Raw genomic sequence first — 72,089 nt, 5'->3', positions numbered from 1 at the left:
CATTTATTGGAAAGCAACTTTACTGGAAGAGAAAATGAACTTGTCCCTAATTTCAAAAGCTAGAGAAAACTACTAGAGCTCTTCTTTTCATGTTCCTTTTAAAGTTCAAAGTGATTCATAGAGGCTTACTTGCAGCCAATCAAAGAATTCATTTGGAGTTTTTTTAAATGCTAAACTTTTTGCTAAAAATCGCAGTGGAAACTCTTCAATATGAACACCTGGGGAAGCAAAGAAAACGATCAGTTTACTCCAGTAGTCCAGTCGCCCAGCGAATGTAGACACACACCACAAGATTTCTTTGATCCAATTAGAGGCATTCCACCTAAGCAGCACAACCATCATTATAAAAAAAACACAGCCATAAACAATAAGCTAAGCACCGAATGGAAAATACAGACCTAACGACATAAAAAATAGAACATGTAAAATAAAATGGAAAACTAAATAAGATTAGCATGGAAGTCAGAATGACTCACCCCGGCATATGAAACAAATTTAGGGGTTTGAGTCACATCTTTCGGGCCCTCATAGTATACACCTGCACCAACGAAGATCAATTTGGAGACCTGTGAAAGCAAGCTGAAATTAGCTAATTGGAATATAAACCTCTGAAACTTGTAAGATCTGTCTTGTATGAAGGCTTGTGGCATAGCAGCCAAAATTCACATAAAAGGAAGCACTACAGATACCTCAGTTTAATCTGTTGTATTACTCTGTAGTCTGCAGTACTAAAGAAATATAGACAACAAAACTATTTTGAGCATGCACCGCTTCCGGGTAGTTGACTGAAGAATCAATAGCAACAGCAGCACCAAGGCTGGGCCCGACTAACACCATAGACCTTTTGATGTATGATTTCCAGAAGTACACATACAAGATAAGTTGTACGGGTCACATTACTGTAACTAAGAAAATAACAGATCAATGTAACCATTAGATAGTAGCGTCGGTTCACGACAACTCGACAAGAACTGCCTGGTCTTAATTGGCCGAACTGTTAGGCATAGGGAGGAGCGGTGGGTGTGGTGTTCATACTCTCTTGTACGTTGTCTTTTAATAAAATGATAAGCAGCTCTCCTAGGTGTTCGAGAAAAAAATACAAAAGTGGAAAATAAACTGAAAACTATTGTAGCAACTCAGGAGAAAGTTGTGTATTTTATAACATGCCTGGCAACGACGGTGGTTCAGTTACTCTCATGGTAAGTAAGTTGTTACTCTCATGTTAAGTAAGTTGTTCAAATCAGCTACTATAATGCTCTAATGTTATAAGCAAGTTGTTCAAATCAGCTACTATCAGTACTTGAGTAGCATTCTAGCGTTTGCCATATTAGAATCAGAAAATTAGGTCACCACAAGGAAAAGGACACACAACGTGGCAAATAGCAAAAGGTACAGATAAGCGAAAGAGGACGAACAGGGAGGGCAGCGGTGTTGGGTACTGGAGATGGCGTGTAAGCGGTAACCCTAGCGCTCCCGCGCGCGTCGCTGTCGACGACTGAGGCGGACGGAGGGGCCCAGAAGGCGACGGATCCGGCCAACCAGGCGACAGATCCGGCCACCCAATAGGCGGATCTTGTGGAGACGGGTAGGGCTCGCGCTGGATCCGGCTGCTCGCCGCAGATCCACCGCCTCCATTGGCTGCGCGAGGTGTATGGCGTGCTCCAGCCTCAGATCGGCCGGCGGGAGGGGCTCCGCGAGTGGCCGCTCTAGATCCACCGCCGAGGCTGCTGACGTGACCTCCCCGTCGTCATGCACGGCCACCACGGAGGTTCCTCCGCCGCCAGAGGCCTCCGGCGCCTCAGGGCGTCCGCTGGTTGGCCGCGTGGGCGTGGGAACGACCGGCGACGGAGGGGCAAAATCCGAGGGCACGCGACCCGCCGCGTTGCGTGGCGAGGAGGAAGTGGCGTGGTGGTGGCGGTGGTGGTGGAGGAGGAGGGAGGCCGGCGCCGCACGGAGGGTGGGCCACCGCCGAGGCCGTCCCGCTCCGTCGCCTGAGCCACGCCGCGAGTGCGGAGCGAGGGAGGGAGGGAGAGAGAGAGAGAGAGAGAGCGAGAGAGCGTGGAGAGGAGGAGAGCGTGGGGGTCGGGGAGATCCGCCGAGGGTTTCGTAGCGGGCGGGCGCGTACTGTACCGAGTGGCGGAGCCAACACGGGCCATGGATCGGAGAATCGGACGGCCAGGGGAAATTCGGGCGACGTGGCCACCCTGGCTAGCGGCCAAACCTCCCTTCTTTGATAAGAAGAAATACAGGACATCTCGATCCGAGACAAGACTAGCAATTTTTTTCAAGTGCTTGAGTTATCATATTTTTGAGGGACTTGCTAAAATTCAGGTGCATTTTAGCTTTTTTTTCAGGCGATGGTTATTACACATATTTTGTACTAAAATTGCAGATTTCGTTAGTAGCAATTTCTGTAGATGCAATCTACAATTTTCGGTACTGAGAATAAAAAACCCCATTAGATAAAACGACAAACTCGATAAAATCTGATTTGTGTTGGCACAAAGACAACTAACTATTTACAATTATTTCTATAGAAAGACAAGGATAAAAATTTAATATGTTATGGCATAAGGACAAATAACAAATCACAAAAGTAATAATTTATTTGTACTAGTTGTTGGTATAAGAGTGTTGCATAAAATCATCTTTAAGTTTAGACACCTCAAATATAGGAGAAGTGTATTTTTCAATAGCTCGACATATATCGATTGACAACCATACTTAGTAGATTTGATTTGGGACCGGATGGTGATCCAAATTATACGGTTTGAATCCATTGAAAATGTAGGCACGCCAAAAAAAAACACCGTTGTGCCTTTGTTGGTTCTCAATCAAATTTTAGTCATGTAATATATACATTCAATTACTTCATTACACCTCTTAATATAAAAAGAAAACCTTTTTATTTTGACGTACAGTGACCGCAGAAATACCATTTGAGATACTGCCATTTACTTGGTTGAGACATATTCAAACGTCAAGCCACGAGGATTTGACCTAGACCGTCCATCTTAATTTCCACCACAATATAATACGACTATTATTTTAATATAAAGATGCAATATACTACCGTTGCCTATAAATTTAGCCACGGGTCATGGCCGTTATCATGTCGAGCAGGAGTGGTCGTGCTGCTCGTGGTGTCGTCGCATAATACACACAAAAACTAGATAGCTAGCTAGCAAGCCACAATAATATAATGGAGGAGAAGGTGCTCCTCGCCGTGGCCGTGGTCGTGCTGCTCGTCGTCGTCTCCAAGCTCAAGTCTTTGCTAGTCACCAAGCCGAAGCTAAACCTGCCCCCAGGGCCATGGACGCTGCCGTTGATAGGCAGCATCCACCACCTGGTCACCAGCCCATCGATCTACCGGGCAATGCGTGACCTCGCGCAGAAGCACGGGCCGCTCATGATGCTCCGGCTGGGCGAGGTGCCCACGCTGGTGGTGTCGTCGCCGGAGACCGCGCAGGCGATCACGAAGACGCACGACGTCACGTTCGCCGACCGTCACTTGAACGCCACCATCGGCGTGCTCACCTATAACGGCACCGACCTGGTGTTCGGGACCTACGGCGAGCGGTGGCGCCAGCTCCGCAAGATCACCGTGCTGGAGCTGTTCAGCGTCGCACGCGTGCAGTCGTTCCAGCGCATCCGCGAGGAGGAGGTGGCGCGGTTCATGCAGAGCCTCGCCGCGTCCGCCGGCGCCGGCGCCACCGTCAACCTGTCCAAGATGATCTCCAGATTCATCAACGACACCTTCGTGAGGGAGTCCATCGGCAGCCGGTGCAAGTACCAGGACGACTACCTGGATGCCTTCGACACCGCGGTCCGGCAGACGTCGGTGCTCACCGTGGCCGACCTCTTCCCGTCGTCGAGGCTCATGCAGATTCTCGGCACGGCGCCTCGCAACGCGCTCAAGTGCCGCAACAGGATCACGCGCATCCTGGAGCAGATCATCCAAGAGCAGGTGGAGGCCATGGACCGTGGCGAGAAGACGGCGCACGAGAGCTTAATCGGTGTCCTGCTCAGGCTGCAGAAAGAGGCCAGCTTGCCCGTCGAGCTCACCAACGACACCATTGTGGCGCTCATGTTTGTAAGTCTTGCTTCTCCCGATGGATTCATGGATCATATCACCGCCTTTCACCATCTGGACCGTCGTTCAGCCTGTCCTGAGTGCTGACCTGAACTTGTTTCTTCTAGGACTTGTTCGGCGCCGGCAGCGATACCTCGTCGACGACACTGAACTGGTGCATGACAGAGCTAATGCGGTACCCGGCAACCATGGCCAAAGCGCAGGCCGAGGTTCGGGAGGCCTTTAAGGGGAAGACCAGAATCACCGAGGATGACCTCGCCGGGGCAGAGCTTATCTACCTCAAGCTTGTGATCAAGGAAGCTCTTAGGATGCACTGCCCAGTGCCGCTCCTGCTCCCGCGGCAGTGCCGGGAGACGTGCCAGGTCATGGGCTACGACATCCCTAAGGGCACATCCGTGTTCATCAACGTCTGGGCGATCTGCAGGGACGCCAAGTACTGGGAAGATGCAGAGGAATTCAGGCCAGAGCGGTTCGAGAACACCAACCTTGACTACAAGGGGACAAACTACGAGTTTCTTCCGTTCGGATCCGGCCGCCGTATGTGCCCGGGAGCAAACCTTGGACTGGCTAACATTGAACTCGCACTGGCGAGCCTTCTGTACCACTATAACTGGAAGTTGCCTGACGGAGTGAAGCCAGAGGATGTCCAAGTTTGGGAGGGTCCAGGACTGATAGCAAAGAAGAAAACAGGCCTGATTTTGCACCCGGTTACCTGTATTGCTCCAGCCGATGCGTAAACAAGCCCAACATAATATGCTTCTTGGGCCAGTGTGGTACTGCATGGGCCATGATTGAGCGATATAAGGTTCGATGGAAAAATAAGTTGGAGGATTGGATGGCTCTTGTCGCTTCAAGGGTACTGTAAAAATAGTATAAATAGCACTACTTGTTGTACAACATATGGACTTTATCATAGAATGAAAGGAGAAGGTGAAATCCTAATCTAGTCCATATGTATGTAGGCTCTTACCAAACTCTTAGGATTTGGTAGGACTATATATGTATGGGAGTTGTACGTTGTAATCATCAATATTCAGAGGAATAAAAAACAGTCTCCCTATCTTGTGTCTATTTGTTCTTCTACTTTATTTATTGAGTTGATCATGAGAGACGGAGAGGGAAAGGTCCTAACTGCTAGCAACTTGTTTTATAACACGTTATCAGCACGACAAGCTCTTCGTCGACATCGCCGTCGAAGCCGTGGCCTATCTTCGATGCCGGCGCTTATACCGTCAACATCCCGCCGTGACTACTTCAACGGCGTCGACATCCTTGACGTTGTTAGCGGAACGGATCTGCTACCTCGACCTATAACTAATCTGCACTGCATCGACATACACCGTCGTCGTCAAGCATGCAGATCTACGACAATGCCAAACGCCCTACGCGGTATGTATCTACTAACCACTACCCTATGCGGCATGTGGGGTAGATCAATTGGCATCCGTAATAACTAAAGGCATAAGAAAATGTGGGTAATATATATTTAATAGGCATAGCCTTCCTAAATCTATCTTTAAGTGCATGTATTAGGACTTGAAGTCCTAGCCGCATCCCTTCCGACCGAGTTAACTTTCTCTACATTGCACTAATTGCAAGAAAGCTTGTAGCTTTGTATTTTATTGTTATCTATTACATTGGATTGAATACCAACATTCCACATTACACATGAATGTGTATCACTATATTGTGCTCCCGTCGAGCTGCACTATCTCCACTCCTGCATGAATATTAGTATAACAGATACATCTGTAGCTAGTAGCTACCTTTGCACTTTCCTCATAATTACATTGGCAAGCTAGTATGCTATGTCTATATAGTTCTCGTTGAACTAAGGCATATTTTGCTTTCATTGCATCACATGCATAAGCAATAGATTGGTATAGGGCCAAGTAGCCTAAGATCAGGGGGAGTTGGTTAATCTAAAAGGGCCAATCCAAAATTGGCTAAATGGAGAAGTGACCCACTTGAATGGGCTAAATTATATTGGAAATTAAGTTAATAGATAAAACACTTAATTATGATTCGGGATTCATGAACAAAAGGCATTTGGTTAGAAAATTATAGAAGAAATTCCATGTAATTTTGAATGTTGCATATTTATACATTTGAAGTATATGATCTATTTTTTTAATTACGTATGAGTAATTGGATTAATTTTTTTTAGCTAAACAATGAAGAAGCTAGACAATGAAATAATTTTTTTAAATTATGATATGTGCAAATCAGGGAGAGAACATCCCTGAGTTTGTAGAAATGCTAAACATTCTTAAGTGCAGTTTATGTATTCTAGCTCACCGCATTTAATGAATACTAAACCCGTGTTTAAATATGTGCATGAATATTTCCCATAAAATTTCATCATAGCATAAATGAATGGGCCTCCGCTTGTAGTTGAAGATGCATGAATTTGATTATTTTAAGCCCATGATAGGGGATATCTTTTGAAGTATGCTATTAAAGATCTAATATTGGCATTAGGGAGAGAGAAAGCCTATTTTGGATGTCAAATATTATTTTCATAGAAGGAAAATGATCTAAAGAAAATATTCCTCGAAGCTTGAAGCAGGAACAATATCACGCACTAAATAAAACAATAATTTGACTAATGCTCTTGTGAAGCATAAAGCGGAGCATATGCCATATATTTTAAAAAAATAAAAGGAGTAACTTGAAGTTATAAACTAGAAGTTGTGTTTACTAATAGTAAACTAAATATTATATACTATCAAGCTAAAATCTACGGGGACACCTGTGGATTCTAGTTTAATGTATACTTGTCAAATAAAATAAGAACAAATTGCTCCATTTTGATGAAGAGAACACCTCATGAAGAAGGTTAAGCACCTCGTGAAGAGGATCATCATGAAGATGAAATCCAACACACTAGGCACACACATTATTAGTGTTGGGTATGTAGAACAACAAATCATCTCTTGTTTGAGAAATGACAAAGAGATAGAATAATCTCACATTGTGAGAATATTAGGAGAAAATAATAGTTATCGACAACGCTACCTCTATAATTGTAAATATTTCTCTTATGAGAACCAGGATCCGGAAACAAAGTCCATGATGAATGTTGGTATTTATAAGTGCAAATAGAATATGAAGGATTCCACAAGCGCACAGAATACCATTGTTTTAAATATCTCGAACACTTTTGTGTCCATTTTTTCTCAACTCTTTTTTCCTTTTCTTTTTTATGAATAACTTTTGCATAGCCCCATGCCTCTTTTCTGCAATCAAAACTTTAGAGAGATAGCAACAAGAACTTGGAGCATTTATTTGACTGCAAACCTAACAAGCATGTTTTTGTGTTCACTCCCAGTATAGGAGTAAAATATTTTTGGATGGATCTAAATATAATAGCATGTATTTGCGCCTACCCCCAGTGTAGGAGTAGTGCATATGTGGGTGGAGTGTACGTGATCTTGATTTTAAGAGCATGACAAACCTCTCATAATGGTCAATAAAGCTTGACAAAACTCAATGTAAAACAAGCAGCATATATGTGAAAGTTTTCCTAGCCTAAATAACATGTATAGCTCTGCTAGGAATTCAAGCTTTATCATACAAGAACTCATCATGTAGCATTTTTGTAGTTTTTAAAAGTTAAATCTCTAGAACTTTAGTATCACTTGAAACAAGATAAACAACAACTCAGACCTTCTCATATCATATCCGTCAATTATCTAGACTTAGATCAAGCATATGCTACCCACGAGTTTTAAGTTCAAAGTAATTCCTTATATAAAAAATCTTATTCAAAACTTGGGAGAATTCAAGACTGAAAACTAGGTACTTAAAAGGAAATTATAATAGAGCAACTATTCATCATTTCTATTTTAAGATATTATCTTAAGAGTCCTTTTTATTTTATTCAGCTCCCAAAAATAAATTAAAGCAAACTAGACACACTCTCTTTATTTTGTTTTCATTTTTTTAGATCACACATTATAACTATATATATTTCTGTAAAGTTAACTTTATATTTTGTTTTTAGTTATTTATTTATTTTCTAATATATATAAACTAAACTAAGAATAATAAAAGGAAAAGAAATACTTATCTAGATACACGGGGGATGCCTTCGCCATCAAGCTGGTTGTTGTCGTGGTTGCTCAACGAGGCGATCATATATGGAGGTGCTAGGACAGAGCCTCCCAATTTTGATTTTTACTATTGTTTTTGTTGTTGCTACTAGAAGCTGGCCATCTCGTGTCCCATACTTATCTACCATTGTGCATGATTATGTAACGTACCTTGTATGGCAGCATTTGTCTCTTCAATGGTTACAAGTCTGTTGTCGAAGTGGTAGTAGGCCTCCTAAGAGTCATGATACCCTCGGCCAGAGAAAGACATGCGTCCTCCCTAATGCCCACTTGAGGTTGCTTCATAATCTTGCCCTCGGTAGTTGTGGAAGTTCATTGATCGAGTACCTCGGTTCACTCTTGAAGATGAGGATTCTTGAGGTGGTGCCTCCAGTAGTGGTGCTTCCAATGGTGGTGCCACCTTATTTTACCAAACCGGTCTCAATTTTGAGTTTGATTTTGGTTTGACAGGTTCATTCTTCTTACTTGACTTGTTCCTCCTTGTTCACCATTTCGAAGTCAACCATCAGTAGTAGAAACTGATGACATCTTGTGTGCATCATTATTGTCGGTTCAGAACTTTTACTTATAGAATTTGGGGGATTGACTTCCCCACACTTTGCTCAAAGTGTGTTCTGCTCATAAAGACATTGTAGAGATCAAGTGTATGTGCTCTATTGGTGGAAAAACACCAATAGAACCAAAACTTTATTTATTTTTCACTCTAGCCTTAGACACATTGAATTATATTACGGTTGATGTTATGTGCATTCATTCTTACAATATGGGTGATAAGATTAGAAGGACGAGGATGAATATAGCATTTGAATACATTTGTCAAAAAGAGTGGAGTTGCTTAACCTATGGAAGGTTTGTCCATCTTTACATAATGTATCAAACTTTACACGATTATGACTATCATCTTCCAAAGATAAGATATGCAATATTCTAGCTCATTTGGTTAAGACTATGAGATCAAGAAAGTGGTGCTATGAACAAGCTTAAGGAACAAGACATATTGAGTTAACCAGGTTGAATCAAACAAAGTTGTAACTCAAACATGTTTGTTTCTTCATTTGTGCAAATAGCAAGATCAAAGGGAAGCTTTTTAAACAATGACCACTTACCTTAAGATGTTGTCTTATTCATTGGAGTGTGATGACACCCTTTGATGAAGGGTAGATGACTTGTGTGGTGATCTTTTCTTCCTGCTTGAAGCTTTTCTTGCTTGAGCTATTCGTGAGCATCTTGTCTCCTATATCACACTCCTTTATCATCATTTTATCATGCCATCCTTTTGTTCTTTCTTTCGTGAATCTCGGCACTTTGTTTGGATCTTCTGCTCCTTTTATTGTTTCTTCTCTGTAAAGGATTAGTAGACAACACATACCCGAAGGAATATAAAAATAATTCAAAGCTAGGATAGTGTTGTCATAGAGCTAAAGGTCATCCTCTATGTTATAACAGAGTTGGTTTTAACATTTTAATTAGCATAGAGTCTTTATCCTATCTTTTAAATAATGTGCCTTTATTGTTCACCACTATTTCAAATTTTCAACAAGGTTAGGGCAAAGATGTGTGAAATTGTTTTGAAGAATTCCTCAAACCTTGGTTTGTTTCTACAAATGATGTCCTAACATTTCCTATCTATATAACCAAATTCTATACAAGTATGTTTTGATCCAAAGATTATGTTCAAAAGTATTCCAAAGCATACTTATAATAGAACAAGGAAGATGAAAGACTAAAGAGATTCATTCGAGTAAGAATATATATGGTGAACCAAAGGAACATGATTGATTAAACAAGTTGAGCACATCATAAAGGTAGAGATGACCAAGACAAAATCGCAACATGGCATGAAATGTTTTAAAGAATTCCATCCCCCGCACTTGAATTTTGTAGAATATAAAATCAAGTTTGGATGATAGAATTCTCCTGTGAATGCAATTCTATGTTGCATAATGCTTGGTTGGATATGCCTTGAGTTTTCCTTCTTCTTGCTAAAATAAGTAGTGACAAACATACCTGAAGGAGGCTTATCCTATTTAACTATCAGTGAGGGCTTGTAGTTAGTTGAGCAGGATCTTTCCTTTTCTTTGTACCATTTGGACAGTTGCTTTTCTTCTCTCGTCAACCCTTCTTGATTTTTGTTGATTTCTTGGCTGACGAGTTGGTGTTCATTAGAGATGCCGACTCAAGTTCCTCCTTGATTGTCTTTGTCTTCTAATGGTGTGGCGGAGAGTTGTTCTTATTTATTTGCTAGTTATATGCCAGCCATCTTGATGATCAAAGAAGGAACCTCACTGGTACTCGCATAGAAGCTTCATCTTCAACGACTTTGGGATGTTTTCTCGTGACCGTGATCACAGCCTTACAAGACACCGTCGATAGACCTTCATTGATTTCTGATGTCTATTGATTTGAGGATGCATGCCATGATGTAGTGGCATCCTATCATCTTGGTCCTTGTTGCCGACGTGCGAGCTGGTCTTTTGATTTGTTCATCCACTTCCTATGAGTGAGTGCTTCTATTGTAGATCCTTTTTGTGGCACTCATCACATTTCTCTTTGTTCCATAGCTGAAGTAATGGTTTGGTTTTGGTTCATAGGTTCATACCAAACCATGGACAGGCATAGCTTATATTCATTGTTTCAGTTCTTCCTTCCATAAAGAATGAGCCAGGGCTTCTTTGTTCAAAGTTTTTGGAATTCATATGCCTTGCTTCATCTCCGGTGTGAATTTTTCTTAGGACTTCCCCAATTTGAGTTTGAGAGTTTTCTACAGGGGTTAGTCCAACAAAATAACCAGTATCTACTACAACAAGTTTTAGTTCAATAACCAAACTAAACTCCATGTCTAATTTGATTAAGGAAGGCATTTTAACCTAAGCACCACGCTTAATTTAAAAAGCCTTTGGAAATAAGGTCACACACCTCTTGATTTAAACTAAGCACCATGCTTACTTTAAAAGATGTATAAATATACTTCCAAATCTAAACATACTATAGTAAACAAAGGGTAACATGAAAGCATTATAGAGATTTATAAAAAATAGAGATGAAAGAGCACGATCATGGTGAGAGATTTTTTTAATAAAAAGATGCAAGTGGCATGAATGTATGCAAGGAACTAAATATGTTGTGGATTTGATATGAGAGAATTTAAACTAAATGGAGTGGATGCATGAATCATTTAAAGTAAACATGCAATGGTACGCAAAAATTAAAAGATAACTACTCATCAAGTTTAAAGTCCATGAGCAAGACTATCTCACCTTTCTCGATCATACTTGAGATGTGATTTGAATTCTTATGACGTCGACCTTTTTCTCCAATCTTCACATGGTTAGAATAATATATATGTGTATACAAACCTGTGAGACGGCAGGGTTCCACTGTTGATGGATCTTGAATGTTCAGGCACTCTTGGGTTCTTCAATGTTTCTTCTTTTCTTGTGGACGCTTGTTAGAAGGTCGAAACGACATATGTTGTCCTCTGTATTTTTCAATATAACAGAATAGGGGTAATCCTACTAAATCTAGCGGTATGTTAATGATCTAAATCTTTACGCCAATTCTTTTCTCGGCAACGGTGCCAAAAATGCTTGTTGGTATTTATAAGTGCAAATAGAATATGAAGGATTCCGCAAGCGCACATAATACCATTGTAGCATTTTACTGTGAGTATTCCAGGTATCGTTATTTATATTTTACCACTAGGAAATAATGGAGTAAAGATTTATTGGATAATAAAGGAATGTCTACTAATCAACATACCAGCATAGCTAAAGCAAGGTTTAAAGGTAATGATAGAAATTAAGAATAATGACACTATTGACGGTAGTTACCATACATCATAAACTGTCAACTTAACTTGAATAAATGCATAAAAAGGATCACCAATATAGACTTAGGGGTTTAAACTAACAATTTCCATGAGTTTTGGTAAATCTGTATTTTCAGCTGGATTATTTCAGAAAACCATCAAGGAGGATCAAATCATCAAATAAAATCACTCTTATCCACAGCGAAATCAACTCCAGAAGGTTCCAGAAAACTCGAGAGGACTCCACACCAAAGCAGGGGCCAAGCCACTGCTAGGTGGGGCCAGCCAGCCCCACCAAGAGGCCGCCCAGCCCCTGGGGGACCCACCAGTCAGCCTCCTTCAAAATTCGGTTTCCTACAGCCTCTTAGGATGCATCTACGCCTTCCTTTAAGTCGGTTTGATCCAAGGACTCACGTTGGACGCTCTAGCCTATATATGCAGCCCCTAGCCCCCTCCAGGGCATGCTGTCATAAGTCGAGATCAGACCAGAAATTAGGGTTTTCATAGAGAAGAGAATAGAGCTCTAATTCTTCAAGTTTCTAGTATAGGCTAGCTAGTAAGGTTCAAGTAGAGTTTGGGCTATTGCTCAGGATTCCGGATCTACCGTCTAGAGACTGGTATAGCCATTGTATCTCTTTTATTTATGACTTTGTACTACTTCAATATTATGTTGTTATTTATTATGTTCCTAGTTTGCTCTAGTTATATGCTTGAAATAGTTATGATTGATGATGAATATATGCATATGTTCGCAAAGCTCTTAGCTCAGTACTCAAGTGAGTTATGTGGTCGACATTATGTAAGCATGGTGCTTAGAAATTGTTTGCCTGCGGATGCATTATGCACTCTAGGTCATGTGGTAGATCATGGATGTGACACTCCCATTGAGTCCTTTGTAGTCCACTCCCTGTTTGTAGAGCACGTAGAATGTGATTGCAAAGGAAGACAAGCTCCATTCTTAATCTTCCTTAGTAATGTTCCTTATGCATAGATCCAAAGTTAGTTATACTATAGATGAGAGTGTATATACTTGGGTGTACAAAAGACTTAGTAGAAAGTAATGACTTAGGAATCTTTTGCTCATAATGAATCTCCTGCTTAGCCTTACAACATTTTATGAGTATCTATTTCTATCACTGGAATACCATTATTACCTTACACTTATCATTTATTTATCACTTGAGTTACCCTTGCCATAGCATGAGAGTGATTTTATCATAAGTATATATATTTTTAAATATCTCTATGCCAACACAACCCCATAGCTCCTCCCTATGGATAAAATATAAATAACGATACTCGGTATACTCCCGGGTGAAATGCTACAATGGTATATTATCTGTGTGCTTGCAGATACCTTATATATAGTTTACAAGTGTTCTCATAATTACCAACAGCGCATTTCTAGCATCATGAGAGGGATGACAACTTAGTTAAGGGTGATTCTAAGAAATGTTAACAGACACTTAAGGGATAAATCACTAAGATAATGTAAACTAGTCAACTCGGGAGAACAATGGGTGAGGTAGATTCCTATGATATTCTTATTATATAGTAAAAGTATATATACACCCAACTATACCTAAGACTAACTCTACTCTAGTGTACTTCGGGACGCCGCTTAGACACTAGAGAACCGCAAAAGGATAACTCTACTAACGTGACTATGGTCCTACAATTTAAGAACCTGCTCAATTCGGTATAGACAACGAAGGATAGATGGGGCTATCACCTCCAACTGCTACCATACAACCAGAGAATAGGGTGTACTCACAGGCAAAGCATCATATAAGCACCACGCTTACATGTGGCTCGGCTACTTAGCCCAACCATGGTAAACTAGCAGGCTAAGCGCTCTATGAACCTGCACACAAAAGTAATGATAACCTCAACTAAGCAAGACACATATTAAAAGTAAGCATAGCCATGTAGATAGGAATATGAGAAATTGATAATAAGTCTTACAAGATATAGAAGTGAAGATACAAGGCTTTGCCGAGCCTCCAAGACTAGATTCGGAACTTGAGCATGAGCCCAACTCGACCCTCACTCCCGAGCTACTAATCTACTACATTGGAAAGTTCTAAACCTATTCCTCCGGGTGTGTCTTGATCTAAATGATAGATATGAATTAAGGTTTCCAAGATAGCTCCAGGAAGGGGGTAGGGACTGCTATATATAGGGGGCGCCCGGCACCCTCCCCCTCTTAGTAGCCTCATTGGTACTAAACTTTACACCATATCTCATTAAAATGCACATGGGCCATTATGGGCCAAATTCTAAATTGAGCCCATAAATGCATAGCATGTCTCTATTTTGTCCCTCTATTTGAACCGACATTGAGCAACGGCGTAGATTGATCCTCAATGGTGGTGGAAGAACCGACGTCGAAGCGAAGACTGACTAGTGGGGCCCATAGGCTGGCCGGCCTATAGGTGGGGCTGCCCAGCTCCATATGTCAGCCTCTCGAGGTCTGCTTCGGTGGGTTGCCTTCTAGTGTGTTCTAGATCCTTCCCAAGTAGTTTTCATCATGTATAAATGTGATGTAATCTGACATATAGATCCTCTTTGATGGTTTTCTAGATAAACCCTCCTTCATTCACAGATTCACCAAAACTCATGGAGTTTATTAGTTTAAACCCATATACCTATGTTTGGTGATGGAATTAAGTATATATGTAGGATATGTTGACTGTTTATAATTGATGTTAACGACCGTCAACAGCGAAGTCGCTTGTAGCGATTATATCGGGTCAATGAAGAAAGCAATTGAGGTTGAATTTCCTACTAGGAAGAAATAAATGTTCTGCTATATCTCTGGCAAATGAAATGAATGAATATAGAATATGCAGTTAATAAGTGGATTATGAAAATCCATATAATTCCTGAAGAATATAAATCGCAACATATGAAAATTAAATCTCATACAAGTATTAAGAAGTCTAAGGTATAATATATTCCTGAATGAATATTGAGCTCTCAAGAAGAGCATGTCCTAGAAGGAATAAAATCATTGAATGACTTTGTAGTGAATAATACTATCTCATTGTGTATATCACATAATAATCTCTCATGTAGTAGGGAATATATCTCATAGAAGAGAATTATTATTCACAGAAAATGAGAACATCCTTGAAGGAGTTAATCCATGAAGGATTTACCAGTCGATTCTTGAATAAACACCATTAATCCCTGAAGTCAATGTAGACCCGAGAGAATAAAAATGAGGAATCCTCAACACCACGAAGGTGCCACACAAACACTCAGGAAGTGTGTAATGTAAAGCTAGCAATAAAGTGTTGATATCCTCCGAATACCATAGAAGGTATAAGAATAATGGTGATTTTAGCAATTGAATTATCCCCTAAATGCCAAATGTAAGACTTGATTTATTATTTCGTGGTACAATTAAAATCCTGAAGATTTGAAGAACATATAATTTAAAAATCCACTAAGAAAGAATTATAAGTATTCAAACTCTAGTATAAGTTTGATACACTATGTAGAAGATATTAAATATTGTAACTTAGTTACCCCCATAATCCTTTGAAAGGATTTATTACCCTGAAGGATAAATTTTATTTGTTTTGCACAACCAATAAGTGGTTATTTATGTATGAAGCATATTGCTCTTGTTTACTCATATTATAATTCATTAAAGAATGGTAAGCCAACATTTTGGTATTATGGTACTGCATACCATTATTAAGCACACATTTATGAAAAAGTGTGGACTGAACAATGAAATTCAAAGAATGGCTTTATGAGGGGAAGCAATTTGAGTAAATCTACCTTGAAGGTAATTTAAACCACTAGAATTACAAAGATCATGAAGATCATATTTGCTAAAACATTGAAGTTTATACATAGATCATGAAGATAATATCTATTCATGAAGAATAGAATATCCTAAAGAATACATGACCAAGAAGGTTAAATGTTGTACTCTTTTTTTCCTATGTGAGTTTTTACTTGAAGGTTTCTCACGCAAGGTTTTAACGAGACAACATGTGTAATGCAATTAACGAATGCGATGTACTCTTTTCTCCAATAACCATTTTCCCACTAGGTTTTGGGATGGGGTTTTTAATGAGGCATGTGCATATCGTGGTAATCGCCCAAAGGGGGGGTGTTGTAAAACATATGGACTCTATCCTAGAAGGAAAGGAAAAGGTGGAATCCTAATCCTAGTCCATATGTATGTGGGCTCTTACCAAACTCTTAGGACTTGGCAGGACTATATATATGTGGGAGCTCTATGTTGTAATCACCAACATTCAGAGGAATAAAAAATAGTCTCCCTATCTTGTGTCTATTTGTTCTTCTACTTTATTTACTGAGTTGATCATGAGAGATGGAGAGGGGAAGGTCCTAACCGCTAGCAACATGTTTTATAACACTATTCCCTCCAAGCACAAGAAGGTGACCTTTTGGGACGGGGTTGTTGTTTCAAGTCAATGTTTCTAGATGCTACCTTTTATTATAATATATATCTAAAAAGCATGGGAAATGAATACTGTAGAGGTCCTCTAATTATATAGCATTATTAAGCAGTAAATCCTCTTTGGTTTTCTTAGTCCTCCATTTTGATAAAAGTATGTTGTAAAACCGAAGGAATTACTATGCATGTACCTACATCACTGATAGGTGATAACAGATTAACTGCCTCTTGTAAGCACTACCGTAGAAACTTTAATACCGCCGCTTCGTAACCTTCCTTCACCGCCATTTGTGAAACGTGCTTATCACCGCCGAATCAAAATGCGGTGATAATACATCATTGCCGCTGGCCCGATGTATGGTCTAGCGGTGAATATGACTAGATGGAAGCTTATAAAAAACCCAATATTTGGCGGTATTGAATGATTTGGTTGTTTTACCTATTTAGCGTGTCTATGAAGGGTTGGATATGCTCTCATTCTCTCATTTTCGAGTCAAAAACAGTGAAAATGTATTTCTCTAGGTTGATGGTAAGAAGGACAAAATTGTAATTTGCATCTATAATCAAATTAGGCTCAAGCTTGACAAATGTAACAAAAAATATAAGTTAGGACCCAGACCTATAGTTGTAGGGTTGAAGTATAGATTATTTGTCTTATTGGGCAAGCAAGGCCTTTGTCAATTCATTGATGGTGCTATTTCCCTATATTGTCTTCTCATTATACTTAAATGGGTTCAAGAAGCATATATATGTTAATCCATCTCACCCTACATGTGTATGCCTATCGGCCCCTCATTTTTTAGTGTCCTAGGTGCATCTGTACTTGCGCCAGGATCACGCACAAGTACGCACAAAATCAATAGAATTGGTCCATAGCTAAAAAGAAAGGTTCTGAACTTTATTGATATCTAAAATAAAGGGTCTTACAACCGTAGCCCAGAGGGTGTAGTTGTAGGCTTACAGAGCTAGCGGAAAAATACTACCGTAGGGCTGCGCTTATTCATGGTGGTCTCTAGTACTATGGGATTAAACAGCATACCAATAACCTATTCCACAGGCAAGCTCGAGCTCGGTCAAAACACTAGCTTCAATGTGATCTCCTACGTTTGGACTCTTTGCGTAACTCCTAATCTTCATGGTGTGCTTCCTCATCATAGCCTTGGTCTTCCTCAGTGCCAAAGTCTGTGGGTCAGCAACGGGTGAATACTTACGTACTCAGCAAGCCCTAACCATAGGGTGGAACTAGAGGTGTGGTGGTGATTATAATTAAGGGTTGGGTCCTAGTGGAGCATTACCATCCTAGCTAGTCCCCTAGTTAGTGTCATCTAATGTTAGTTATGAGTTTTATTACACATAAAAGTAAAGCTAATCATAGTATCCCATCCTAGCATCTGCCCAATCAAAGGACGTGGCTATTCGAATAGATTTAAGTAACTCCACAGAGGTGTACAAATTTCCCCACAAGATAGGCACAATACCTTCCATGATTAGTGGACAAAATAGGCCTAACAAGACCCTGTACCCACTTGGGTGCTACCCTAGACTTCAATATAACTCTACCATGACTTATCAGGGGTTGGAAAACACACTAAAACTCGGGAGGATACCTTATCGTCCCATCTCATAATCCTGGATGATACCACATCATCCTTTCATACAATCTCAGATGATACCACATCATCCCAACAAGTTAGTGCCGATGATACCAAATCATCAAAATAATCAATAGTAGTTAGGGGCTCGAACGTGGCCAAAAATCAAGGGGCTCAACGTGGAAGATCACATAGCAACAACGCCAATCGGACCATGTCTACTCCTGATATTCCGCTGCCATAACCGGCCTCCTAGTAGAAATTATACTTCCGCCCAACGAGGTGTGAGATCAAGTCTACCCATATAGACACATGGCTGTACATAACATTGCACTAGGCGAGAGGGACTATGAACCGATCCTTATGTGACCGAAGCGAGCATCTCCCCAGGAACCCTATCCAGGCATTCCTACCAAGATTACTTATCCCGCATAAGCTATCCCTGCTCACCCCCTATTAGTGTTTAGTTTTAGGTTTACCAAGTTTTATGTTCTAGTATTTATTATCCGTAAGTTCATCTATATCACGGAGCTCATAAAATAACAAGATAACCATTTATCTTAATTCAACATTAATCATTTCATAATAACCAAGCTCATATTTTAGGATAATAATTAGGCAAGTTATTCATTTATAGATAGTTAAGCAAGATGGTAGAGGGAGAGGGGAGCTAGGACTTGCCTTCGCTATTGACTTCTTCTGGCACAATCTCGTAGTCAGGGTCTTCGCTTTCCTGGTAGTCACCATCGTCTGTCGGCGTAGTTATCGAATAATACTACCACCAACACAAAAGAAAAGAGGAAAATCAAACTTAGAACATTATGGCGGCACTAGGATAAATGCATAGAGCAAGATTTTAGGTGAATTTTAGAAGTGGCTTCACCTAAAAAGGAGCTAGGATGCAAAAGTTACGCATTTTATAAGTTTATTCTATAGCTTATTAACTAGATGGAACTTTACATGTATTTTCTGGTGCATGAAAACGGGTGCAAACCATATGATTAAACTCCCTAGTGCATGTAGTTTATTTACAAATTTTCTGGGAATTTTTCTTAGGAAAGTAGATTTATAGCCTTCCGTGTACACTAACCAGGTGTACCTAGCATTTTCCTAAACGTATGCAGCGCTGTGTATATGTGGGTGTGTGTGTGTGATGGCACCAGTGGTGTTATGGGAGGGGAAGAGGATGGGTGGGAAGGGATGGTGATGGCAGTGCCGTTACTGTCCGATCCCACACGACAGAGAGAGAAGGGAAAGGAGAGGAACGGCAACGGACAGGGACGGCCGCGACAATGACAGAATAGGGAAGGAGGCATCGAGATTGCTGGAGTAGGTCACGCTGACAACATTGGGCCTTGGTGGGGATGGTTGAAGGGTGGATAGGGCTTGGGAGGCCATGCCGCAGCCGGTGGTGACTTCGCCTGCGTCAGCGGGTGCCCGAGGTGACGGTGGCAGCTCGCTGGAGCTTCCGTGGTGGCGCCGTACAGTGGATATGGCCCTAGTGGCCTTATCTATCTTAACTAACTATGTGTGCATGCCCATGGGTGAGTGGTGAGTTCAACAGGGTACTTTAGTGCTCATCTGAGTCTTGCCGTCTGCTAGCTAGTAGCTCGGCGGGGCGCGGTGAACGATGCTAGCGTAGTACAGGGGCTCAAATGACTAATCAGCTAAAGCAAAAGGAAGAGGAGGAGCTCAGGGACTCACTTGCTGTCCCAATCAACCAATGGCACAATAGAGAAGGCAGGAGAGGGAGGCGGCTTCAATGGCGCCGGTGGCTCCCGATTTGGGGGAAACTAAAGTAGAGCAAGGAGGAGAAGAGGAAAGGGGAAAAGAGAGGGATATGAGGTGTTCCAGCTCATGACAGAGCTGGTGGTGGAGAGCACGAGGTCAGAGCGGCAATGGTTGGGCCTATTTATAGGATGGCCATGTTGCTTTCGGCGACAAGATATTTTCTCACCCGCCAAGCTCACCCAAGCAGGAAACACATGCCTAATCCACTAGGTCAGTTCGCCACAGTGTGCGCTTGCCCACGCGTGTGGCTGAGGGTGCTTGGGCTCATCCATGGCAGTACGGCGAGGTGGGTTTGCCACTACATGTCAAGGGAGGAGAATTGAGAGGGAGAGAGGAGAGAGGAGAGGTGATGATGGGGTCACAAAAAGATCTCACAAGCTTATCACTTAGCTAGGGTGAGGCGGTGGCGGCGAGGCCAGGTAGCTTAGGTGTTGACTCGATATTCGCATCACTGGCCTGAGGTAGACGACGGGCCTAACAGCCGGGGTCCACCTGCCAGTGAGAGTGAGGGAGAGGGAAGAGGAGGTGGGCGCGAGCGTGGGCTAGGGCACGGTGATGGGCCAGCCCAGTTGTGGAGAGGAGGGAGGAGAAGAGAGGGAGGGGGAGTGGGCTGCTACGGCTGCCGTGGGCCAAGGGGAGGAAATGAGCCTAGTGCTCATTTCTCATTTTCCTTTCCTTTTTATTTTTCCTAGATTTCCTATACTTAGTTTAAATGCAATTTGAATTCAAATTTAGACATGCATGCATGCAAGGTGTACCACCATATGTTCAAGCAAACAAGCAAGCACTCAAGCATACATTCCTACATCTATGGTTTTATTTTATGTTGGCCTATTTATATATAAGTTACTAGGTTATTTAATTATGTGAGTGGGTTATTATGCAAAGTTTTAAAAAGTTCAAATTTTTAGTGGTTTTTAAACTAGGACAAAATTTTAGGGTGTTACAAACCTACCTCCCTTAAAAAGAATCTCATCCTCGAGATTCAAACTGATCCTCAAATAGATAGGGAAATTCTTTCTTGAGATCATCTTCTCTTTCCCATGTAGCTTCTGTCTTGGTATGATTACTCCATTGTACCTGATAAAATCTTACTATTGTCTGTCTTGTTTATCGGGTGGCAACATCCAATATCCTAACTGGTCTCTCTTGATACTATAAATCTATCTACAAATCCATGGTTTCCATAGGTGCTTGTTCTTCCGGTACCCTCAAGCATTTCTTTAGTTGTGAAACATGAAACACATCATGAACATCTGCCATCTCCTATGGTAATTCTAGTCGATAGGCTAGGGCTCCAATCTTTTCAATGATCTAATATAGTCCAATGTACCATGGTGCTAATTTTCCCCTAACTTGGAATCTTCGAGTGCCCCTAATTGGTGATCCTTTCAAATAGGCATATTCCCCCGGTTGAAATTCCAATGGCCTTCGTCGAGTGTCTGCATAGCTCTTTTGTCTGCTTTGTGCTGCTTTTGGGTTCTCTCGGACCTTGGCTACTTGTTCTTCGGCTTCCTTGATCATGTCCTCTTCTAAAACATCTCTGCTTCTTCTTGTCAGTGTCAACATCATTAGGTGCATAGCGTGCTAACTTCATGAATTTCTGAATGTACGGATTCACTGTCATTGATTTAGTGTTACATTAAGTCCTCTTCTAAAACATCTCTGCTTCTTCTTGTCAGTGTTAACATCATCAGGTGCATAGCGTGCTAACTTCATGAATTTCTGAATGTACTGATTCACAAAAGTGATTATAGTCCTTGATTAGTTCCAACCATCTTCTTTGTCGTAGATTCAAGTCGGACTAGGTGAAAATGTACTTCAAACTTTTGTGATCCATGAATATTTCACACTTGTTTCCAATGAGGTAATGTCTCCATATCTTCAGGGCATGAACTAAGACTGCTAACTCAAAGTCATGGGTTGGATAATTCTCTTCATGTTTCTTCAGTTGTCGGGAGGCGTAGGTGACCACTTTATCATCTTGCATCAGGACGTATCCTAATCCTTGTCTAGAGGCATCACAATATACTATGAAATTTCTGTGTATGTCCGATAACGTGAGTATTAGAGATGTAGTTAATCTTGTCTTCAACTCTTGGAAGCTCTTTTCACATGCATCGGTCCACTTAAATTCCTTTCCTTTATGGGTCAGAGCGGTCATAGGTCTCGCGATCTTCGAAAATCCTTCAATAAATCTCCGGTAGTAGCCTGCTAATCTAAGGAAACTATGAATCTCTGTCACATTGGTTGGTTGCTTCCATTCTGATGTTGACTTAACTTTTTTGGTCTACTTTTACTCCTTCTATGGTGATAATGTGTCCTAGAAAGGCGACTTCTTGTAGCCAAAATTCACACTTGCTAAACTTGGCGTATAGCTCATGTGCTCATAACTTGTTCAATATCACTCTCAAATGTTGCTCGTGTTCTTTAGCACTTCTTGAATATATGAGAATGTCATCGATGAACACCACTACGAATTTGTCTAACTCCTCCATAAAGACTTTGTTCATCAGACTCATGAAATATGCTGGGGCATTGGTTATTCCAAATGGCATGATGGTGAACTCATACTGTCCATAGCGGGTCACAAAGGCGATCTTGGGTATGTTGCTGAGTCAAATCTTCAGTTGATAGTAGCATGATCTTAGATCTATCTTGGAGAAATACTTGGCACATTTTAACTGATCAAACAGGTCATCAATCCTTGGTAGAGGGTACTTGTTCTTAATGGTGACTTCATTTAGTGACCGGTAGTCAATACACATTCTAAGACTGCCATCTTTATTCTTTACGAATCGAACTGGTGATCCCTAGGGTTATGAGCTTGGTCTAATATATCCTTTTATCTTGTAAGTCTCGTAGCTGCTTCTTTAGTTCTTCCAACTCATTGGCTAGCAATCTGTAGGGTCTTTTTGCTATCGGTGTAGTTCCGGGTATTAAGTCAATGATAAATTCCAAATCTCTGTTTGGTGGCATTTTGGGTAACTCTTTAGGGAACACATCGGGGTACTCACATATGACTAGTACCTCTTCAATAGTTGTTGCTTGTACATTACAAACCATTGGGTCTGCTATCAGAGCTTGAAGGTAACACTTCACTGTGATTCCATTATGATTTGTCAGGGTTACTGCTCTATCATTGTAGGATATGTTGCCATGGTGTCTCTTTAACCAATCCATTTCAATATTATGTCCAATCCTTCAGTCTTCAGTACTACTAAATCCGCTTGAAATTCCACTACATTTATCATTATCTTCACTCGAGGGCATTATAGAGTGCATTTGAGGATAGCTCAAGGGGTTCAAATCAAGAGAGGGGTGTGGAGTAACACTATCTGTATGCTATTCTTAAGCACAACACAGAAACAAACGAATGCGAAGCGCCGTAGTCAAACAACATGGTTACAGATGTGGAGTTTACTAGAAACTCACCGTACACGACATCGGGTGCTACCTGTACTTTCTCTATGTTCATGTGGTTTACATGGCCTTGCCCGAAATGCTAGGCATTCTTTCTTGGTGGTCTAGAATTCTAAGGTGCAGTGCATAAATTTCCTGAGGCGGTTGTCCTATTAGTGGCTACTGACTGTGCTGGGGTAGAGTTTGCGGCATTATAAGGGCATTGGGTGACACGGTGTCCCAGTTGATTGCATCCAAAACATGTCTCTAGCGCTACACTAGCGTTGCTCTTGGACTGATTGTTGTTGATGTTGTTGCTCCTATTGTTGTTGTTGAAGTTGGATGTGGTCTGTGAGGTGTTGGATCCGGATGACCTACACTGCATGGTTGGTAGATATCTTGCAGGTGCGGTGTTGTTGGTGCGGACTCACTGTGTCCATTCTTGTTGGCGAGCACGTTGCATTAGAAACTTGCGCTTTCTTTCTCCTTCAATACTGTTGCGTTCTTCTTCTAATAGGATGGTGCGATTCATCAGGGTGTTGAAATCTAGGTAGATGTGGGAAATTATTTGCTCTCTCAGTGTTGCGTTAAGTCCTCTTCTAAAACATCTCTGCTTCTTCTTGTCAGTGTTAACATCATCAGGTGCATAGCATGCTAACTTCATGAATTTCTGAATGTACTGATTCACTGTCATTGATTCAGTGTTGCGTTAAGTCCTGTTCTAAAATATCTCTGCTTCTTCTTGTCAGTGTTAACATCATTAGGTGAATAGCGTGCTAACTTCATGAATTTCTGAATGTACTGATTCACAAAAGTGGTCATAGTCCTTGATTAGTTCCAACCATCTTCTTTGTCATAGATTCAAGTCGGACTAGGTGAAAATGTACTTCAAACTTTTGTGATCCATGAATATTTCACACTTGTTTCCAATGAGGTAATGTCTCCATATCTTCGGGGCATGAACTAAGACTGCTAACTCAAAGTCGTGGGTTGGATAATTCTCTTCATGTTTCTTCAGTTGTCGGGAGGCATAGGTGACCACTTTATCATCTCGCATCAGGACGTATCCTAATCCATGTCTGGAGGCATCACAATATACTATGAAATTTCTATGTATGTCCGATAACGTGAGTATTGGAGATGTAGTTAATCTTGTCTTCAACTCTTGGAAGCTCTTTTCACATGCATCGGCCCACTTAAATTCCTTTCCTTTATGGGTCAGAATGGTCATAGGTCTTGCGATCTTCAAAAATCCTTCAATAAATCTCTGGTTGTAGCCTGCTAATCCGAGGAAACTATGAATCTCTGTCACATTGGTTGGTTGCTTCCATTCTGATGTTGCCTTAACTTTTTTTGGGTCTACTTTTACTCCTTCTGCGGTGATAATGTGTCCTAGAAAGGCAACTTCTTGTAGCCAAAATTCACACTTGCTAAACTTGGCGTATAGCTCATGTGCTCGTAACTTGTTCAATATCACTCTCAAATGTTGCTCGTGTTCTTCAGCACTTCTTGAATATATGAGAATGTCATTGATGAACACCACTACGAATTTGTCTAACTCCTCCATAAAGACTTTGTTCATCATATTCATGAAATATGATGGGGCATTGGTTATTCCAAACGGCATGATGGTGAACTCATATTATCCATAGCGGGTCACAAAGGCGGTCTTGGGTTTGTCGCTGAGCCAAATCTTTAGTTGATAGTAGCCTGATCTTAGATGTATCTTGGAGAAATACTTGGCACCTTTTAACTGATCAAACAGGCCATCAATCCTTGGTAGAGGGCACTAGTTCTTGATGGTGACTTCATCTAGTGACCAGTAGTCATTACACATTATGAGACTGCCATCTTTATTCTTTACGAATCGAACTGGTGATCCCTAGGGTTATGAGCTTGGTCTAATATATCCTTTTATCTTGTAACTCTCGTAGCTGCTTCTTTAGTTCTTCCAACTCATTGGCTACCATTCTGTAGAGTTTTTTTGCTATCGGTGTAGTTCTTGGTATTAAGTCAATGATAAATTCCAAATCTCTGTCTGGTGGCATTTCGGGTAACTCTTTAGGGAACACATCGGGGTACTCACATATGACTAGTACTTCTTCAATAGTTGTTGCTTGTACATTGCAAACCATTGGCTCTGCTATCAGAGCTTGAGGGTAACACTTCACTGTGATTCCATTATGATTTGTCAGGGTTACTGCTATGTCACTGCAGGATATGTTGCCATGGTGTCTCTTTAACCAATCCAGTTCAATATTATGTCCAATCCTTCAGTCTTCAGTACTACTAAATCTGCTTGAAATTCCACTACATTTATCATTATCTTCACTTGAAGGCATTTTAGAGTGCATTTGAGGATAGCTCTAGGGGTTCGAATCAAGAGAGGGGTGTGGAGTAAAACTATCCCTATGCTATTCTTAAGCACAAAACACACAGAAACAAACGAATGCGAAGCGTCGGAGTCAAACAACATGGTTGTAGATGTGGAATTTACTAGAAACTCACCATACATGACATCAGGTGCTGCCTGTACTTTCTCTATGTTCATGTGGTTTACATGGCCTTGCCCAAAATGCTAGGCATTCTTTCTTGGTGGTCTAGAATTCTAAGGTGCGGTGCATAAATTTCCGGAGGCGGTTCTCCTATTAGTGGCTACTGACTGTGCTGGGGTAGAGTTTGCGGCATTATAAGGGTGTTGGGCGATATGGTGTCCTAGTTGATGGCATCCAAAACAAGTCTCTAATGCTACACTAGCATTGCTCTTGGACTGATTGTTGTTGATGTTGTTGCTCCTATTGTTGTTGTTGAAGTTGGATGTGGTCTGTGAGGTGTTGGATCCGGATGACCTATACTGCATGGTTGGCAGATATCTTGTAGGTGAGGTGTTGTTGGTGCGGACTCGCTGTGTCCATTCATGTTGGCGAGTATGTTGCATGAGAAACTTGCGCTTTCTTTCTCCTTTAATACAGTTGTGTTCTTCTTCTAATAGGATGGTGCGATTCATCAGGGTGTTGAAATCCGGGTAGATGTGGGAAATTATTTGCTCTCTCAGTGTTGCGTTAAGTCCTCTTCTAAAACATCTCTGCTTCTTCTTGTTAGTGTTAACATCATCAGGTGCATAACGTGCTAACTTCATGAATTTCCAAATGTACTGATTCACTATCATTGATTCAATGTTGCGTTAAGTCCTCTTCTAAAACATCTGTACTTCTTCTTATCAATGTTAACATCATCAGGTGCATAACGTGCTAACTTCATGAATTTCTGAATGTACTGATTCACAAAAGTGGTCATAGTCCTTGATTAGTTCCAACCATCTTCTTTGTCGTAGATTCAAGTTGGATTAGGTGAAAATGTACTTCAAACTTTTGTGATCCATGAATATTTCACACTTGTTTTCATTGAGGTAATGTCTCCATATCTTTAGGGCATGAACTATGACTGCTAACTCAAAGTCATGGGTTGGATAATTCTCTTCATGTTTCTTCAGTTGTCGGGAGGCATAGGTGACCACATTATCATCTTGCATCAGGACGTATCCTAATCCTTGTCTAGAGGCATCACAATATACTATGAAATTTCTGTGTATGTCCAATAACGTGAGTATTGGAGATGTAGTTAATCTTGTCTTCAACTCTTAGAAGCTCTTTTCACATGCATCGGTCCACTTAAATTCCTTTCCTTTATGGGTCAGAGCGGTCATTGGTCTCGCGATCTTCGAAAATCCTTCAATAAATCTCCGGTAGTAGCCTGCTAATCTGAAGAAACTGCGGATCTCTGTCACATTGGTTGGTTGCTTCCATTCTAATACTGCCTTAACTTTTTTTGGGTCTACTTTTACTCCTTCTGCGGTGATAATGTGTCCTAGAAAGGCGACTTCTTGTAGCCAAAATTCACACTTGCTAAACTTGGTGTATAGCTCATGTGCTTGTAACTTGTTCAATATCACTCTCAAATGTTTCTCGTGTTCTTCAACACTTCTTGAATATATGAGAACGTCGTCGATGAACACCACTATGAATTTGTCTAACTCCTCCATAAAGACTTTGTTCATCAGATTCATGAAATATGCTGGGGCAATGGTTATTCCAAATGGCATGATGGTGAACTCATACTGTCCATAGCGGGTCACAAAGGCGGTCTTGGGTATGTCGCTGAGCTGAATCTTTAGTTGATTGTAGCCTGATCTTAGATCTATCTTGGAGAAATACTTGGCACCTTTTAACTAATCAAACAGGTCATCAATCCTTGGTAGAGGGTACTTGTTCTTGATGGTGACTTGATTTAGTGATCAGTAGTCAATACACATTCTAAGACTGCCATCTTTATTCTTTACGAATCGAGCTGGTGATCCCCAGGGTTATGAGCTTGGTCTAATATATCCTTTTATCTATTAACTCTCGTAGCTGCTTCTTTAGTTCTTCCAACTCATTGGCTGCCATTCTATAGGGTCTTTTTGCTATCGGTGTAGTTTTGGGTATTAAGTCAATGATAAATTCCAAATCTATGTCTGGTGGCATTCCGGGTAACTCTTTAGGGAACACATCGGGGTACTCACATATGACTAGTACTTCTTCAATAGTTGTTGCTTGTACATTGCCAACCATTGGCTCTACTGTCAGAGCTTGAGGGTAACACTTCATTGTGATTCCATTATGATTTGTCAGGGTTACTGCTCTATCGCTGCAGGATATGTTGCCATGGTGTCTCTTTAACCAATCCATTTCAATATTATGTCCAATCCTTCATTCTTTAGTACTACTATCTTCACTCGAGGGCATTTAGAGTGCATTTGAGGATAGCTCTAGGGGTTCGAATCAAGAGAGGGGTGTGGAGTAACACTATCCGTATGCTATTCTTAAGCACAAAACACACAGAAACAAACGAATGCGAAGCACCGGAGTCAAACAACATGGTTGCAGATGTGGTGTTTACTAGAAACTCACCGTACACGACATCGGGTGCTACCTATACTTTCTCTATGTTCATGTGGTTTACATGGCCTTGCCCGAAATGGTAGGCATTCTTTCTTGGTGGTCTAGAATTCTGAGGTGCGGTGCATAAATTTCCTGAGGCAGCTATCCTATTAGTGGCTGCTGACTATGCTGGGGTAGAGTTTGTGGCATTATAAGGGCATTGGGCGATACGGTGTCCTGGTTGATGGCATCCAAAACAAGTCTCTAGCGCTACACTAGCGTTGCTCTTGGACTGATTATTGTTGATGTTGTTGCTCCTATTGTTGTTGTTGAAGTTGGATGTGGTCTATGAGGTGTTGGATCCATATGACCTATACTGCATGGTTGGCAGATATCTTGCAGGTGCGGTGTTGTTGGTGCGGACTCGCTGTGTCCATTCTTGTTGGCAAGCACGTTGCATTAAAAACTTGCGCTTTCTTTCTCCTTCAATATTGTTGCGTTCTTCTTCTAATAGGATGGTGCGATTCATCAGGGTGTTGAAATCCGTGTAGTTGTGTGAAATTATTTGCTCTCTCAGTGTTGTGTTAAGTCCTCTTCTAAAACATCTCTGCTTCTTCTTGTCAGTGTTAACATCATCAGGTGCATAGTGTGCTAACTTCATGAATTTCCGAATGTATTGATTCACTGTCATTGATCCTTGTCTTAGGGAGCAAAATTCTTCAGCTTTTATTTCCACAATTCCTTTAGGAATGTGATATTCACGAAATGCTTCCACAAATTCTTGCCATGTGATGGCGTTTGGCTCATTAGCTGCTTCTTGATAGTTCTCCCACCATTCACCAGCTGCTCCTACCAGTTGATGGGTGACTAAATTGACCTTCTACTCATCGGTGGCACGTACTGCATTCAATTTCTTGGTAATGGCGTGCAACCAATCATCTGCTAAAAGTGGGTCTTCTTCTGCACTGTCAAAAGTTGGTGGGTGAAGTCTCATAAAGGCTGCCATTTTTCCTTGTCCATTTCCATTGTCTGGTCTCCTTGCAAGATTTTCCAACAATCGTGTCGATCTATCCATTACTTCTGCCAATGTGGGTGGAGGTGGCGGTGGTTCTTCTCCTTGTACTGGATCATTTCCATCATTCTGCTCAACTTCATCTTCGCCTTCTTCTTGTACTTCCTCTATAATTGCTATATTGTCTTCCTGAGGTTGCCCATGCCTCTGATTATGATGCCCGTGATTGCCTCTATTTTGCCTGCCTCTAGGTGGTGCAGTTTGTTCCTCTGCTTCATGAACCTACCTTTCGGCGGCCCTTTCACGCCATTCATGAATCCTGTTGGATCTTCTTTCCATCTGTTGCTGTGGAACAGCAAGGATGAGAAGATATCCTCTAGGTTTTCGTTAAGAAAACGAGCAAGCAAAACACACAAGCACATGATATACTGCATCACAAAACAATTACATATATATGACACAAGAGTGCATCATACACATTAACTGCTAGGATGGTACTACGCGACAACTCATACTCTAGGGACATCGAAGCACTACTAAGTGTACTACTACTACTTAGGTACTAGACATTACTACTAGATGCTACAGCTCAAATTATTTATTTTACAAGAGCTGCAATCTTGTGAAGGTCCCGACACAAGGTTCACTTGCACATCCTTTCGCATCCCATCCCGAGAGGGACTCAAGGTGGTCCAGCTGCATTTGCATCCCTAGCGGGTTTCCTCTTTGGTCTTGGTTCTTTAGTAAGCTCTCCTTCTTCTCTTCCCCGAACATTTCTTCTGTTGTGGACGTTCGAGGGCCTTCTGTAGCTCCTGCTTGTACTGTTCCTTTCTCTCTCTCATGGTTGACAGCTGTGAGTTTATCATGAGTAGTTCCATTCTCATTGCTTGTGCCTCTGCTTCTACTTCCTTGAGTCTAATGATCTGTATGTTAAACTCCTATTCTTGATGTACGTAGAGAACATTGAGGGCATGTAAATACTTGGTTGTAGTCATCAGAGGGTATACAGGTGGCTGTGGCTCAGCCTTTTCTATTGCCTTGATCTTTTTACGTAAGATAAGATAAGTCTAATCCATCATAGGGAAGAGTCTTGCATGGGTGTTGTTGATATTTGCCTCATAATCCAGATAGATATCCATGAGAGCTCGTCGTGCTGCAATTTGGCATGTGTCACTTAATTCTTTTCCAATTGCTGGGATGCATCTGACCCTAGAACTAGTGTTTATCGGATGCTCAGTAATATGCAGGTGCACTTCACACTTGAACATTCCATCCTCGTCATACTCACGACCATAGTACAAGGGGCGTTCAGTAACTCCAAGGTGTTGAAGCGTCTCCCAGAGGAATGGTAGGAAGCCTCCAATGGCCAAGTAGTCCGAACGAATCCATGTGTCCTCCATGGCTACAAAATTTCACCACATGGGTTAGAAACATTTTGCAACAAAAAATGAAGCGACAGTAGGAAAAGTTCGTTTGTTATAGCATTATCAGACGGTGTGCTATCATTTCTACTATAACTACCGTTATAAAACGCGTTCCAAACCTTTGGCTTTGTCCTATGGTCAAGCTCGGCTTTGATACCACTCTATCGGTCCCTCATTTCTGAGAGTCCTAGGTGCATCTGTACTTGCACCAGGATCATGCTCAAATACGCACAAAATCAACAGAATTGGTACACAGCTAAAAAGAAATGCTCTGAGCTTTATTGATATCTAAAAAAGGGTCTTACAACCGTAGCCCAAAGGGCATAGTTGTACCCTTACAGACCTAGCGGAAAACTACTACCACAGGGCGGCGCTTATTCAAGGCGGGCTCTAGTACTATGGGATTAAACAACGTAGCGATAACCTATTCCACAGGCAAGCTCGAGCGCAGTCGAAACCCTAGCTTTGATGTCATCTCCTACATTTGGACTCATTACGTAACTCATAATCTTCATGGTGTGCTTCCTCATTGTAGCCTTGGTATTCCTCAGTGCTGAAGTCTGTAGGTCAACAACGAGTGAGTACTTACGTACTCAGCAAGCCCTAACCATAGGGTGGAAATAGAGGTGTGGTGGTGATTATAATTAAGGGTTGGGTCCTAGTGGAGCATTACCATCCCAGCTAGTCCCCTGGTTAGTGTCATCTCATGTTAGTTACCAGTTTCATTACACATAAAAGTAAAGCTAATCATAGTATCTCATCCTAGCATTTGCCCATTCCATGGACATGGCTATTCGAATAGATTTAAGTAACTTTGTAGAGGTGTACAAATTTTCCCACATGATAGGCACAATCCCTTCCATGATTAGTGGACAAAATAGGTCTAAGGAGACCCCGTACTCGCTTGGGTGCTACCCTAGACTTCCATATAACTCTACCACGGCTTATCAGGGGTTGGAAAACACACTAAAACTCGGGAGGATACCTTATCATCCTATCTCATAATCCTAGATGATACCACATCATCCTTTCATACAATCTTGAACGATACCACATCATCCCAACAACTCAGTGCCAATGATACCAAATCATCAAAATAATCAATAATAGTTAGGGGCTCGAACGCGTCCAAAAATCAAGGGGCTTAACGTGGAAGATCACATAGCAACCACGCCAACCGGACCATGGAAGATCACATAGCATCCATGTCTGCTCCTGATATTCCGCTGCCATCACCGGCCTCCTAGTAGAAATTATACTTCCGCCCAACGGGGTGTGAGATCAAGTCTACCCATATAGACATGTGGTTGTACGTAATATCGCACTAGGCGAGAGGGACCACGAACCGATCCTTATGTGACCGAAGCGAGCATCTCCCCGAGAACCCTATCCAGGCATTCCCGCCAAGATAAGTTATCCTGAATAAGCTATCCCCGCTCGCTCCCTATTGGTGTTTAGTTTCAGGTTTACCAAGTTTTAAGTTCTAGTATTTATTATCCTTAAGTTCATCTATATCACGGAGCTCATAAAATAACAAGAAAACAATTTATCTTAATTCAACATTAATCATTTCATAATAACCAAGCTCATATTTTAGGATAATAAATAGGCAAGTCATTCATTTATAGACAGTTAAGCAAGATGGTAGAGGGAGAGGGGAGCTAGGACTTGCCTTTGCTGTTGACTTCTTCCGGCACAATCTCGTAGTCAGGGTCTTCGCTTTCCCGGTAGTCACCGTCGTCTATCGGCGTAGTTATCGAATAAGACTACCACCAACGCAAAAGAAAAGAGGAAAATCAAACTTAGAACAATATGGCGGCACTAGGATAAATGCATAGAGCAAGATTTTAGGTGAATTTTAGAATTGGCTTCACCTAAAAAGGAGCTAGGATGCAAAAGGTATGCATTTTAGAAGTGGCATCAGCGGGTGCCCGAGGTGACGGTGGCGGCTCGCCGGAGCTTCCGCGGTGGCACCGTGCAGTGGATACGGCCCTAGTGGCCTTATCTATCTTAACTAACTACGTGTGCATACTCATGGGTGAGTGGTGAGTGCAACCTTGTACTTTGGTGCTCAACCGAGCCTTGCCGTCGTCTAGCCGGCGGCCATGGTGGCTCGGCGGGCGCGGTGCACGGCAGCAGCGCGACATAGGGGCTCAAACGACTAACCAGCTAAAGCAAAAGGAAGAGGAGGAGCTCAGGGACCAACCTTCTAGCCTAATCGACCAATGGCGCAGCAGAGAAGGAAGGAGAGGGTGGCGGTTTCAATGTCGCCGGTGGCTCCCGATTTGGGGGAAACTGAAGTAGAGCAAGGAGGAGAAGAGGAAAGGGGAAAAAGAGAAGGATATGAGGTGTTCTAGCTCATGGTGGAGCTGGCGGTGGAGAGCGTGAGGTCAGAGCGGCAATGACTGGGCCTATTTATAGGCCGACCATGTCGGTTTCGGCAGCGAGATATTTTCTCGCCCGCCGAGCTCACCCTGGCACGCAACAATGTGGCCTTGCCCACACGTGCGGCTGGGGGAGCTTGGGCTCATCCATGGTGGTACGGCGAGGTGGGTTTGTCGCCGCATGTCGAGGGAGGAGCAGTGAGAGGGAGGGAGGAGAGAGGAGGGGTGATGGTAGGGTCGCAAAAAGATCTCATGAGCTTATCACTTCGCCGGGGTGAGGCGGTGGCGGCGGGGCCAGGCAGCTCGGGTGGCAACGCAGTATTCGCGTCGCTGGCCCGAGGTAGATGATGGGCCTGATGGCCGGGGTCCACCTGCCAGCAAGAGTGAGGGAGAGGGAAGAGGAGGCGAGCACGAGCATGGGCTGGGCGCGGTGACGGGCTGGCCTAGTCGAGGAGGGAGGAGAAGAGAGGCAGGGGGAGTGGGCTGCTGCTGCTGCCGTGGGCCGAGGGGAGGAAATGAGCCCAGTGCTCATTTCTCATTTTCCTTTCCTTTTTCTTTTTCACAGATTTCCTATACTTAGTTTAAATGCAATTTGAATTCAAATTTAAACATGCATACATGCAAGGTGTACCACCATATGTTCAAGCAAGCAAGCAAACACTCAAGCATACATTCCTACATCTATGGTTTTATTTTATGTTGGCCTATTTATATATAAGTTACTAGGTTATTTAATTAGGTGAGTGGGTTATTATGCAAAGTTTTAAAAAGTTCAAATTTTTAGTGGTTTTTAAAATAGGTCAAAATTTTAGGGTGTTACAACGCCTCCATCCTACAAAAAAATGTGGTTATACATGCAGCTCAGTGATATAAGATGTACAATGGCATTTAGTAACGAAACTTACGTGGTCCACATGCTTCATGATATGTATATCGAGGGCAAACTGTTGGTAAAAAGTGATACAATACCGCGAACAGTGACATTTAACGCGTTTGTCCTTATATCTTGCCCTGAACATGATATTTACTTGTTGTTTGTACAAATCTTGCAACACCTGCATTCTAGGTTGTAACATGGGACTTGTTTGGGAGATACTAGATAAGACCCTTGCTTAAACGGACCTACACGCGTCGCCGCCTCTTTATCCTAGCCATGCTCAAATTTTAAAAAGGTCTTCCTTTGTCATGTTGTTATCTTGCAAAAATTTGCATCCTTCTGAGATAATTGAGATCTACTCCGAGAAGATGATTCAATCTTGCGAGTATTTGGTGGTGGAAGTATTTGGGGACTTAGCTCCCTATTAGGTGATGGAGGAGTTGCTTCCGTTCTTATCGTCCAGTTCTTATTGCTGCCCTTTCATCCTTATCGTCGATGTCATATTCTGTATTTGAGCCAAAGAATATGTAGCATTGTGCCATGCCACAAAGCAACCCAAGTTCTTCTCCAGTGTCATATCCTCCTCCACAGGGATATCCAACTAAACTGTATGGTACCTACCCTTAACTAGTGCAACAATGGCAACCTTGACATACCGTGCAGGAAATGAACGATAGTGCAACATAACCCCTTCGCTAGTAGGATAATCCTGACCTATCTCCACCTTGGTCTTAAAGAACTTATCCTCCATGTATATCTTGTAAGGTGTTGGCTCTATGACTGTAGCCACGAGGAATCTGACATATGCATCCTTGACAGGAAGCAGTGTGTTTCCGCTGCTACTCTATACCCAGTTTGAGCTCATGGGTCCCTGACCGGTGTCCTTTGTTGCCATAGGACATTTGCTCAAACTCTACACATAAGCAGTTTGGCCTTCAGTTACTTCTTATCAGACAACGATCACCATAAGCTGCCACTCCATCTCTTTTTGGACATTCCAGAATACTCCATCACTGCCGGATTTTGAACCGGCACAACCATACCGGCAATGATGAGGATAAGCTATCACTATCGGTTCCTACAAACCGGCAGTGTTATTTAACTTCACTGCCGGTTCTTTACACAACCGGCAACGTTCATTTTCACCAATACTGACGGTTCATAAGACCACCCGGTAGAGTTCAGTTCCAATAACACTGTCGATTTGTGTTTCAACCGGCAGTGTTGTAGTAAGAATCACTGCCGGTTTGTGACAAGAACCGGCAGTGATGGCTAAGCAAACGCTGCCAGTTTATGGCTCAAGCTGGCAGTGCCATCACTGCCGGTTTTGTTACTAACCGACAGCGATGTTTGCGACAACACTGTCGGTTTTCTGATAACCGGCAGTGATGTCACGTTCGTAATTTATTGTTTTATAATTGATTTTAATTTATATTTTTTCGTGGAATCGGGTTTCGCTTTATATACGCTATCTAGACGACAGGTACATCAATATTAAACATTACAAATGTTACTGTTATAATTCAAATGTTCTTATCCACATCTCGATCCCTCAAAATAAAAAAGAAATATTCTTGGACTTCACATATGCTTCTCGGACTTCTTACAATAATCTAGCAAGCCGCTCTGGGCCATACTGGTCCTTGTACTTCACGGATTGTCCAATGGAAAATACTCTATCTTTTTCTAATACCTCGCTAAGATGAATTTTGCCAGCTCCGATTGTAGTGCGATGATCTCCTTGTCTAATAACCTTTCGTGGTTATATTTCTTGCGTTATCGTTCAAAAAAGATGATATCCAAAGAGGAGCAGTAAATCATTTTGTTGAATTATTAACAGATATAAATAAAATAAGGATTATACACACCAACTTATCGGCTTCTTCTGATTTTCCGCCGATGTAGCGAAGCATTGCCCATATTACATAAAACCCGTATTCATTGTTTCCTGCCGGCTGTGATAGGTACTTCCCCTCTATTTCGACAACCTTGAATGGGACCGGCTTTCCACCGATATGTCTTCTTCGGACACTGAGCAACATTAAAAGGAGAAACATTAGAAAGCGGTATGTGTGATTAGAAAATAATATGTTATTAGGATCGCTTACTAATTCAGCACTGCCACCAGTGCATCCAGATGATGAAATAGTTTTTTCTTCGAGTCCCACACCTCGATCAGATTTTTGGCAAGATTAACACAAATGAAGATGAAATGGTTGCTGCAATCATAGAATCCTAATTATCTAATAATCTTAATGAAAAAAGAAGAATAAAATTAAAAGTCGAGAACACATACTCGCAGTTGTAGGCTAGAAGTATGTGGGTTTTGTTCTTCATCGTAAATTCGTCGAAAACAGCAATCAATCTCTGTTTCAGGTCTTCCACATCACATCCATGGAGGCCTAGACATGTCCTCTCATTGACTCGTAAGGGGTCCAAGAAGCCTATGTAATCCCATTTGCTTTTTAGAATGCAAAATTTTACTATACACCTATATAAAAATCCAGTATAGCCTTTTGTCTTCTCTCCGGACAACGAACCTCGACCTAGCAGGTCGATGATTATAGCGATAAGTACTCCCTTGATCGTGACATGCTCCTTTTTGTACTCGTCCCAAACATCCCGCATACCCTTTTCAAACATCTCCACTAGTTCATCGATCACTAGTTCCAGAAACACATCGATGTCATTCCCAGGTTGTCTTGGCCCTTGGATCAGTAGTGGCATCTGGATGTACGACCGCTTCATACAGACCCAAGGTGGAATGTTGAATATACAGAGTGTCACTGGCCAGGTGCTATGATTGCTTCTAACCTGGTCGAAAGGATTCATCCCATCTGTGCTCAAAGCAAAGCAAAGGTGCCTTACCTCTTCACCGATGCCCTTATAGAACATAGTATTGATAGTCCTCCAGTCATGCCCATCGGCGGAGTGCATCATCATTGTATCTTTCTTACACTCTTCGCCATGCCAGCGCAACAGCTTGGCTGACTTTGCACATGCAAATAGCCTATGCACCCAGGGAGCTATAGGAAAATACCAAACGACCTTTACGGGACCTCCTTTGGTCTTGGTACCCTCATCTGACGGCCCTTCCTTGTACCATGAAGCTTCACACTTGGGGCACTTGTCCAAGTCTTTGTATTTTTATCCACGGTACAATATGCAATCATTGGAACACGCGTGGATTTTTTCAACCTCGAGGCCGATGGGGCAAATCATTTGCTTGGCCAAGTATGTCTTTTCTGGCAACTCGTTTTTTTCTGGGAGCATTTTCCTTATTATACCTAACAACTGATCGAAGCCTTTATCGCTCAGTCCGTTTGTCGATTTGAACTCTAAAAGCATGATGTCGGCTTTCAGTTTGCTCATTTGACAATTCCTATACAATGGTGTTTTGCCATCTTGTCTTATTTTCTCTAGCTTTCTCAGTTGTCTTTCACTAAGACATCCGGTCTCTACATTACGTAGCAGCTGAGAAATGTCATCGTTATCCTTGGTGTCGTCAGCTAGCGTGTTCCTAAACACATTATTAACTCTGGCCATAGGTTCCGTGTTGACACCGGGTTCCTCGTCAGCATCGTGGATGGCTGCGTCAGGCATGTCCACATCATCGTTTTCCTGCAGAACATTCACACCAACATCGCCATGCATAGTCCATATCATATAGTTTGGCATGAACCCCCTAGTAATCAAGTGTGATCCTATAGACTTAATTTAACGAAAGTTCCTATGATTCTTGCAATCTTTGCATGGGCAGAAGACAGGGTTCGCATTCCCAGCATGGGCTTTGGCATCGGTGATAAACTGGCTGACGCCATGCATGTACCGCTTGTCCGTTCAGGACAGATGCATCCACTCTCGATCTATCTCTACACAAAAAAATACTGAGACAATAATTACAAAGAATTAATAAGAAATCGAGTTTCATGAACAACAATTGTAGCTCGAAAGTACCATTTTTGGAAAACATTATTGTACACTAATTATTGAAAAATTAAAATTGGTAGCCCCGGCCCTGTAAATTGAAAATCGTAGTAAAAAACAATTATTACACAATATTGAAGAACAACTATTCTACTCTACTTCTAAGAACTAATTATATCATCATATACTAACAATGATGATCTTGACCACCATGGAATAATTAGCTAGGAATTTAAATGTGTTCATAGACACCAACCTTTTGGATGATGAATTCACCACAATTTGAGCCTTGCACAAATGTTCAAATGGAAAAGTGTTCTCTAGAATGGAGAAAGAACTAGAATAAGAATCAAGCAATGTAGCCATCAAAACGAAGCTAATTAAGCAACAAAATCAAAGGAGTGAATGTTTGTTACTAACCTTAAAGCAAAAAGATCAAGCCATTCTTCAAAATCCAAGCACTAGCTTCCTGGTGAAGAGCAGCCACAACAATAGAGGGAAGGGTCCAAACACGCGCCTCTGTTCTCGGGATGGAAGAGGGGAGGAATGAGAGGACGGCTGCAGCCTTTTTGTGTTGTAGGCTTATCACCGTCGGTTCTTGGCTAGAACCGACAGTGATAGAGCCCAATCACTATCGGCTCTTGGCTTAAACCGACAGTGATGAGTGCCCACCAAAACACTGCCGGTTTAAACCACAAACCGGCAGTGATGTGGTCCTTCACTACCGGTTTTAGCCCAGCCCCAATCATTTTTTTTTATTTTCAAGCTCATAACCGGCAGTGAAGGTACATCACTGCCGGTTCTCACAAATCCGTCAGTGATGGTGTCGGCAGTGATGTGCAAATCTGACATAGTGTTTCTCCTCAAACGACTTCTATCCGTAGGGATTTCATCTGGGAAGCCATACGCCCATAGAATGGCTTCGACCCATAGTGTGCGATCGGGAAGCTCTTTGTTTCCTAATGCCCGGGGTCAGCTCACCATTATCCCTTTAGGCTTAAAAACACCATGAGAAACTTCCTCATGGACTGTCTGAACCTCTCGGCAGGGCCTTATAGGCTGTAGCATTCCAAAAAGACAGGGAGCCATCAGGGTTTAAGGAAACTCCCCTCACAAGAAGAAACCTTATGGAGCTATCATTCCATCCTTCTGCCTGAACCGTAACACCGCTCTAGGCCATCGTTCCACCTGCTACTCCCTCTCTAGAATTTTTCTCATGTAATCATGAGAGCCAATGCAATGGGGGTCAACATTTTTGTGGGAGTTCACCATATTTACTTTGGTCTTTGCCTTTGCCTCCTCCGATAGATTTCAACTAACAAATTCTTCCAAATACTCCTTGCTAGTTTGAGAATTTAGTCCAGTCTGGCTTGTTTCCATTCTTTACATAGTTGAAATTAACTAGTACTTAAAATACCATAATGAGTTTCCCATGATATACATGGCCCGATCCTTTGAAAGAACCTTGGTACCCTTAGGGTAAACAAACATCTCCGTCAGCTTTTCAACATATTTCTTTGATCCGGTTTGGTACCTCCTAGTCCTTATCCTTAGAAATCCAGTACCTATACGATGATGGCGATGTTATCCTTCACTATCACCTCGATGACCGTCTTCTATGGCCCCATGAAACGAACTAGCTCAATGTGCTCTTCGATCGGATCCAACAAGGTGAAAACATTTCAGCCTTTGGGCATCTTTCTTGGACTTCTCTTGGCCCTTGTGGCTAGCTACTATATGGTTGTGCCACTCTCAATATGGACTAGCACCTACACATAGTTCAAAGGAAAAAGTCCACATTACATCTCTCAACTTTTGCGAAAGTCTAGTTTTCCTCTCTGAACTCTAAAATCGGGTAAACCACCTCCATGAACTTTTAAAACCATTCGTTTTACCTTCCTGACCTGTTATAAATGGTTTTTAAAGGCGGTTTTATCTTTTTTTATTTATTTCGGCTGAATCTTTGAAAAATCATAGTAAATCATAGAAAAAACATAAAATAGAAATTCTAATTTTTTTGGACTCCACATGAGTAGATCTACACAGTGAATATATAATATGGTATACTTTAGTATAATTTTTTTGTTGTAGCTTTAGATCTATACTTTTCTGTAATTAATTTATAGCTGTAGTTTCTATGGTCTAATTATGGTGAAATTTTTATGGTGAACTAATTATTGTATGCTTGAACTGTAGTAAAAATTTTATACTCATTATATCATGTATAACTTAGTTATAGAGTTATAAATACTTTTTAACAAGAATACACCTAAATAAATCTATAACTAAGTTTTATATTATGTATCAAAAGACTGCACTATCATGAAAGAACGTATACATTCATGACAACGGACTCATCAGTTTGATATTACATCAACAGAAAACTTCAAGGGTTTCATCACTTCGTCTGTTGAAATCTAGTTCATGAACCTAATAAGGCACTTGCTATATATTTGATATACTTGGGTGTCCAAATTGGTCAGCACTTGCTTTCCTTTACTAGCTACATTGTTGTTTCGAATCGGAAATATATATATGCACATCATGATAATTAATTAAATTCGAATAGGAATATGCTTACGCTCCACGGTCTGCTTCTCATGCGACCTCCTCTCTGCCGGCATGTCCAAGGGGCCGAGAAACAGCCTAGAAGAATCAAGCATGTGTGCATACACGTACATATCACAAGGCACGTAAATGTGTAGAACAAAATCATTACAACATGAATACAACTATTGTACTCCTACGCAGAGAATCCTCCATCCCAGTGTGCAGATGCATATGCACAAACACAGAATCCATGGAAAAATCTACTACTCCCACTACCAACTCTTCTAACTACTCCATATCTACTATGGGTAACAGTTCTTTTTACTCCTATTTGACATCACAAATCCATATAATCAAATTTCACAAAACCTGATCATTAATGTGTACTAGTTTGTCTTTACAAATGCATGCTTTAATATAATAGAAGTATAGAGTTTAAAATAGAGATAGCTAAAGGAACGGATTGCTGCCAAATCAAAACATTAAAATAATGAACACTGATGTCAAGAATATTCGTACCTAGCACTACTACAAAAACTATTTGTAGCAACACCCTGCTTTCTTTGTAGGGGCGGCTCTATATTGAGCTGCCCCTACAAATGGTTGTCAAATGAGCCGCCCTTATAAATGGATTTGTAGGAACGGCCGGTGTTATCAGCCGCCCCTATAAATGGCCCGATTTGTAGGGACGGCTCTATATCCAGTCGCCCCTATAAATCGGATTTATAGGGGCGGCTCAATATTGAAGTGCCCCGACAAATAGACGCCGAGTATTAAAATTAAGCACTAAAATTCAAATTTTGTAAACGACCTCGGATGGAGAAACAACCAAAATAAAAGTTGTACATCTTGAAAAGTTATGAAACTTTGTAGTTGACAACTTTTTGATTTGAAATCATCTTGTCAAGGAAAACTATGTTTGAATTTTCAAAAATTTGAAATTTGAATTTTTTAAACGACCTTGGATGGACAAACAGTAAAAATGAAGGTTGTAGATCTTGAAAAGTTATAAAACTTTATAGTTGATAACTTTCTCATTTGAAATCATCTTGTCATGGAAAACTACGTTTGAATTTCTCAAATTTTAATTCAAATTTTATAAGTGACCTTGGATGAAGAAACTACCAAAATGAAAGTTGTAGATCTCAAAAAGTTATAAAACTTTGTAGTTGAGAACTTTTTCATTTGAATTAGTTTAGGGCCTCAAATAATCAATTTATGCTCAGTTTAGTATAATATATGTGGGGAACAAAAATGGAATATAAACACAAGTGATCGTGAGGTGCAGTGGTAGAGGAGTTTACGCGTAGGGGCGGCTCAATATCCAGCCGTCCCTATAAATCGATTTGTAGGGGCGGCTGATAACACCAGCCGCCCCTACAAATCGATTTGTATGGACGGTCTGGGAACCGCCTCTACAAATCAGCGATTTATAGCCACCCCTTCATAGGGGCGGCTGGCAAAACCGTCCCTACAAAGGGTTACGAGCCACCCCTAAAAAAACATTTTTTACGTAGTGGAGCATACTTGGCTCCAGATAATCCTCCACCTCATTGTCAGGACCTATTTCTTGTACCGCCGATTCATGTGCATCCAGGTTCCTCTGCTTTGGCACAATTTCAAAGAGATCTGAGGAAAATTATATTCTTGGTAGTATAGTTTGTGAAATAAATATCTCCATGCATATATGTACTATATATAGGAAGAGATCTGAAAAGAAACCGCACCAGAAGAGTAGTGCTGCCGAATGTACCTGCAACAGAAACAGCTTCTTAAATTAAATTCAAGCCAGTTGATGAATTGAAGTACGAACTGATAAACAGCAACTTTGTCATCGTACAGCATGTACCTCCTAAAACCTCGTACATATTTGCCTCATTCGCAGGCCCTGACGTTAAAAGTTGTAAATCTATGTCATCGTCGTCTTCCATCTGCTGATCTGCAGTATGCATGTACAAAACAAAATAATCCATCAACACCTGTACGTACACACACCGTCAAGTACAAGTTAACCATGCTAGTAATGTAACTTTACAATTTAGAAGAGTTCCAAATAAATGTTACAAATCATGAGAGAAGCAGTAAGATATGACTAATACCTTTTTTTTTTTTTGAAGCATCTCTTTCGCATGACTTTTCAGTTAGTCTACTACCTATACTATATTCACATGCATGCATGTTTGGGAGGCTATATATGTACCAGCTGCTTTAATATATTTTCATTGCATTGCCTCATGTATACAATTCACAGGCGTCACTTGTAGATGCATATACATGCACAAGCATGTCATGCCTACAAAATAACTTATTCTGTAGCCACTTTGAGTTACGATAATTACTATGTTAATTTACGATATTATAGTAACTCCTTATTAAGTGGTTTATTATATATAACGTTATGGTAAATATTCCCATATGTTATAGTAACCCAATTATCGTAAATATGTATTGACATTATCGTAAATTAGTATATAGAATTATCGTAAATGGAGGTGGCTACAAAATAACTTATTTTGTAGATGGCTACTGAATATACTCTCCCTATATATATATATATGTCCAAATGGATTATTTTCTAGTTTTCAAAGCATAAAATATATTCCAGATTCCAGACTAGGATCGGATGGAAAGTTGGTACTGGTGCCTTAGTGCTCCTTCCAAAAATGGAAAAAAGGGGGAGACAATCATAATGATGAGACCTATATATCTATACACACACACGGAATAATGAACATAGACCTGCAACAACACTCTTCACGGGGATTATACAACTAGGCTACCTACTAGTAGCTAGTGTTGTAAAATGGCTTGCTTTCATTTCATTGGCTAATCCAAATTTTAGTGTGTTCTAGTAGTTGTTCTACACATGAAGATGTATAATGCATGGTAGTAGTAATATAACTGTAAAAACTGAAGCGCGCGCGTATGATCAGGAGATAGAAGGTTAACGCACCGCCTTAATTGTCAGTTCTCAGTTGACGACGACGACGACTCGCGCGCGCGCAGGGAGCTCTCCCGTCGTCAGGTCCGCCGGAAGCCGGCCCGCTGGAACCCGGTGGAGGCGGAGGCGCCGGCGACGAGCTAGCTAGCCATGCGCTGCTCGCCAGAGTAAGTGCAGGTAGCTTGGGCCGCCAGGAAGCGGGGACGCGCGCGCCAAGCAGTGATTGATTGATCAGCTCATGCTAGACGGCCACACCCTGTATATATAGGCAAACGAGGCACACTGGAGTCGGTTGCGAAGTTTCCAGGATGTTTCGCTAGCTCATGAATCATGATGATGCGATCGTCCGTACGTACTACCTCGACCCAAAATAAAAGCATTTGTGGCTATGCACGTGGAGAATTAAGCACATTTGAATTAAGTGCATACTCAGAAACTTGACGTATTTATTTTGAGACGGCAAGCTCACTGTTTCTTGGCCATGAAGACTTGCCGTGATGCCGTTCAACGAGACGACTGCAGAAACTGCCGAATCCACCGGCAGTATAGTACTATACGAGTCGACCTGTGTTAGGCGTGTGCCCGTGGCAAGGCTTTGCTTTGCCGGAAAGAGATCCTCTAAAGTCGGTCTTCATGACTGCTGCCAGCAGTCACTCTATCGCTGCCGTTCAATGCCATCCAATGGAGCAGCTGAGTCCAGGCAATACCCACTTCGCACATGCATGTTTTGGCCCAATAACATGGCCTGCTAAGCGGAAAAAAGTAGCCGGCGGCGTTCCTCCTCTTTTGGCGCGGACGCGGCTTGTTTTAGCGCGGGGGCTGGAGCCGGGACGAACAAGGCGAGGCAGCGATCATCGACTGCTCGTGCTATGCTGCCATTGATACGATCAATTGGTGGAGTACTCTGCACTCCTAGATCTTTCTCTCTACTTAGATTTTCGTTGTTCTAATCTAGTCATCGCTGGCATCCCTAGATGTGTTGATATGGATTGAAAGAAGTTCTTTGTCTGCGTGAAAACGAAACCTGCATGTTTCAGATGGTAGAAAATAGGTGTGTAATCATGATTGTTTATTTTCATCATCAGATTAGATTAATGGCTTCACACAAGTATAAAGTCTCCAATTTAGTTGCTCAGTTTAGCACCAAATCATTTTTGTGTTGTAGGGAGAGTTTGATTCCTGATTTGTTACCTCAAGTTGGCATGGAGTTCAGTACCATAGAAGAGGCCCGGATATTTTGGGTTACCTTTGGAGGTCAAAAAGGCTTTGAGGTTAGAAAAAAGTATGCAAACAAAAGAAAATATGATGAAAAAGTTAGATCTTGCAGATATGTTTGTGCAAATGAAGGTCATAGAGTGCAAGATAAAAGAGATCATCTCACAAAGTGTCCAAGAGCTGAAACTAGAACTGATTGTCAAGTCCGCATAGGTCTCATACTAGACCGAGAGAAGGAAAATTATAAAGTAACTGATCTGATTTTGGAACACAATCACACCCTTCAATTACCGCAAACCTCACACTTGATGGTGTCTCAAAGGAAAATTTCAGAGTTACAAGGTTTTGAAATTGAGACAGCTGATGATGCAGGAATTGGACCCAAAGCTGCACATAAGTTGGCTTCGATCCAAGTTGGTGGCTCACTTAATCTCAGTTACACTCTTCGAGATCACAAGAACTATTTAAGGGGCAAGCGTCAAAAAGAGATGGCATATGGTCAAGCAGAAAGCATGTTTATGTATTTTTAGGAAAAAATTGCTGAGAACCCGTCATTCCAATATGCTTTGCAAATGGACCGGGAAGAACAAATAGCAAACATTTTCTAGGCAGATGCTAAAATGCTCACTGACTATGTATATTTTGGTGATGTTGTCAGTTTTGATACTACTTTTGGAACAAACAAGGAGAGTAGGCCTTTTGGTGTATTTGTTGGGTTCAATCATATTAGGGAAACCATGGTTTTTGGTGCTGTTCTCATGTATGATGAGACATTTGAGTCCTTTAAGTGGCTATTTGAGACTTTCCTGAAAGCGCATAATGGCAAAGATCCTAAAACAATCTATACTGATCAAGATGCTGCAATGTGAAAAGCAGTTAAAGCGGTCTTTTTGGAGTCTTCGCATGGTCTGTGCTCTTTTCACATCATGCAAAATGCTGTTAAACATCTAGCTGAACATGATGATAAAGAATCAGCTACTTCTCTAAAACAAGAAGTCGAAGGCAGCAACAAAGAACCAAGTATTCTCTCAGATTTTAGTGCATGTATGTATGAGTACGAAGATGAAGAAACATTTGAACAAGCATTTAACAGCATGAGGACAAAGGTCAGCAAGCAAACCTGGTTGGATAGTATATACAAGGTGAGAGAAAAATGGGCTGAATGTTATATGAAGGGTGTGTTCACATTAAGGATGAGAAGTACACAATTAAGTGAGAGTCTAAATAGTGACTTGAAGTGACATTTCAAAACTGATTTTGATATCATTCGATTTCTTAAGCATTTTGAAATGTTCGTGGAATATAAAAGAAATAATGAATTGAATGCTGAATTTGAATCAAGGAAAAAATTATCTAGGCTCAAAATGAGGACACCTATGTTAATCCAAGCTAGCAAGCTATACACACCAACTATTTTTGAAGCTTTTCAATTGGGACTCTTGATGAAAATTTTACCCTTGAGAAGGAGTACAAAGTTACTGGTGATCCTTCAGACCAAACTAGTACATGCAGCTGCGGACAGTTCAATAGAATCGGAATATTGTGTGGCCATGCTCTAAACGTCCTTGATTCGATGAATATCAAGTCACTTCCAGCCCAATATATATTGAAGAGATGGACACGGAAAGCACGCAGTGGGACAGTACAAGACAACCAAGGCCGAAACATAATAGAGAATCCAAAATTAGATGATATGCTTCGCTACAAAAATATGACTTGCAAATTTCTCAATTTGGCTCATCGAGCTGCCAGTCATCCAAGATGCACCTTATCAGTGAACAACACACTTGACATGCTTAGCAAGCAAGTCGAGGAAGAAATCAATGGTTTTTCTAGTGCTGTGGATCCAGTCATTGTTCCCATAAATATTGCTCCCCCCATTGATTTGGTGAGTACAGCAAGTCTAAAGAAAAAGGAGGTGGAAACAAAAATCTCGAAGCGCAAAAGAAATTGGCTTGACAAGAAGCGCAAAGTAGCAAAGAAGGGAGGCAATAAAAAGGGAAAAGGTTCAAAGGTATGTAATAACACAAAATATAATTGATTATCTTTAGTTGTGTTCACTTGAAACATGTTCGGTTTTTTTATTTGAAGGAACAAGAAACTAAAAAAATGCCAGAAAACAGCAGAATAACAGTCAATGATGGCGTAATGGTTCAAAATATTTCTCTAGTACTTCTTTGCCCAAGGAAGGAATGTCTGAACCATACATGGCCATCAATACCTTCTCTCAACTATTTATGGTAATATTTCAAAGTAATAGACTGTTTCTCCAATCACAGATTCTGAACCATACATGTCTGAAACATACATGTCTGAACCTTTTATTTTGTAGGGGGCAATCAAAGATGATGTCATTGCTGAATTCTAGTAGTATGGGTATTTGCAGTAGGAAGGATGTCTTTTGCCTCCTTAAACATAGATTGTTTTGGAGTAGCTTTTGCATCTGTGGTTGAAGTATAAGGTAGAGGGAATTGTAAAGTTCATATGACCAGCAACAAGATCATATACACCTACTAGATGCCAGAGAACAGCAGAATATTTTGTGCATCTCTAAATTTGCAACACTCAGCAATACTTTTTATCCAATTCTAGGATAATTTACAACAAAATGGCAATCTATAAAATTTGCATGATTTTGATGCTTTGGACAACCACAAGTTACACACTTTACAAGCTCTTACACAAATTGCACTTTACAAGCATTCTCTGCGGATTGTACATAGAGCATTAGAGATTGAGAGAGCTCCTGGATAGTAGTCATGCTGTAGCTAGTCAAGCTCCTAGACAGCAGCCGTGCTCCTAGACAGCTCCTGGACTAGGTGGAAACGCTGCAGGCCGGTAGCATCCAGGACGACGGCGACGCTGGGCAAGGGACGGCGACGGGGAGATGCTCGGCCTGGGAACGGCGACGATGATGCCTGCAGCAAAGGGATGGTGACGGTGTGGCTCTGGGGCGAGGGGATGGTGATGGCATGGCTCTAGGAGAGGGGTTAGCGATGGCGTGGCTCTAGGAGAGGGGATGGCGATGGCGCGGCTCTCCACGACGAGATGGCGATGGCGCGGCGCTCGAGCAGAAGACGGCAGCGATGATTTTCCTATCCATCACTACGCCAGATTTGGACATCACTGCCGGCCTCATCACTGCCGAATTTGTGAGAACCGGCAGTGATATACCTTCACTGCTGGTTATGAGCTTAAAAATGAGAAAATGATTGGGGCTGGGCTAAAACCGACAGTGAAGCACCACATCACTGTCTGTTTGTGGCTTGAACTGGTAGTATTTTGGCGGCCACTTATCACTGCCGGTTCAAGCCACAAACCGGCAGTGATTTGGCTCTATCACTGTCGGTTCTAGCCAAGAACCGACAGTGATAAGCCTACAGCACAAAAAGGCTGCATCCATCCTCTTCTTCCTCCTCTCTTCCATCTCGAGAATAGAGGCGTGCATTTGGGCCCTTCCCTCCATTATTGCGGCTGCTCTTCACCATGAAGCTAGCGCTTGGATTTTGAAGAATGGCTTGATCTTTTTTGCTTTAAGGTTAGTAACAAACATCCACTCCTTTGATTTTGTTGCTTAATTAGCTTCGTTTTGATGGCTACATTGCTTGAATCTCATTCTAGTTCTTTCTCCATTCTAGAGACCACTTTTCCAATTGGACATTTGTGCAAGGCTCAAATTGTGGTGAGTCCATCATCCAAACGGTTGGTGTCTATGAACACATTTAAATTCCTAGCTAATTATTCCATGGTGGTCAAGATCATCATTGTTAGTATGTGATGCTATAATTAGTTCTTAGAAGTAGAGTAGAATAGTTGTTCTTCAATATTGTGCAATAATTGTTTTTACTACGATTTTGAATTTATAGGGATGGGGCTACCAATTTCAATTTTCCAATAATTAGTGTACAATAATGTTTTCCAAAAATGGTACTTTCGAACTACAATTATTGTTCATGAAGCTTGATTTCATATTAATTCTTTGTAATTACTGTCTCAGTATTTTTTTGTGCAGAGATGGATCAAGAGTGGATGCATCTGTCCCGAACGGACAAGCGGTACATGCATGGCATTAGCCAGTTTATCACCGATGCCAAAGCCCATGCTGGGAATGGAAACCCTGTCTTCTGCCCATGCAAAGATTGCAAGAATCAAAGTAACTTTCGTTAAATTGAGTCTAAACGATCGCACTTGATTACCAGGGGGTTCATGCCAAACTATACGATATGGACTATGCATGGCGAGGTTGGTGTGAATGTTCTGTAGGAAAACAATGTTGATGTAGCCATCCACGATGCTGACGAGGAACCCAGTGTCAACACGGAACCTATGGCCACAGTTAATAATGTGTTTAGGGACACGCTAGCTGACGACACCAAGGATAACGATGGCATTTCTCAGCTACTATGTAATGTAGAGACCGGATGTCTTAGTGAAAGACAACTGAGAAAGTTAGAAAAAATGAGACAAGATGGCAAAACACCATTGTATAGGAATTGTCTAATGAGCAAACTGGAAGCCGACATCATACTGTTAGAGTTCAAATCGACAAATGAATTGAGCGATAAATGCTTCGATCAGTTGTTAGGTATAATAAGGAAAATGCTCCTAGAAAAAAATGAGTTGCGAGAAAAGACATACTTGGCCAAGCAAATGATCTACCCCATCGGCCTCAACGTTGAAAAAAATCCACACGTGTTCCAATGATTGCATATTATACCGTGGAGAAAAATACAAAGACTTGGACAAGTGCCCCAAGTGTGAATCTCCATGGTACAAGGAAGGGCCGTCAGATGAGGGTACCAAGACCAGAGGAGGTCCCGTAAAGGTCGTTTGGTATTTTCCTATAGCTCCCCAGGTGCATAGGGCGTTTGCATGTGCAAAGTCAGCCAAGATGTTGCACTAGCATGGCGAAGAGCGTAAGAAAGATACAATGATGAGGCACCCCGCCGATGGGCATGACTGGAGGACTGTCAATACTATGTTCTATAAGGACATCAGTGGAGAGGTAAGGCACCTTTGGTTTGCTTTGGGCACAGATGTGATGAATCCTTTTGACCTGGTTAGAAGCAATCATAACACCTAGACAGTGACGCTCTGTATATACAACCTTTCACCTTGGGTTTGTATGAAGTGGTCGTACATCCAGATGCCACTACTGATCCAAGGGCCAAGACAACCTGGGAATGACATTGATGTGTTTTTGGAACCCGTGATTGATGAACTAGTGGAGATGTTTGAAAAGGGTGTACCGGATGTTTGGGACGAGTACAAAAAGGAACATATCATGATCAAAGGAGTACTTATCGCTACAATCACCGACCTGCCAGGTCGAGGTTCATGGTCCGGAGAGAAGACAAAAGGCTATACTAGATGTGTCGAGTGCTTGGATGACACCAATGTAGTAAATCTGCCAAATAACTCAAAGATAGTTTATATGGGACACCGTTGGTTCCTACCTAAGGATCACCCTTACCGTAGGAACAGAAAAAGATTTCAACGGTACTATTGAGAAATGCTGAGCTCCAAAATATCGAGACGGGCATGTGATACTTTGAGAACTCAACAAACTGGAGGTTGTCCTTGGGAAGGAGGACAATGCAGTAGCAGCGCTTGATCGGAGCATTTGGAAGAAAAAATCGGTTTTCTAGAAACTACCTTACTGGCCATTTTTTAGTGTACGCCACTGTCTTGATCCCATGCACATCACTAAAAACATGTGCGCTAACACTCTTAACACCTTGATGGACACCGGGGGACATTGAAGGATTCACTAGCCATACGCCTGGACATGCAACACTTAGGAATCAGGAAGGAGCTGCATCCCGTGGAGCTAGAGAATGGCCAGTTTGAACTTTCGGTTGAGCCATGGATATTGAAGAAGGAAGAAAAGCGTGCACTTATTTCTTTCTTCAATGAACTCAAAGTCCTGATGGGCTATTGTGCGAACCCAAAGAGTTTCGTGAACATGAGAGAACTCAAGTTCAACTATGGCTCTATGAAGGCCCATGACTATCATGTCATTATGACTCAGCTGCTCTCTATTGCCCTACGTGGTATCCTCCCCCCCAAAGGTCCGCGCCCCAATCATAAAGCTTCGCTCGTTCTTCAATGCGATCTAAAAAAAGTCATTGATGTGTCCACACTAGAGCAGCTGCAGCGGGACATAGCCAAAACTCTCGTTAGGCTTGAGATGCATTTCCCGCCGACTTACTTTGATATCTCATTGCATCTGCTCATTCATCTTGTTGACCAAATTAGAGCCCTTGGCCCAATCTACCTACATCAAATGTTCCCTTTTGAAAGATTAATGAAAGTTTTTAGGAGGTATGTTAGGAATAGATTCAGGCTAGAAGGGGGCATGGTTGAAGGATGGTCAACGGAGGAGGCCATTGAGTTCTGCACATATTATCTAGACATCAAAAGGGCCGGAGTTCCATAATCTCGTCATGAGGGAAGAATACGTGGCAAAGGAACTATCGGAGAGAAATCTGTTACAGTAGACGACCCTATTTCTTTCAGATAGGCACAGTTCACTATTCTCTAGCAAGCCGAGGGTGTGATGCCATACATTGATGAGCACAGTCAATCGCTACAAACTCTATATCCGAGCTGGTCATGGGCTTGGCTGGATAAAAAACATAAGGAGGAATTTGTCAACTAGTTGTGACATCGCTTGCTTGGAATAAAGTTGGGTAATCAACTGGATGCCTTAGCCAAGGGACCTTCAAGTACATATCTTAAGTACCAAGGGTACAAGATCAATGGATTCACATTTTACACAAAAAGCAAGATGGAAAGAGCACATACCAAAATTGTGATGTTCGTTTCGATGCTCACAACGAAAACGGCAACGTGCAGGTGACATACTATAGTTTCATAGAGGAGATATGGGAGCTAACCTATGGTCCATTGAAGGCAGCTCTTTTTCGCTGCCAGTGGGTCCGGCTCGAGGAAATCAACACTGATAGCGAAGGGTTCACTACCGCTGATCTCACTATAACCGCATACAGAGATGACCCCTTCGTCCTTGCAAGAGATGTTATGCAAGTCTTCTATGCAAGGGACAACTAGACAAAAGGAAGGCTAAAAGTAGTCCTAGAAGGGAAAAGGAAGATTGTCGGTGTCAATGGAGTGACGGACGAAGAAGACTACAGGGGCTATCAGGAAATGCCTCCATTCTGGGTGAACGTACCCCTACCTATCCTTCAAGAGGGTGATGAACCTGCTTACGTATGGCTTGATCACAATGAGGCCCTCATTGTTGATGCACCTAAAGATAGTTAGATTATTATTAACTATGTAATCATTATGCACATAACCATGAAGGATGTTTGATCCCGATGAACCTCTCATTTCCTCTCTCCTCCTCGTTAATACTCTGCCAACTCAGCAAATATGCCGACGTATCATAGCAATTAATGAGAATGAAAGTTATTTAAAACTACCATTGAGACTGACCTTATTACTATTCAAACACTCAATTAGACACCCGACATAACATTTCTAAACTTTACTCTCTGAATTTAAACACCAGCTAAATATAAATATATATGTCTAGACTTCCGATAGAAGGACATTGGGGCAGCCATTCTCTTCTGAGCTACTACTAGTAGTGAGGGATCCATAGCTCCTCGGTGCCACTAGTCCCCAACTAGTTTGTAGTCCCTACTTGCAATACTCAAAGGAGCCCAACCCACAGTTGGTATTGAGCAAAGGTGTAGTAGCTCCATTTCTCCTCCAACCTTCATTGATCATTGATGTATGTGCTCCTGGAGATGTGAATGGGAATGCCTTTGGCTTGTGTGTTGACTGTTGAGTGATCCATTTACTTGATGCGTGTACTGTTCCAGTCTCCAGATCAGGCCAAGATGAAGAGGAACGCTAAGAAGGACACAGAGAAAGAAGGTGCAAAGGCGCCCCCAATGACCCACGCTCGAATCTCAGGCATGCCAAACTTTTTAAATTTTTCATTTATTTATTATGTAGCAGTAGTGCGTTACAACAGGATAAAAGAAAAAGAACAACTAATTCTAACGTAATCCATATTCTAGCATAGTGGTTAAGGCTCCAAACTAAGAACCCGAGACCTGGGTTTGAATCCTAGGCTTGGGAATTTTTTTAATATTTTTTATAAAAAGGCTGCGATGGTAGGCTCCAAACCAACAGTGATTTTTTTTATATTTTTTTACTAAAAGGATGCGATGGCGGCAGGGCCCTTCACTGTCGGTTTTGGTTTTAAAACCGGCAGTGATAGCTTCTATCACAGTCGGTTGCTCGAACCGACATAGAAGGCCCCATTCACTGTCGGTTTTTAAACTAAAACCGACAGTGATGTGTAGATGCTCCTCACATGCCAATAGTGCTCCCACTAACCACAACAGTAGGAACACTGCTCCCAACTACCCCAACAACTTTAGTTCAGAAACAAAAATGTACCACGACTGCTAGCCCCTATAAAATGACCCTCAGCTAGGAGCTAGCCTCGCCATGCATGTTGGTTTTAGTCAGGCCTTATCAGCCATGATACAATGTTGTTCTCTCACAACAAACCACAGATATCGTTATGCGTCGTAGTCCACAAAAATGGTGCACACAAGAGGTACTAGAAGAATGCTACTGAAGATAGAGCAACGCCGAAGATTTGAGATGCCACGAGGTTCATAGAGCCATCCGCTGTGGTGCGCATCTGGAAAAAGGCTATGTACAGACAAGGCGGATTCATCGATGCCACCTTGTCATCTACAACCGGTATAGCTCATAGACCACCTCAGTGCTGCTGTTTGACCCTAATTGGTGCTAGAAGAATGCTACTAAGGTGGTTACATTATAATGTGTTGATACACATTGATTGTAACATTGACCTGTATGCAAATAGGTCTTTGTTATCGTATATGGAATTTTAGTGTAAGGTCTTTGTTATCGTATGTGTAATTTATTTCTACTATTTTTGTTATTTTTTGATGTATTTCATTACTATGTAAATAAATATATCATTGTTGTTAAAACTTTCCCACTGTACTATCTAAATAAATATATCATTTACATATATGCACCTTCACTGTTGGTTCTACTTACAAACCGGCAGTGATATTAACTTTCACTGTCAGTTCTATTTAAAAACCGACAGTGATGTCCATGCCCCCTATATAAAACAAACCGCTGGCCACATACATCGATCCCACCCACCTACAAACTCTCACAGTCTCATTTCTCACATTTCACTCTCACTTCTCACAAAATCCACTCTCTCTCTATGTGATTTGGTCATGGCTTCTGCATTTTTAATGGTATTGATATGTTGTCTTCTCCAATATTCTATCTATATTCATTTGATCTATATTTATATTCATATTTCTTTGCATTCTACATTTATATATATTCTTATTCCTTACATTCGATCTATATTTAATTATGTTGCCACATTTTACTTGGAAGAATTTTTTGTGCATATATTTTATGTTCATATTTTTTTGCATTTTATCGATCAGGTGGTATGAACAACGGACCTCCCCCACCACAAGAATCAGGTTTCCACCCTGGCGATGAGCCATTCGCTCCTAATGTGGCCATTCCATGGTTCCGTGTTCCAGCTATTGTATGAAATATTTTCTAATATCTTTTGTTTTTTTATGCTAACAAATAAGTGTAATTAGTTTAATATCATTGTTGCATGCATATATGTCACAGACTATATCCCCAATAGATTGGCTGCGAACAGCAGTTAGCTGGTTTGTTATCTTGGACATTGTCGAGAACACGACATCTAATGCAAGTGGTCGGCTATGGATGTGTGAACTTAGTTTTTTCATCCCTTTGAGGGGTGCAAATCATCAAAACCATATCCATGAGATGGGAAGATAGAGCCTGAACGTGATAAGTGCCCAATGCAGTGCCGTGCGCATCTGTTTAGAGACACTTTGACATGTTTGCTATGATGTGCCTGATTTCTCGCACTTCAAGGCACTTGCTTTGAATGCTGGTGATATCCCCGTCCCGCAAGCAAGAGAATGGTTTGTGAGCTACAACCGTGCGGATGTGGTAAAATGGTCACTTATACCTGAGTCATGGTTATTTGTTGTTTATTATTATAATAACATTCTCTAATTTTTTTCTTTTTCTCCGCATGTAGATTGCGCTCCACGACCTTACCTATGCTGCATGTGGCTTGTGGGCCGTTCTAGACCAAGCTACGGAGCAACTCGGGTACGATTGGGACTTCTGCAATGGAAACCTCGGCCAGCTCGCCATAGAAGGACGCCAGTACTACATAAGGATTACTAACAGGTGCAGTGGTCATTCAATAGGTTACATCTATGGCCGACCATTCTTTCGGTATTGTGAGGCATGAGAGAGTGCACTCATACGGGCATTGGACTTCATCGATACAAGCGGATACATAATCCGTGACATCAATTACCATATATGGCTACATAGGCATGTTAGTGTGCGTGACCCGTTCAAACCCGACAGTGATTCTGATAGTAATTAATGTTTATTTAGCTGGGTTTTCAAGGTCGTAGTTTAATTGGGTTCTAATTTTAATTTGTACGACTTTGTGTTTAATTATTGTCATGCATGTAATTCGTGTAACATTTGTTGGGCAACTAGAAATATACATTTCGGTGTCACATTGGTTTCAAAATTTTTCTTAGGCTTGCATGTGCCACGTGTGAAGGAAACACCTAGTTTTGGATTTTTTGGAGATAGTTTGCTATGTTCTGAGGTTTAATTAAAATTTCACACGACAACACCGATTTATTATAGGTTGAACTGAGTCTACCTATGAAAAGATCTGAAATGGTGCCAAACTTTTACACAGGCTGTAATGTGCCCTAGGGATAAGAATTTTATGGAGGTCGATGAAAAAATCTATTGGGTCCAAGATGTAATTCACCCTTTTTTGTCTCATTCAACACAAAGAAAAATATGTTACTAAAAATGATCAGAAAACCTCAGATCTTGTTTGGGACCTTAATTTGGGTATACATGCTTGCCAAAAAAATTTCAAGCCATTTCGATGTAAGCGAAGTATACATTCTTCACAGAGGTACATGAGCCCTTTCATTAAACCATGACTATACATATAGGTTATCAAAGTTTTTGTGTTTCAAACGCATTCCGGTGTCGTATTGGTCTCAAACTTTTTCATAGACTTGCACATGCCATGTGTGAAGGAAACACCTAGTTTGGGATTTTTCGGAGATGGTTTGTTACTTTTCCCGAGGTTTAATTGAATTTTCGCACGACAACACCGTTTAATTATAGGTTGAACTGAGTCTACCCACGAAAAGATCTAGAATGGTGCCAATGGTGCCAAACTTTTACATAGGCTCTAATGTGCCCTAGGGATAAGATTTTTGTGGAGATCGACGAAAAAAATCTATTGGGTCCAAGATAAAATTCATCCTCTTTTGTCTCATTCAGCACACAGAAAAATATAATAAATAAAAAATTGATCAGAAAAACCTAAGATCCTGTATGGGGTCTTAATTTGGGTGTACATGCTTGCCAAAAAAATTTCAAGCCATTTCGACATAGGAATACACATGCTTCTATTTATTCAGTATATAAAAGAAATTTTTTAATATATATAAACATCATTATTGGTTTGAAAAAAAACGACAGTGATGAGACAAAACCGATAGTGATACTGGTTATCACTGTCAGTTTATTTTAAAAACCGACAGTGATATATAAAAATTAAAAAAAATTGTGCTAGCCCTTGGGTTCGAGCTCGGGTCTCGGGCTGCAGAGTTTTGAGACTTAACCACTACGCTAGTATAGGATGTGTGCTAATGCTAATTTATTTTTTCTTTTTGACCTTTAGTCCACTTAATAAATTATAATATTAAACCAAAAAAATTAGGCCGCCAGGATTCAAACACGGGTCTCGGGGGCTAAGCTACGGGGTCTTAACCATTGAGCCAGTCGGAGGTATTCGAAAGAAATGAAAATGTTATCCTACTTAACCCCTTACTGCTACACCCACATCACTACCGGTTTGAGGATTGACATGGCAGTGATATTTCCTCATCACTATCGGTTTAGAATTACAACCGGCAGTGATGAACAATTTCTTAAAGTCATTTAATAATTTATAAAATTGAAATAAAAAATTTGGGCCGCCTAGGACTCGAACGCGAGTCTCGAGGGCTAAGTTGCGGAGTCTTAACCGTTGAGACAGTCGGAGGAATTCAAAAGGAAGGGAAAAGTTATACTACTTAACCCCTAACTGGTACACCCCCATCACTGCCGGTTGGAAGAATGGCCCGATAGTGATGGCTCCTCATCACTGTCGGTTTATTATTAGAACCGGCAGTGATGAACCTCATTGGTATATAGCAAGGCACGGGTTGAAATCTTCCAAATTCATTTCAACCCCGAGCCAACCCCTCCCCCGTGCCATCGAAACACCACCCCACACTGATGGGCACCACCGCGCCTCGGCCACCATTCCCAGCCCCATGCTCCTCTTCTTCGACGCCGACGCCCGTGCACCACCCCACGCTGGAGCACCGCCCCATGCCGTCGACTGCACCATGCTGGAGCACCACGCCGTCCGTGCCCTCACTCCTCGTCCACAACGCCGGGCGTGCCCCTCCTCCTCCAAGCCTGCACTCCCACCACCGAGGCCTTCAGGAGCGTGCGGACAGCTGCTTTCCCACCCCCATGGTGAGTGCATGGCTCACTACCATCTTTGTGTTTGATGAAATGCCCCACCGTCTTTGTGATGCCTCTCAGTGATTGCTCAAGCTCAAGTTGAATTTGTTAATAAAAATGGTTATACCGAGCATATGTCCATTGTTGAAATATATTTGTTATATAAATCTGAGCACATGTCCATGCCATGATGATTGATTATATTCTAAGGATTTCTCTATACCAAGCACATGTCTATGCTTATGATGGTTGTTTTTAATCCGAGCATTGATCCATTGCTAATGGTGTCTTCTTACTTCTTAGCACTGTCCATTTAATCTAGAAATCGATGAGAATGAAATAAAGAAGCCAAGTAGATCGGACTTCATAGTTCTCTAGCATGCATCCGAATGACAGTTCAATGCAAAATCCTTTCACAAATATCATTCCTAGAGCTGATTATGAGTCACTTCAAGTTTCAAGCTTGTGCAAAAGCCCAGATAAAGAAAAGTTAATTGGACTAAGGCTAACTACAAGCAAACGAGGGTTGTTCGATCAGTATCAGGCAGGAAGAAACAATCATTATCAAAGAAGATTTGAATTTGGATAGGTGCTTACCTGCACTGATACTTGTGAAAGAACCTCACGCCAATGGTTGGGGGATTTATAGTGAGACCGAAGACAAAGAGACACGAAGCCGAGGAGGCAGAATCATAGAAATGGACTAGATCCGGCTGTTTGGCTCTAGCGCCTGTTCCGAGGTTGTGGTGCTCTTTCCCGTGCAACTTCTTGCCTCTTTATTGCTTCCCATTTTTTTACTTGCATGCATGCAATTGCCAGCAACTCCAAGAGTTCTTTTATATTTTTCCATATAACCATAGAAAAGCTTGATTGATTCTTTAAAAATATTGTCATCCACTATTTTAAATTTATAGAGTGAATTTAGGAAAGACTCTGAGACATCTCTAGGAGTATATCCAAAAGTCTTAAACTAGCTCTCTATATCATCATTTGGTTTTTAATGAATAAAAAAATATTCTTTATATATTTCCTACATCTAACCACTTTTCTTTATCTTATATGCATTGTAGAGGGTTCAATGCACTTAGACTAAGGTTATGATGACTTAATATATTAATTGGGCTGAGGCTATGGTCATGTGCAATGATGATATAATCATAAGTTGTAGTAACTATTACCGAGGCACGTGAATAGCTGTTTTCCAAACACTCCTGTCTATGCAATGGCTGTGTATTATTCATAAATATATTAAATTTTATAATAATACATCATGTTTGAATGACAACCTAATTTACTTAAATGTATAGGCAACCATGGCATGGTATGTAGTGCATGTTGGTCATATGCCTAGGATTTATCGAACCTGGGAAGATTGCTATGCTCAAGTCAATCACTACCCTGGTAATTTGCATAAAAAATACAACACAGAAGCTGAAGCTTTGAGGGCCTACTATAGTCATCCGGCCTACCTTGCAGACCATGGGCAACCGGCCTACTATGGTCCAATGAATACAAACCATGGCCATCCGCTAACACTAGAGATTGAAGAGAAGCCACCCACCGGAGATGTAAAGATTAGGAGAATTGCTCCTTGGTCTTGGAAAGATATCATGCTTTTATTTATGGCTGTGGTCATTGCTTTTCTTATTTGAAAGTTGATGTAGGCTTAGATTCGTAGAACAATAGGTGGACTTTGTTGTATATGGACTTATTATTAGACTTTGCATTAAATATATTATATATATAATATGAACATATGCTATTAGTAGTTGTCCGCAGCCAAAACTAACCACGATCGTGTCACAGCCATGACTCGTCATCGCCTGTTACCCCATCGCTGAAGAATAGATCGACAACAAGAAGCGGTTGATATCGCTGGGACGGGAGAGCCGCATGATCCGACAAACGGTGACGGTGTCAATCAGGGCGGTGAGAATGAGCAGCCATGGCCCCCGTTCGGCCTGCTCGATCTGGGTCAAAATGACCAAGATGGTCAGGTAACTTTGGTATCATGTGACTATGTAGCCACACACACTAATCAATTAATAGGGCCATAGCTTACTTGGTGTCTCCAGTAGGAGCCTCCACCAGTCGAGGAGGCAGAGGGTTCAGGTAGCAGGAAGGCCAGATCCAAGCGAGGCGTGTCAAAGATTCCTGTTGGTAGGAATGCACACTAGCACATCATTGAGTTCAATGAATTCAGGGATCCACTCTCACTGCCTATAGCTTTGACCAAATACAAGACTATCCTTGGGTTATTTGTAAGGGACTTCATCCTAATTAGGTACAGGAAGTGGATTGGGAAAGATGATGAGCCATGGAGGGTTCCTAAAAGTGAGAAGGATTACATATGGGATATCAAGATCCCAGAGTATTTCACTTTCCTAATGGAGTATGACCAGGAGTTAGTCAAAAAAAAAGCAAAAGAAATCATAGGGACATGCTTCAAGAATTTCAAGGGAACATTGTACAAGAATTTTGTCCTCCAAAATAAAGAGCCAGATTTCGATGGTGGATAGTTTAGCAAGCAGAAAGACTTCTAGTAGGATTTTCAGAAATACAGGTTATCTAAGGAGTACTTAGAACTGAGTAGGAAGAATAAGGAGAAATCGCAGAAAGTGGCAAATCCTCATCATCTCGGCTCTTGTGGATACGCCAAAAAGATGCTAGAATTTGAAGCATAACTTGAAAAGATGGATTGCCTTGCTGAGGAAGGCATTCAGGTTGAGACTACCGATTGGGAGCCCAGATCAGTAATATACTGTATGGGGAGGAACTTTAGCCCCACAAATCAACCCATGAGCGAACTCATCTAGAGGATCTCCCAGGTAACTGAGGAGGTGAGGCAAGGGACTTGCACTTCTAATGGGGAGAAAGACATGCTCACCCAAGCACTCGGAACCAAGGAGCACCCTGGTCACACTAGAGGAAACTGGTGTTGTTCCTTAGAAACTAGCATTCTTCCAAGAATCTAACACTTACCAGAGCCGTTCGAGGGGTAGAGCAGATTAGGAGACAGAGTATTTGAGACAACTAAAAGAGATGGATGATAGAATGGACGCACGGATTGACGCGACTGTTGAAGCACGAGTCCAGCAAATTTTGCTATTCAAGGGGTCAGGACTACCACAAAACCTTACTCCTACTACCTTTAGCCCATAGTTTAGGGGGTCACAGCAGCTGCGGATCAATCCTGCTCGATGAAGAAGATACGAATGTGCCTCATCCGGTGGATGGCATCATTGAACCCATCAATGTCAAGTCGTACATCCATCAGGAATGGACAAAGGACAAGGTGGTACTCGGCCAGGCCTAGCCTATGGGAGATGGGACCATTAATGGCCACCCAATTCTATAGTGGTACGCTCGTGTCACCATTGATATAATACTTGATAAGAAGTATAACAAGATACACATTGAGTACCCCATAGCAGAAGACAGGCCAAAACTTGGTCATAACAAGGGCTCTCAAGTGGCCTAGCGCAAGCGCTTCATTAAGCTTGACCACCAATTGTCCTCTGATGATGAGGACGATTGCGAGTCTTCGCCCACCCATGATGATCACTCACCATCTCCCAACAAAGATCACTCTCCTCCTCATCCCTTGCCATCACCCCTAAGAAGACAGAGGTCTCCTTCTATTCCTCCTCGTCTGACTCCATCTTCATCAGCCCCAAGAAAAGAGAAGACTCCTCCTCCTCCATCTTCATTAGCCCTAGGAAAATAGAATTCTCGTCGTCATGCTCCTCCTCCTCCTCCACCTCAGCCCAAAACAAGTCAAGGGCATCCTCGCAGTCGCAGAAAAGGTTCTTGGATTCAGTCGCTAATGCTCCCAAAGTGGATCAACAAAAAAGAAAAAGGTCGTTCAGTGGTAGCGTTACAAACTTGATGGAAGAAACATTTACAGCACACATCTCAAAGGAAGATTGTGTTAGTTTCTTCAATCTTTGTGTCTCACTGCCTACGTATTTGTTGAAGTCCGAATTCGAAAGGCAAACATAGAATCAGTACGCTACAATAAGAGCCGATGAAATACACAATGAAGATTTAAGGAAGATATAGAAGTATGTTGAAGACAACCCCGAATTAACCATGGAAGAGGCCGTGAACATCTATTATGATATACAAGGGACAAGAACACCGGCAATGAAGTATGAAAGGGGCAATCTTTTGGTTCCCGATGATGAGTATAAAAATTTGACAACATATATGCGCTAGTTGCATGAATATTACATGGCTCAAGCAATAGAGATAGAGGACTTTGGTTTTGAGGTTATTATCCGTTCGCCATATGTTTTTTATTATCCTGAAGAAGAGAAGTTCGATGTCGAGTGGGAGGGCTTGTTCTAGCTATACCAGAAACGCTCTCTCGATACACAAATGTTGACGCTGTGGACTATGTAAGTACCCTACACGCATGATATTATAATTAACTACTCTCTCGAGCACAAATTGTTAACTTTTGAGCACTTCCTATGATTTTATGTAGGTGTATAGCAAAATTTTACATTCCAAAAAGCAAATGTGATAACATAGGCTTCTTGGACCCCATGTGAGTCAATGAGAAGACATGTCTAGGCCTCCATGGATGTGACGTGGAAGACCTAAAATAGAGATTGATGGCTGTTTTCGATGAATTCAAGATAAAGAACAAAACCCACATACTTCTAGCCAACAACTGCGAATATGTGTTCTCGGCTTTTAATTTTATGCTTCTTTTTTCGTTAAGATTATTCGATAATTAGGATTCTGTTATTGCAGCAACCATTTTGTCTTCATTTGTGTTAATCTTGCCAAAAATCTAATCGAGGTGTGGGACTCGAAGAAAAAATCATTTCATCATCTGGATGCACTGGTGGTAGTGCTGAATTAGTAAGCGATCCTAATAACATATTATTTTCTAATCACACATATCGCTTTCTAACGTTTCTCCTTTTAATGTTGCTCAGTGTCCGAAAAAGACATATCGGTGGGACACAGGTCCCATTCAAGGTTGTCGAAATGGAGAGAAAGTACCTAAAACAGTCGGCGGGAAACAATGAATGCGGATTTTATATAATGTGGGCAATGCTTCGCTACATCGGTGGGAAATCGAAAGAAGCCGATAAGTTGGTGTGTATAATCCCCATTTCATTTATGTCTGTTAATAATTCAATAAAATGATTTACTGATTTCTCTTTGGATATCATCTTTTTTGAACGACAGCGTAAGAAATATAACCACGAAAGGTTGTTAGACATGGTGATCATCGCACTGCAATCGGAGCTGGCAAAATTCATCTTAGCTGAGGTATTGAAAAAAGATGAAGTATTTTCCATTGCACAATCTATGAAGTTCAAGGACTAGTATGGCCTAGAGCGGTTCGCCAGATTATTGTAAGAAGTTCGAGAAACATTGCACAATCTATGAAGTTCGAGAATATTTTTTTTTATTTTGAGAGATCGGGATCTTGATAAGAATATTTGAACTATAACCGTAATATTTTTAAAATTTAATATTGATGGACCTGTCGTCTACGTAGCGTATATAAAACGAAATCCGATTCTACGAAAAAATATAAATTAAAATAAATTATAAAACAATAAAATGTGAACGTGCCATCACTGCCGGTTAGCAGCAAACCAGCAGTGTTGTCGTAAACATCACTGGCCAAGATGGCACTGCCGACTGGAGCTATAAACCGGCAGCGTTGGCTCATACATCGCTGCCGGTTCTTGTCACAAACCGGCAGTGATTCTCACGAGAACACTGCCGGTTGAAACATAAACCGACACTGTTGCACTGTCGGTTCTTGTCATAAACCGGCTGTGATTCTTATGAGAACACCGTCGGTTGAAACACAAACCGACAGTGTTTATGGAACCAAACTCTGCCGGGTGATCTTATGAACTGGCAGTGTTCTCGGAACTGAACTCTACCGGTTGTGTAAAGAACCGATAGCGAAGTTGAAAAACACTGCCGATTTGTAAGAACCGACAGTGATATCTTACCCTCATCACTGTCGGTATGGTTGTGCCAGTTCAAAATCCGGCAGTGATAGGATGTTTTGAACCGACAGTGAAGTGCTATTACGACGTAGTGCATGGAGAGCTCTCGGTAGGGGCTGCAGGCTGCCCGCTGCTTTTTAGGCTTAACAAGCTGTGTTATTGGGCCACCCTAACGTACGGACGAGGCAGAGTGCTTTGGCTTAGCTGCTCCATTGGATGGCAGCGGACGATTGCGATGGAGTGACTGCCGGAGCAGTCGCGGAGATCGACTTCATACGATCTCGTTCCTGCATTGCCCGGCCCGATGCAATGCTCCAGACGATGAAGCAAAATGCGATCGCGACGTCCACATCTGAATCTTCCGTGCTGTTTGTTTATGATGACGACAGAAATAATGGTTAAATGGCTCCTTTAACTTTTGTTTTGTCCAGCCTCAGGTTTGATTAGTGTGGCGAGGTATATGTCTTCATCGATCGAGACTTGCCTACCTTATTAAATTATTACTGGCGTTTAGTGGAGTACAACAGTTTTTATTTTATTTTATTTTATTATACATATAATTGTTATTATCTTCTACAACTAAAAAGAATAAAAGTAAGATAATTTTTTTGTGCGACTTTTTTTTTGGGTTGCTCCTCCCTTCCGGTCGTGCGATACCCCGCGCAATAGAAAAAGAAACTGCCATCCCTATGATCTCCGTCTGCTTTGAAGCAAACAAATCGATAACCTGAGGCCACATGCATGAAAGAAAACAATAATCATGCATGAAAGGAAACAATCATGCGGTGCCCCTCTCTCGCTCGGTCTGATACCTTTCATCTCCACGTAAACCGGATGCATGGAACAGACGTCCCTAAAATACAATTAACATGATGTCACATGCATGGAAGGAAACATGAATGGAACAGGTGTCCCTAAAATGCACGTAAACCCTATTACTGGTTGAGGCCACATGCATGGAAGGAAATAATCATACATGGAAGGAAACAATCATGAGTTGTACATGAAACATTCAACAGTTATTTCCAAGCTATATCAGAGACTTTAATTCATGTGTTTTATTTGCATCGAAGAAAACTCATCCGAGGATGAGATTGTTGGCCTGACAGAAATGTTCAAAACACGATATGAATTTTTAAAATACTATTGTTCTTCAAAGAATCTTACATCTTATATATTCCTTTCCTTGCCTGGAGGTATATATTATTCTGATTTCCTTTGCTACTTGATCTGTGTAGTTCTTTTTCCTCTTAGAAAAGAAATCATTGAACTTTATACTTGAGACACAATTAATCAGGTCTCATCAATGAAAGCCTTTCAACCAACAATAATTGATCCAGCAGAGGCACCTAAACCTTTAGTTACGCATACTGCAGTTTAAGTTTCTAACACGAGAGAGAGGGAGGGAGGAGGGAACATATATGCAAAGTGAAGTATAACAAAACTGAATCGTCAGCTTCACACAAGAAAATTAGAGCATGTTGATGAAACTTAAGCAACATTTGTGGCACCAAGAGTGGACACATCTAGATATCAGTTGCAATCTGTATTTTCTATCATATTTGTAGTTTTCTGAAGTGTAGACCTTCAAAACTTTTCATAGCTAATAAGCAGGGCTGGAGCTGGAACAGTAGTGGTAGTTGAAAAGTTTGGAACATCACAGGTCCTAATAGTCATAAATGATTGGACTAAATATGCTTGTTTGAGAAAAAAACAGATACACAAATGGATCAGTGCAATGCATCAAAAATTTCGACTCTCATAGACACCCTCATGGATCAGTGCAAAGCATTCCAATCCTACAGCATACACAAATAGCAACCTTAAAGTTATGATATTTTCAAAGGGTGGACAATAAATACCATCTTAAACGTTCTGGCATTAGAGTATACACGTGCAGACACATAGGCATGGTGGTGCAAGTGAGTAGCTAGCAGGAGTCGAGAGTCAGGGGGTGTTTGGATCCCAGGACTAAACTTTAGTCTCTGTCACATTAAATTTTTAGATATCAATTAGGAGGACTAAACATGAGCTAATTATAAAACTAATTATATAAGTTGTGGCTAATTCGCTTGCCAGCACCGTGTACAGGATGGTATAAAGATGTGGTGGAACTTATTCGTGGATTTATTGGCGCATGAAAGAAATAGATATCGGAAATCTCTTCCTGCCGGTATAAAAAATGCTCTTAGCCGCATCACGGAAAAGATCTACACAGTAGAGTTTGTGAGCCTGCGACGCCACGTTCTCTGTGACTGTGTAAATTTCACGAACTTAGTTTTTTGGATTAAATGTTACTTTAACGTCGGTCATATACTTTTACAGTATTGTTATCTTATCGTGTGATCCGTATGTTTTTAGTATAAAAGTTTAGCTATCCCATAGCAACGCACGGACACGAACCTATTTGCATATATACTCGAACCTGTGTGTACATGATTATATGGAGATGCAGCGGAACTTATTCATAGATTTATTGGCACATGAAAGAAATGGATATCGTAGAATTCTTTTTGCCGATATAAAATATTATCTTAGCCGTATCACGAAAAAGTCTATAGAATAGAGTTTGTGAGCCAGCGACGTCGCGCTCTCCGTAACTATGTTAATTTCACGAACTTTGCTTTTTGAATTAAATATCACTTTAACGTCGATATTTAATTTAACAGTATTATTATTTTATCATATGCAACGCACACCTTTTGTTGTCGAACATGCATGATGCCAATCGACAAGACACTCTAGTAGCTGTTGTTTCTCGGCATTTTAGGGCCAGTTTGGTGCCAAAATTTTTGGCAAAACGCTACTGTAACGTTTTCGTTGTTATTTGACGATTAGTATCCAATCGTAGTCTAATTAGCCTTAAAAGATTCGTTTCGTGGATTTCTTCTAAACTGTGTAATTAGTTTTATTTTTTATCTATATTTAATGCTTCATGCATGCGTCCAAAGATTCGATATGACGAGAAATCTTAAAAAATTTTATATTTTGGGGTGTAACTAAACATGGCCTTACTTAGGACGCATATATGCGTGTGTAGGCTTTTTGGTGTGCACACCCGCGTTATTGTTGGGTGTAGAATCATTCGTTTTCCATGTAGATTCAAAGAAAATCTCAATACTATTTGGACGTGTTCGAGGCGCTGCACATGTGCCGGGCTATGTGTTGTATCCCGTCGCACATACGGAAGACATATTTGTACCTAATCTGACCGACAGTGGAAAAGGTTTTTATTGTCGGTTTCATCTGCTAGCCAACGGTGATGATGCAGTATCCGTTACGGTTAGAAGGTCATCACCTGGTGCCAGTAGAATAGTACATTTAATTATAATAAATAAATCTAACCGTATAAAGTTTGTATTATAATATAGTTCAGAATTATAATTGAATTATTGTTTAAAGATTTTAAAGTTAGAATAATAAAATATGTGTACATATTATAAAAGGATATACATAGAGTAAAACTGGTCAATGCGTGAAGGATCGATGCAACTGGCTCTGGTGGCCCTGTGAAGCAGTGTCGCTCTCGTCGACGCAGGCAAACACATGGACATGGGTAGCAGACGACTATCCGGGCTTGTGATCTGATTGGCTCGCCAGCCTATGTGATATTGTATAACTACTAGTGGAAGGGGCGCGCCCTTGCGCGCCGTATCAGTCGGTTAATGATTAGTAACAGAGAACATGAACCAGGAAAAAAACATGTTTCATCTAGGGATGGGAAAATGATTAGCAACTGCAGCCAATCAAAAGCCGAATCATTTCCTATTTAGCATAGTTTTGTACTCCATCTGAAACAACCGATAATAGGCTTATTAGAGACAAGATAACCAAAGGTAGTAATAAATACATGGGATATTCCCCCAAAGTTGCTTTACAGCATTGACTGACAAGATTTTAGATTTAGATAGAGACGATGGACCTATACATTATCGGTATCTAGAACAAGCACTATTTGGGCATAGTGCAGGCAAAGGCCCATAGGCAGGTAGCCGAAGTAGCTCTGCTTGTATTACCTAGCAGTGTACTGGTTCAGCAGCTGGAACACCTTGAAGACAAAAGAGGTCAACCAAAAATAATCTGCAGAGAGAAGTCATACCTTTAGCAGGACGAGATAACAAAGGAAACGCAAGGTAAGTCATGTATCTTCGGAGAGCTGCAATCAGCACAATTTTGAAGGATGAGGCCTCTAAGCACATGAGAATAATCCAGAGATACTATATGTACGGGTTGGCGAGCAATAAAGACCATTCCAAACCAATTGCACAATAGTACAGGTCGAGGGATAAGGATAAAATACGACATGTATGTAGTTTCCAATTGAACATTGAGAAATCTGAGCACTGTGATTACACCAATAGACAGCAGCAAGAGTATTGGAGTAGCTTTTTCAAGTACCTGCAGGCCGACAGTGAGGACATATGCATTGCGTGCATCGAGGGCGCCCCAGGAGGCAGGGCTGGAGGCCCGGCAGCATTGTCATCGCTGTAGAACTGATTCTTAGGACAGCGTCGTGTATCCAATCTAACCTCGTCAACCTCTGATCCCCTCTGCAAAGTATTAGCACAATAGCACATGACATCAGCAAATCAAGAAAATGGTACATGTCACACAGTAAGTAAGAAAAGTAAATGTGGTAATAAACTTATCGTCAGCACGAAACCATGTAAACACAGGGAGGAAACAAAAATCATCAGGTTCCAACTGACCAAAAATGTGTAACCTTGTAGGCCCTATAAATGGATCTTAATAGTTTAATTGATATGAAAAAATAGTTTAAATGGATTTGATTAGACAGTGGGGCTTCCAGCTTTCAAAAAGTTTGAGGCACATAGCAAGAAGCCTCACTGCAGTCCAGGGGCAACGCCTCCAGACCTATATGAAAATAGGTAAGATATGAGCATTTTGCTATTATGATCCGAAAACAAAGACCTTCCATCGATCTCATACTAATGAGGAGTTGTTCATGTTTGGAAGCAGGAATATCACAGCATCCATGATCCATCAGTTTATAACCAAAATGAGCTTGCATTGCATCTCTGTCTAGTTAATGTGTAAGATACCCTTATTTATAAATATCACAGCCTCAATGCACATGATAAAAAAATATTTTAGCCTCAAGTAACAACATGAAAATAGTCATAAGCAGCAACCTTTTGCCATAGCTGACCCCTTCATATCCAAAGGAGAATTTGCAGTGGATACTTTGAAGTCTATGGTGGAAAAGGCATGTTAATGTCATAGGCGTAGATTTAGTGAAGAAAGCATAAGCCTAAACCAGCAAAATAATTAAGCAACAAATAAAATGGTTTCTTTAAAGCACATGTACTTTAATGTGAAAGACGATCTGATTGAAAAAGCTGGTTACTCTAAATTGATCTGCGGAAATGTCAAGCAAATGAGGTTTTCCAAAAAAAAAAAAGTTTGCAGAGGAATTGAAATTACCAAGATAACCTTTTAGGCCATCTAGAATTTGTCAGGATCCAAATGACCAAAATGTGTAACCTTTTAGGCACTACAAATGGATCCTTAATAGTTTAATTGGTACAAAAAATAGACTCGATAGATTTGGTTAGACATTTAGGAGACAATAGCTTTCATACATAGCACTGGAGCAACATAGAGGATAGACCAACACATCAGTGCTCAGTTGTATGTATAGGAGGAAAAGAAAATCGCTCGTACCTTGTACGCTTCTAGTCTGAATTGCGAATCTTCTGAATTCTATTTTTCATTGGGAACATGACGTGCTCCCTTCGGTATCAAGCTGCAGAAAAGCATACATGTTTTGATGTCGATTACTATAGAAACCATAGATGAAGATCAGTCAAGGGACAATGCCAAAAAAGGGGGGAAACAAAATACCTGGGACACCCTTTAACACTATGGCCATCAGTGACTATATCTGGAATCAAGCTGCAGCAAAGCATACATGTTTTGATGTCGATGTCGATTACTATAGCAAAACAAAAATTTAAAATAAAGGATGTGAGATTAATGTCACTATAATAAAGGAATGCCAACTAATAAAAATGGAATTAATTCTGCACAGAACTCAGACCAGTCAAATCACATGTCTAGACAAGGTACAGTAAAGTATGTATTATTGAACCAAAATTGAGGAGCATGCTAGATTCTTGCCGCTAGGAATAAATGGAAACATGCACATGTAAAAACCTGGGATCTATCATCGGTATGCAGGCAATGAGTCGAACATTAAATGTACAATTAGAACCATATACATGATAATAGGGCAATATATCAGCCAGAGGACTCCCCTAGTTATCCTGCTATTAAAGGCACTTGTTATCACCAAAGAAGAACGGAAAAGTGTACATGTTAGAATCTGGAATTTATTCAGGCTATAACAATATCATCAATTGTCTATCCCTCATACATATATTTCAATCTCAGTTTCCACTAACTATCTTAACAATCTATAAACCCTTTCAGTGTATATCCATCCTCTACATCCCTTCAGTATATATCCATTGCCATTAGAAGTATCTGTAATCTAATCCGAAGAAAATTGGTCGGAACACAAATATCACATTATTCTGTTAGTCAACCGCCTGGTAGGCATCTTTAGATTATTGCTTTGTGACTCACCAATATTATGCAGGAGCTCCTCTCCATGTTGAGCAAGCAGGGACAAAGAGGCAGAAGTCTCAGGACCGCCGATACCTGAAACAGCAGAAGCGAAATATGGCGCAATAACAGCAACAACACAGCAAGCATGCATCGAAGGAAGGCAACAAATCTGGTGCTCGTAGAGGAACCCTATGGAGGAGTAGGAAGTAAGCTGAAATCAACACCGAGAAACAAAAAACGAAAACCAAATCAGAAGAAGTAGATAGGTAGGGTTTCATGGAGGACCAAAGCACATGCTCGTCGGCGGGAGGAGGCGTTGAGGAGCCCGCGCAGAGGATGAGGGAGAGGGAAGGGGCCGCCGGGCACCACCCGCGCCGGCCGAGAACCCACAGGGGGCGCCGCCGCGCCGCGGCCGCCACCGCGCTCGCGCCTGCCGCCGTGTCGACCGGGAAGGGGAGAGAGAGAGGGGAAGGGGAGGGAGAAACGGAGGTAAGAGGCAGACGAGGGAGTGCGGAGGAGGGGGGGGAGGACGCCGCCGACGCCTCCCGCTCGCGCCGCCGCCCTGTCTGCGCCCGCGTCGGAGAGAGTCGGGGAGAGCGAGAGAGCGTGAAGAGGAGAAAGAGGAGGGGGCGACAAGCTGGATGGGGAAGCGGAAGCTAGGGTATATATTTGGTTCTATGGATTCAGAAGAGAAGCGGGAAAGCAGAGGAGAAACGGGAGAAGCCAAGGAGAAGCGCGAGAAGCCGCTCCCGGCGAAATCAGCTCCAAGCGATCTGGGCCGTTGGATGGAAGATCTGACGGAGGAGAAAAAATTGGGTGATGTGGCTGGTTGTTCTGGCCGGAAGGTCCATGGGTACGATTGAGCAGATCTGGTCCATCGAACCCGAGATCCAACGGTAGACAATATTTTGATTGACGTGGACGGTGTCTCCTTCTTGGAGTCAATGCGGGCTTGTCTGGGTTAATATGTTGGAATACTTACGGTTCATAATAACATTGGTGGCTAATCATAAAGATTGATACACACCCCTCAGCTCACTACAAAATATATGTATTATTATGCGTTCGAAATTGAGAGTGTGCTCAAACAAAATACAGTAGATCCAGGGCCGTCCCAACAATTTCTAGGCCTTTGGGCAAGCAAGACAATGAAGTCCAGGCAATCTAATATTTTAATATCACGAGATTGAACTATATAGTACTACGGGTAATAAGAGTTAACTCGCAAAATATAGTTCGTTAAAAAACGACAATACATCAAAGAAGCTTAAAGAACGGTGAAATCACAGTAACATGAAATGACTTAAAATTTAAAACAAATTATGGGCAGCCTGCTGCCTGTGGCATGTCCATAAGTTCCTTGATGAATTAAATAATTAAACTAATAGATCAACAATTCGCTGCACTATCGCTTGATGCCTGTATGTATTGGATTGCAAGGTAAAAAAGAAACTGAAGTTTTCAGATCGAACAAACAATAAATACTGATGAACTGAAACCATAATCACTTACCACTGAGAGTAGGGGACAGGGATGAAGGGACTACAGCGCAGCTGGGTTAGTGGGTGCCTGTTGGGATCACGGGATTCCAGATTACGGAAATCGGGATTTCAGAATTTAGGAACGCCGAAACAGCCGCCGCGGCGCAACAGCACGCATGCTTTGACGCGGAGTCGCGAATAGGAAAGGGTTGCCGCACAGAGCCGCAGACTGAACTGGACGTGACCGTATGGAGCCAAATACATGTACTACATATACGTATACTCATGGGCCCCTAGTGCCATGGGCCCCTGGTCGTCGCACTGCCTGCCCTCCCCCATGGGCCGGGCCTGAGTAGATCCTGCTAAAAATATATGTCCTGTTCATTTGGCTGATAAGCCATGGCTGAAAATACTGTTGGCTGATTTATTGTGAGAGAAAACTATTGTTCGTTGGCTGAAAAAATACGACTTATAAGCCAAACGAACAGTACGATATTCTACAAAATAAATGTGGTTGGATCTTTTTTTTTTTTGCGAGCAAAGGTGGTTGACACTAATAGTATCATGTATCCTATAAGATAAAGGTGATATGATCCAACACCTTTATCATTCGAGAAAGTAGAGGTGGTTGGACCACGACTTTCTTATGTAAAGGTGATTGGACCCACCACTACCACCATAGCAGTGGAACACAACAAAATAAACAAATCACTATCATGTTGACATCGACTATAAGATTAGTTAGTTATAACTAATATAAGAGTTTTCCGGTTGAACAGTTGAGGGAACGAGTAAGATATGTTTGTTAGTGTACTATTCTTTTGAGAAGGAATTGAGCCTCAATCATGCTACAATTTTGTTTCTTTTTGGTTCTCCATT

At 41.5% G+C, this 72,089-nt stretch overlaps 1 protein-coding gene, 1 long non-coding RNA gene and 1 pseudogene across 2 annotated transcripts; 2 read left to right on the top strand and 1 right to left on the bottom strand.

The window, feature by feature from the left end:
* Window positions 1-3,128: 3,128 nt before the first annotated feature.
* LOC136488131 (dolabradiene monooxygenase-like) lies at window positions 3,129-5,147 on the top strand. The gene is made up of 2 exons (XM_066485160.1): window positions 3,129-4,093; window positions 4,201-5,147. Exons 1-2 carry the CDS (start codon window positions 3,203-3,205, stop codon window positions 4,828-4,830), a joined length of 1,521 nt encoding a protein of 506 aa, XP_066341257.1. The 5' UTR covers window positions 3,129-3,202; the 3' UTR covers window positions 4,831-5,147.
* A 39,307-nt stretch (window positions 5,148-44,454) lies between these two features.
* Window positions 44,455-46,859, top strand: LOC136459392 (protein FAR1-RELATED SEQUENCE 5-like; annotated as a pseudogene).
* A 20,071-nt stretch (window positions 46,860-66,930) lies between these two features.
* On the bottom strand, window positions 66,931-70,231 carry LOC136488124 (uncharacterized). Its single transcript, XR_010767380.1, has 6 exons — window positions 69,748-70,231; window positions 69,004-69,094; window positions 68,824-68,905; window positions 67,537-67,688; window positions 67,238-67,294; window positions 66,931-67,154 (listed from the first exon to the last, which is right to left on the bottom strand). It is a non-coding gene; the product is annotated as an uncharacterized lncRNA (long non-coding RNA).
* Between the last annotated feature and the right edge of the window lie 1,858 nt (window positions 70,232-72,089).

Source organism: Miscanthus floridulus, chromosome 1 (genome assembly GCF_019320115.1).
Source record: "Miscanthus floridulus cultivar M001 chromosome 1, ASM1932011v1, whole genome shotgun sequence".
Classification (NCBI taxonomy): domain Eukaryota; kingdom Viridiplantae; phylum Streptophyta; class Magnoliopsida; order Poales; family Poaceae; genus Miscanthus; species Miscanthus floridulus.
The sequence above is the reverse complement of the archived record's forward strand: the minus strand, read 5'-3'. Positions and strand labels throughout refer to the sequence as shown.

What these genes read in the sequence shown, in the direction of transcription:
- LOC136488131 (XM_066485160.1), top strand. Translation starts at nt 3,203, where the DNA reads ATGGAGGAGAAGGTGCTCCTCGCCGTGGCCGTGGTCGTGCTGCTCGTC. An exon ending in CCATTGTGGCGCTCATGTTT is followed by an intron (nt 4,094 to 4,200) that starts GTAAGTCTTGCT and finishes TGTTTCTTCTAG; the next exon opens with GACTTGTTCGGCGCCGGCAG.